The following is a 72,089-nucleotide window of genomic DNA, read 5'->3' on the forward strand; positions in this document are numbered from 1 at the left end:
AGGGGATAAAAAGGAAATAGGATGGTGCTTATTGTGGGTCGATAAACCACTCATTGAGTATTAGAAATCGCTGATAAACCACCTAGGGTGCTTGTTTTGGGTTGATAAAATATTCATTGAGTGATTGACACAACTGATAAACCACTCATTGTCCTTTCTAGGAGTTGATAAACCACTTCTAGAGTGCTTGACCCACCTGATAAACCACCCATTACTATGAGTTTTTTTGTGTTTTACTAGTTGAAAAACCACCCATTACTATGAATTTTGTTGTGTTTTACTAGCTGAAAAACCACCCATTATCATATGTATTTCCTATCCTTTGTGTATCTAAAGATGACTTCCTATTGAGGCTACGGAAATGAAAATTTCCCCTTAGATTGTGGCTCTGGGGTGACTATTGTAAGTAATTTTGGGTATAGTAGGTCTATGGTTGTGTGGAAAATTGAAGTCCCACCTTTAGCTTTCCCTATTTTTGAATTGTACATGAAATGCTCTAAGCTGGGGGTTGTGGAATTAAATAAGTTCACTGTGAATGTATGTAAATCTGAATAATGTTGCATAGTAGTCTAATGATGGTGTGTGGATGTTATTAATTGAATTATTGACTATTGTATGGTTCTGTTGATAAATTTTCTATCATGCAACTCTAACTTCAATACATGGGAATTTCTTTGTTAATGCATATGGAAAACACTTTATGTTTGTTGCATTGAGGGATGGTCTGAGTGCAGATAAGTGCCTTTAGTTGAAAGTTGTAATATTAAGGATTATGTCTTGCCAAAGTTAATATATAGCTCAGTGGATTATCACATGGTTGTCGAAATTGGTACATGAAATTAATTAGTTGAATTTTACTTGAAATGATCTAGGGATTTCATAAATCTCTGCTAGTGAGATGTAAGTTAATGCTTATGTAATTTTATTGTATTCTGCAGCCATGTAGGTTCCATCACTCATATTTGTTTCATACTCAATTTGTATGTCAAATACAATATTATTGGTCTTGTTAAATGCTAAATGTGTAGGTCATAAATATGGTTTGAGTCTTAATGGAGTTGTAGGCTTGATTCTAAGCCTATCATAGACTGTTAAATGTTTAATGTTTTAGAAAGATCATTTACCTATGTGTAAGTTTTCTTCGCGTGCCATATTTTTCTTTATTTTATCAATCAGACTAGTTAGATCAAAGCTAGACCCTGAGTTTTTACTAAAGTGCTTAATATCTGAGTAAAATTAGGGTCGAACTCGAGAAATCATGACAAAGTAGAAGAATGGTTAAAATATTAAAATTAACTAAGCATTGATAGTTAGGTCCTTTTGGGGTCAAGACCCTTCTGGGTTATGTTATGGATGGAACTTCCTAATTTGTGGGACAGGCCCGACCTTACTTAAGGATTAAGAAGGAAGAAAAACCTTATAAAATTGCTCATAGATAGATGTCTTGACTAGTGGGCTAGGCTAGACCTTATTCGAGGGTCAAGACCTCGGAAAGATTGTAGGTCGAAGGTTGGTATCAAGGCCAGGTCGAAGGTCGAGGTCTTGGAGGTGTGTAATATCGATTTCATTGCAGGTAGTTTAGCCTCGACATCCTTAATGGTGGGCCCTAGGCTCATGTGGCATGGAAAAGGCCACATGGAGGGTGACATGGACCATTAGATGAGGTGGAGTGCCATACAAGTGCTACATGGTAGTACTCCTACTAACATGGCTAGGGTTTTGTTGGGCCAAACATTAAATTGCCATAACTTGTGACCTGGGAGTCAAATTTCGATGAAATTTATATCATCGGAAAGCTCATGACGAGTTGATCGTGATCATAATTTTTTTTTTATAGCTTTTAAGAGGTTAAAATTTGAGGGATTTTATGTCCCCATTTCCATAGCTAAACATTGGGGGTTGGGTCATCATAGTAAATTCTTCTTTATACCCAAAGTGTGGTATATGTGTGGTAAGGGGGTATGTTACATGTTATATGGAAAATTCACTTCTGCAAAAAAAATGAACTCCCTAGATCTAGTGGGATGATCTAAAACAACAGAGGGAAAAAAGATCAATGTGTTCCTTAGAGAGATTAAACTATGGAAAAGAGACCTACCTGGAATTGTTAGCAAGTCCTCTTCTTCTTTTCACTTGTAAGCTCCAACCCTAGCTCCATGTGTTATAAATGGAACCTACAAAAATGACTAAAACAAGCACAATAACTACAATATCCACATAGCATAATCCAATATTTTTATTCAATGAATCAACATGGCATTGAAATATATAAGCATAAGAATAACACTAGTATAGGAAAACAAGATTCATTTTGTATTACAAAAAAAGGAGAGAGTTACAACCATATATAGAAGTTTACCTTGTAGATGTATCCCCATGTTATAGGACATTTTGTCACATCCTATCAGTGAGCCTCCTAATGGGATCAATCAACATCCTATTCCCCCTTATCATTGTCTTGCACAAAGCCCTAAGCATGTACATTTCATTTCCTAGAATTTCAGACCGAAACTACTTCATCTAAGATAGTTTGAGGACCAACGCTCCCTGTAATGCTACTGGGGTGTTTTCACCAGTAGGTTGCTCCGTTATGGTCTGCGTTGGTCACCAGTAGGTTGCTCCCCTTTGCACCTATGTTGGTTCTATAAATCTGGGAGAATGATCAGGATTCTGGAAGCTTCCCCTTCTAGGAGTTTCCAGAAGTTGTTTCAACTACTTACCTTGGATAAAACATTCAGATCTTATCCTTCCCTACTTTGGATTTTTCACCACTTATCCTTTGATCCTATCCTTCCATCAAACGTGGATATCTTACCCTAGATTGGTAATTGGATAGGAACTCCAAACTTACCCTACTTCTCTATATATTCCCAACCTTCTATGTGGTTGGGGGTTGGATTTTGGAGAGTGATTATGCCCTTGTGTTGCTGTAGTAAGTGGTCATCATCTCATGCATTTAGTGTTATTGGAGGTGCATATTGTGACAAGGAAAGGACAGATCAACAACCTGGAGGATTTCTTCTACAAGATCAACTGCTACTTATGGTTGTAATCTCCTTCCATTTATATTAGTGCAAAGAATTCATTGTTTTCCTATATGTGATGTTGTTATTTCACTTATTTCAATACCATGTTCATCTATTGAATGAAGTACTTAAATGATACTGCATAGATCTTGTAGTTTCTTGGCTTGTGTTATCTCACTTTGCAGGTTCTAATTTAGGCATTTAGAGCTGCTGTTAGGGTCCTATACTAATAGGATTCATAATTTTGAATTGGCTATGGTTAGTCTTGTAATATTGTACATGCTTTTGCTTTCTACAAAATGTTTTGCCATATTAAAAATAAAAAATGTAAATAGGGTAAGTACTAAAAGAATAATCAAAGGACTCAAGAAAGAAAAAGATCAAAAAGATATAAAACATATGAACCCCAAAAAAAAGAGATAAGAATAGATCATGAAAGCGTGCAAATTCAAATGCCACTACTTTTTACTTTACTTTGTAAAATAATATTGTGTGCAGCTTGTCAAAAATGCCACAAATCCATGATGGTCAAAGCAGTTTAAACTTGATTCATTCATGCTTTAAATTTCATGTTAATAGATAGAGAATAAATATCTAGCCAAACTATTTAATCTTGGAAGATCAGTAGTTAGGTAGAGAATAATATTGAGCTCATCAGTTTAATCTGAGCCATTGGAAGTTATAAGGTTAGAATTAGATAGTTTACTTATCAAAGAAAAATAAATAAAGGTTCAACAAGCTCAAATGCACCCAATGAATGAAGAGAAAATGCTAAGGTAAATAAAGGGTAGGTAGAAGAATTTTTTCAAGTGCACAAGGTTTATAAGTCAAAAGCACCTTCATCATGCTTAATCCTATGTTTCATGTGTAGGAGGAATTGTCAAAGAGAAAGGATATTCACTAAAGCTTATTTACTAATTTCCCCTCATTTCACTAGACCCCCACATAGTTTATTAATTTCCCCTCATTATCCCTTCATTACTTTTCATCCCATAATGTTGTCCTCTTCTTGGTTCCAAAGCACCCATTCCCTCTTCATTTCCCCTTGTAAAAACCCCTTCCCTTCATTTTGACCTTTTCTCCCTTTGTTTCACACATTTCCCTAGACATTACCCTTTAAAAATCATTCCCCCTTCCCAAAACCCCTTTCCCTAGTGTGAAACCCATTCCCATCACAAATAATACATTCCCCCCTTATTAATTTCCCTTTTTTCCCTTAAAAACCCACTAAACCCTTTATCCTAAGTTATTTCCTAAAGTCCTGCTTTATATATTTAAACCCCCACTATAATTTCCTGACCCTCACTGTTATGCTCTTGACCTGCGAGAAGATGCCAGAATAGCAAATATGTGAAGAAGTACAACCCAGAACACAGAACAGATGAGAAATAACAACATGTATTTTATTATTCAGAAAGGAAAGCAATGTTCACTTGCCTCTTCGAGGGGGTAACCTCCAATAGAGCAGGGCTTGATTAAAAAATAAGACACGATGGTCCTCAATGGGGAGTCTCGATCCTTTATATAGGATTCATACATGCAATACCATGGGTCAGTACCATGGTTCTTATTAATACCATCTATCTTATACCATGGCCCATTTGCAACTAACTGTGGTCCCTTCTTTAAATGCGGGTCAACCACTTACAATTATTAATATGGGATTTATTGAGTCTTTAACTAACTATAATTATGACTCGACCCTATTACATAAATAAGGGGGTTAGGGTTGGACCCTAACATGCCCTCCCCCATAAAAACAACCTTGTCCTCAAGGCTGAAACTGCGGAAATTTCTGAAGAATAGTGGTTGGTTCCCAGGTCGCATCTTCTGGAGAGGTGTCTTTCCTCTTGACGAGGACTTGCTTGATCGTGCGGCCGCGTAGGTGGTGTTCTCGTGTGTCAAGAACTTGTTCAGGTTGGAGCCATATTGAATCTTGTTCATCCATTTCCGGTAAACTGGTTTGAATTTTGCAATTTTTCCCAACCACTTTCTTGAGGCATGAGACATGGAAGACGGGATGGATTTTTGTAGTGGGTGGCAAGGCTAGCTTGTAGGCTACTTCTCCGATGCGCTGAAGTATTTGATACGGTCTGTAGAATTTTGGAGATGATTTCGGACAACCCTTTTCTTTGAGTGATGTTTGCTTATATGGTTGCAGCCTCAAGAATACCTGATCCCCTTCTTGAAATGTGCACTCTGAACGATGTTGGTCTGCCTGTTGCTTCATGCAATTTTGAGCTTGATGGAGATTATCTTTGAGGTGGGAAAGCATCGTTGCAAAGTTCTGTAGGAGTTGATCCACTGCTTGTACCTTAGAGCATCCCAGAATATAAGAAGCAGGTGAAGGGGGGAGTTGACCATAAACTGCTTCACATGGAGTCATCTTGGTGGTGGCATGATAGTTAGTATTATACCACCATTCGGCTAGAGGTAACCACTATACCCATAGATGTTGTTTTTCTGAAGTGAAACACCTGAGGCAGGTCTCCAGACATTTGTTGACTGCTTCAGTTTGACCATCAGTTTGGGGATGATAGGAAGTACTGAGTTGTAGTTGGGTACCTTGTAACCTGAAGAGTTCCTGCCAAAAGTTACTGGTGAAGATCGAGTCACGATCAAACACAATGGAAGTGGGCATGCCATGCAATTTGAAGATTTGGTCCATAAAAGATTGAGCCACCAAAGCGGGTGTAAAAGGGTGGGGTAGGGCACAAAAATGAGCATACTTAGAAAGTCTGTCCAAAACCACCATGATCACTCACTTGTTGCCTGACTTCGGAAGACCAATAATGAAATCCATAGAAACATCCATCCATATTGAGGTAGGGATGGGCAATGGCTGTAAAGTGCCTGGGGATTTGACTATTTCTCCTTTGTGGCACTGACACACATCACATTTAGCTACAAATGTAAGAATGTCCTTTTTCATGCCTATCCAAAAGAATGAACGTCGAGTGCGAGCATAAGTCTTCTAAAAGCTTGAATGGCCTGCAATGGGAGATGAGTGCAACTCTGCCAAAATGCGACTTTTGAGGGTAGATGTTGGTGATATCACTACTTTGTCCTTGTTGCGAAGAATCTCATCCTGCCAAGAGTAGCCCACTGTGGAATTTGGATCTGCCTACAATTTATTAATGAGTTGGGAGAGCGAAGGATGTGAAAACCATTCCTCACGAGCCTCTTTAATCCACTCTGGAATGGGAAGAGAGATTGCTAGCAGGGTGCTTTCCTCCTCAAATTGGTGTGATAAAGCATCCGCTACCACATTTTCGCGCCCTTTCTTGTAAATTATCTCATAATCATATCCCAACATTTTGGCTAGCCATTTATTTTATTGTGGCGAGGATAGGCATTGCTCCAAAAAATATTTAAGGCTTTGATGGTCTATTCGGATTTGGAAACATCGCCCCAATAAGTATGGTCACCAAGTATCCACTGCATGTAAGATGACCATCATCTCCTTCTCATAGGTATATTGTCCCAAATTTGTCCCACTTAGTTGTTGGCTAGTCAAGGCCAAGGGTTGACCTTCCTGCATTAAGACAGCCCCAATACCCGTACCTAAAGCATCACATTCAATCACAAAAGATTTGGTGAAGTCAGGTAGTACTAATACGGGAGTGGAACACATGGCATTTTTGAGAGCTATAAATTCTTGTTGCGCTTCATCATTCTAAAGGAATGATTTTTTCTTGAGAAGGTGAGTGAGGAGTCTAGCAATGCGACCATAATTGCAGAAAAATTTGCGATAGTAGCTAGTGAGACCCAAAAATCCTCTCAAACTCTTCAAGGTCTTTGGTTGGGGCCAATCCTGCATTGCCTAGATCTTTTTGGGATCCACCTTGACACCTTCATGCCCCACAATGTGGCCCAAATACTCGACTTCTTTCATGCCAAAAGAGCACTTGGACAATTTGACAAATAATTTATGCTTCCAGAGCAGTTGCAAGAGCAGGTCTACATGCTGAAGATGTTTTTCCCAGGTGAGGCTGTAGATGAGGATGTCATCAAAGAAAACAAGGACAAATTTTCTGAGATATGGTTTGAGCAGGTGATTCATGAGGCTCTGAAAAGTGGATGGGGCATTACAGAGACCAAATGGCATTACCAGGAATTCATAATGGCCTTCATGAGTTTGGAAAGCAGTCTTTGGAATGTCTACTTCTTTCATGTAAATTTGGTGATATAGCCCGAGTGAAGGTCTATCTTAGTGAAGAATTGAGCCCTGAAGTTTGGACACATACACCATTCCCCATCTTTCTTGAGCACCATGACCACAGGCAATGAATAAGGACTAATACTAGGATGAATGACACCAGCTTCCAGGAGTTCCTTGATGATATTTTCAATTTCATTATTTTGGGCGAAAGGGTATCTATATGGGCACACATTTGGTGGTTGTGCCCCTGGGACCAAAGTAATGCTATGATCATGTTCCCCTCTCGAGGGTGGAAGCTCATGAGGTTTGTCAAAGACCTGCAGATGGTTGTTTAAGACCTGTTGCATCTCAGGATGAATATGAAGAGAAGTGGGCTTGAAGGCCTGGATGGAATTAAATTGGGTGATAACTCCATGGTGGCCCTTTTTTAACAACTTTTCCATTCGATGCACACTGATGACAGAAGGATCACCTACCTGGAGTCTGTGGAGGGTATCCGTGTGGTCATTCTACTTAAAGCTCATATATAACTCCTATAAATCCATTGTGATTGGGTTGAGTGTGTGGAGCCATTCAGCCCCCAAGACAATGTCACACCCACCCATGTTGATGGCAAACATGTGGGTCTTTAGGTGGTAATCTCCCATCTAAAGTTTGACATTTTCACAGTGGCCATCACATTTCATTGTCCCCCCATCAGCAATCTAGACCTGGAAATTAGAGATTGCTCTGACAAAACAATGCACTGCTTCTGCGACTCTTTGATGGATAAAGTTATGCGTGCTACCACTATCAATCAAGACTACTACAGGGCGATGTTTAACAAAACCTCTAATTTTGAGAGTTTGGGGAGAAGAAATTCCTGCCAAAGCATGGAGCGAGATAACTGGTTCTTCTGGTGTAGCTGGGAGCTCATTGTCCTGCTGGTTGTCCTCATCTTCCTCCTTTGGTCCCTCAAAGGGTGGGGCTTCCTCAGTAGCATCAATTTGAAATAATTTGGGTTCCTTGCATTTATGCCCCGGGGAGTATTTGTCATCACAGTAGTAACACAATCCTTGCTTTCTTCTTTCCACCATTTCTGCTGGTGACACCTTTTGAACCTTAAGTGTTTGGGTAGTTCTCGATGCCTGGGTGGGGCGTCCCTTGGCCATGAAATTTGGACAAGGCAACTGGGCCACTAATGCACATTCTACTTCATAATCCGTCGTGCAAGCTGCCAGCCATGTGGCTGGGTGGTGCATCTGAACGTGGGCTTGTATGGTGTCTTTGAGACCACTGATAAAACATTCCAAGTAGAATTCATCTGCCAGACCTCCTGTGTGGAATGCTAATGCTTCAAAGGCTGTAATATAGTCTTGTACTGTGCCTATCTATCTGAGCTTAGTAAGATGACCCAAAAAATTAGATTCATGTTCAAAGTGATCAGAAAGGGCTTTTGAGAATATCTGCCAAGTAATTGGCCTTGCATAGCACTTTTGATGCCACTGCCACCATTTCCATCTTTCTTGGTCCAAATAAAGACTTCCCACACTTAGCTTAGTCTCATCATATTTGATGTGATTCAATTTGAAATATTGGTCCATTTGTGATATCCATATGGCCGGATGAGAGCCATCAAATTTGTACATGTCCAGCTTGGGTGGTCGAGGGTGGGAATGTTGGTGGTTTCCATGGAAGTGAAGAGAGTGGCTAGATTCACCCTCATTAAAAGCATATGCCTTCGATTGTAACACCGACTTGCCCTTTGTGACTATGTCATTTAAGTTCTGGATCTGCCTCGTTAACTCCTCAAACTTTTTTTCAAGATTGTCCATCTTCTCATTGGGGATAGCTTGAGCTATGGTTTCTACCATGCACAGATCCGATTCAATTGTCGGCACTGTGAAAAAATTTGGGACCACCCGAAAATTTGAAGCTGACAAGTGAATGGTACCACCTTGCTCAGCCCGTCGTCTTGATTCTTACGGGCTAAGTCTCCTATAAGCGTCCCGGAAGGGCCTCAGACTTTTTAGTTTTACTCCTCGCTTAGGAATACTACAGTAGCCAATTCTCATAAAAGTTAATCCTAACCAATGCCCTACGAGAATCACCCCAGGGTATAGGAGCCACAAGCCTCCCTGCACAATTAGTCAGATCTGTATGCGAAACCCTCAACTGCAGAGTGTGAGTAGGAATTGTTGGAAATAATACTGAGAAGGGGGGTGAATCAGTATTATCAAGTCAATTATTTTTCATTTCATAATCAGATTTGCATATGCTACTTCAGTTAGTGAAAACGGCGTATATATGCAACTACAGTTAAGGAAACTCGCTTATAACTTGTAGACTTATAATTTAATTTATCCTTCAGATGTTGATCATTAATCTGTGTGTCAGAGCCATATAACCAGTAACCAGGAACAACAAAATAGAATAGACAGTCACACACAAGAACACAAGATATAAGGTGGAAACCCAATGTGGGTGAAAACCACCTATTGCAATTCGTCTCTATCTTATTTTAATTAGAAACTTATTTTTACAATGGATCTATACTGGTGTAGTCTTATACCAGTACGTAGGCTTCTACCTGCAGAAGGATACAACCTTCTCTCGTTCTCCAGCTTCTCCTGGAAGGAAGCTACAACCCCCTTAGCTCTTGTACTAGCTGATGTACTAGTACGTAGGTGCTAACCTACAGAAGGCTACAACCTTCTCTTTCTTCCAGGGACCACGTTTCATAAATTTTCAGACTGGATCCATCAATGACAAACATCAAATACATCTGCATCAACCAATCTCCTTTGCTTCAATCAAAACTGAATCAAACAATTACTTCTCTGAATGTTGTAACCAGACTACATTGACAGTAACCAGAAACCAATCCTGAACCTAGAAAACTGCAGCAATAAACAGAAGTAGCTAAAACATATTTCATGGGACGTACACTACTTCAATATGTATAACCTATGTCCATACGCTTCTGTATTAAGACCAACCAGTGTATACGTTGCTTTGACTTACTGAACCAACGTGTATACGCTCCTTTGCTGTGCCGAACCTACGTACAGATCTATAAAACATAATTTACCTTTTTCACTTATTCAGACATGAGTTATACTCAGATTATCAGATTTATAGATCAAGTCATGTGCCAAATATAACAGATCAAAATCACACAAAGATACTACTATTCAAGCCTTAAGATCTTGACCCAATAGAACTTATCCTTCTTCTTGTGCTCAGGTTCCTCCTTGGTTCAGATGCAACTATGCACCATAACCCAATTCTAGATCTTGCTCTTCATAAGATATTCAATACTTGAGTGAATTCCTTTGCCAAATGATCTCCTTCCCTTTTTATAGTCTAGGCCTTACTCAAACCATGGTCCAAAACCATATAGAATCAATATCATGGGCCCAATACCTGGGTTCAACACATCGGATGAGATACCATGGTCCAAAACCATAGGTCCAAATACCAAGGACTAAATACCATGGACCAAAAATAAGTTTTCCCACATGTATGCGCTTTTCCTTGCATGAAAGTACATGCATACATATACGCGCCTTATGATCGTCGAACCCGCATGTATACATGACTTGGTTAAGAGGAACCTGTGTATATCTCTTTTTCCTTCATTTTGAGAGCTTGAACTGTGATCTGTCATTTGAGTGAGTTGCCATCAAGGACAACACCTGTGTCATAGTGCCAAACCTGTGTCATAATGCCAACAATATCCCCCTTTGGACTCGATGGCAACCCCAACACACTCAAAGTCATTCTCCCCCTTTGTCATCAAGGGAAAAGGGTTATGCTCCCCCTGAGTACATAAATCTCTACTCTGCTGTGCTGTCCATGCTCCCCTTGACTGTAGGCAAGGTCTGCAAGAAGATGTTCTACAAGAAGAAACATGACTTTATACATCATAAATGACCTTCCTATCACCAAAGACTCATACATACATCCATCTCCCAACCAAGTGGGGATATACCAATATTGACTCATCCACCCAACCAAGTGGGGATACACCAAAAGTTTACACATGATAAAACAAGAATATTACATCATTCATCCCAGGCATAGTGGGGAAACCAACATAGGCCATTACATGACCTTGATAATAAAAGAAATACATGACATAGAGATTAAATATTTAAGACAACACTATGATAGTCATCAGCAACTAATATCAGCAACATCTGTCAATCATCATCAAAACCAGCAACCATGATCTCCCTCTGCACCTGTTCCACCTGAAAGAAAAATGAACCAAAAATCTTCTAAGATAATGCCAACAATGCATTATTAGAAGTATATGCTCCCCCTGAACCTATGCCAGATGGTCTCTGTCAGACCCATATCAGACTCTTTTCATCTTGAGTTTGGCCCCACAGTTTGTCTTCAAACCATAATATACGCGATTGTGTCTACAGACACTAGCGTATGTATGCGTATACACTTCATGAAACTCACGTACAACCACTGTTTTCTGAAACCGATAATTTCAACAGCAAGATGATGCATCAACTACTCCCAGCTTCTGTCTGAGGTATTCAAATGTCTCCCTGGGCAGTGGTTTGGTGAATATATCAGCAACCTGTTCCTTGGAGGGAACATACTCCAATTTGACCTTTTGTTCAAGCACTTGTTCCCGGAGAAAATGATATTTGATAGGTATGTGCTTGGTCTTTGAATGCATGACTGGATTCTTTGAAATACTGATTGCACTTGTATTATCACAAAAAATGGAGATAGGTGGAGTACAAGTGATTTGAATATCTTGCAATGTTTGCATCATCCAAAGGAGTTGTGTGTAGCAAGATGCAGCAGCCACATATTCTACTTCAGCTGTAGATAATGCAATTGAGATTTGTTTCTTGCTGAACCAAGATACTAATCTGGAACCCATAAAGAATGCACCACCACTAGTGCTTTTCCTATCATCCACGCTTCCTGCCCCCTTGAAGATACTTGAAAATTCTTTTGACTGCCTGAAGATGAGTTTCCTTTGGATTTGCCTGAAATCTTCCGACTATTCCAATTGCATGCATGATGTCTGGTCAGGTACCTGTTAGATAGAGCAGACTTCCAATCATTTATCTATAGGTTGGTTGATTCACTGCTGCTGATTCATCATTTGCGTTGAGGCTACATCCTGTTACCATAGGGGTACATACTGGTTTCGAATCCTCCATCCCATATTTCTTCAAGATCTACTTGAGGTACTTGTTTTGTGATAGAAAAATACCGTCTTTGTTTTGTTGGACTTGTAAACCAAGAAAATATGTGAGCTCACCAAGTAAGGAAATTTCAAATTCTTTTTGCATCACCAAAGCGAAGTTTTGACTCATGGCTTCTTCATTGCTACCAAACATGATGTCATCAACATACACAACAAGTATTAGCAATTTATCATTATCAATTTTTATATATAGATTGCTATCTGTTGTTCCTTTTGAAAAACCTTGTTGACGGAGGTACTTATCCAAACAATAATACCACGCCCTTGGAACTTGTTTAAGGCCATAGTGTTAGAAAATTATATATTACAGAGCAATGGAACACATAAAATATTGCAGAAATATAAACACAAAAAACCGCATAAGACAAGAGAGACATAGATATACGTGGTTCACCCAGTTTGGGCTATGTCCACCCCAAACAGCCAGTCCTTCCTTTCTATTATCCAGAAAAATGAAGAGACACAACCTACAGCAGATCTGTTGTAATATCCCATGTTTTCTCTCACAGTCTCGCCTCTCTGTTTCTCGCTCAGAGAATACACATCTATTTCACAGCCTCAAATAAAATGCCCTCATACAAAGAGAGGGGGTTTCCTTCTAGGGAAAAAACCCCTAAACTAAACATAAGTTCTACGTCAGATCATCCACCTAATGAATGGCCCAGATTGACTAGAAATTACTATACTTTTACAAGGCAATTTTACATCTATTTTTGGCTTTGGGGGCGCTGCCCCCGAGCCCCCGGACCCTTGCGGGGGGGACAAGTCCCCCCCACACCACCCCGCCTGGAGGGGTGTACAAACTTCCTGGGGTATACATCCGGCTGAAACAAAGACTCTGCTCAGACTACTTAACATGCTAAGCTGGATCTGTTTCTTCAACTTGTCCTGACGATGAACCACACTAGTTGGTTCGAAACGGGTCGACAAATGTCTGTCTACATGTGATTTACGCCGAAGTTATTCTTTCAACTATTATGGATCACAGAAGCCTCAATTCAACTATTGAAACAAAGACCTATGAACAATCATGCTTCACACACAACACATAGAGAGCCTTTTTGAGTCTGCATACAAGTTTTGGGTCATTTCCAAGGATGAATCCATCTAGCTGCTCAATGTACACTTCTTCTTCTAAGTCTCCATTTAGAAAGGCAGATTTCACATCCATTTGATATACTTTGAACTCCTGAAAGCTAGAAAGAGAAAGGAACATTCTTATGGCATCAAGTCTAGCAACTGGTGCAAAAGTTTCTTCAAAGTCTATACCTTCTTGTTGAGCATACCCTTTGCAAACAAGTCTGGCCTTGTTTCTAATAACATCTCCATTCTCATTCAGCTTGTTTTTGAATATCCATTTTGTCCCTATGACATTCTTATCATTTGGTCTAGGAACTAACTCCCAAGTGTTATTCTTTTCAATCTGATCAAGTTCTTCATTCATGGCCTTGACCCAACATTCATCTTTGCATGCTTCACTTACATTTCGTGGTTCAGTGGAGGAGAGCAATGCTAGATAGCTTGAAGCTTCTGAAATAGTTCTTCTTGTTTGTACACCTGCCTCTTTCTACCCCAAAATTTGAGTTTCTGGATGATTCTTCTGGACATACCTGGATGGAGTCTTTTCTTCTACCCTTATCTATTCTTCTGGTTCCTCATAGGTGTCTTCTTCATCATTAGTCTGATTTGATGTTGAATGATAGTCCTCATCATCTTCGAAATCTTCGGATTTTACCTGCCTTGGAATGTTTCCTTCTTCATCAACCACTACATCAATACTTTCAACAATTTTTCTAAGTCTTTTATTGTAACACTTATATCCTTTGCTTTGGGGAGAGTAACCAAGGAGAATGCCTTCATCTGCTCTAGGTTCAAACTTGCCAAGGTTTTCATCAGTCCTTTTGATGTAACATTTTCTTCCAAAAATTTTGAATTATTTTACTGTAGGAGTCTTACCATACCAGAGTTCATGAGGAGTTTGAGTGCTGCTCACCCGGACGTTTGTCTTGTTGAAAATAGTTACGGCAGCAAATGCAGCTTCACCCCAGAAGGTTGCAGGTGTTCCAGACTCATCAAGCATAGCACGAGCCATTTGTTGAACCGTTCTGTTCATCCTTTCTACTACTCCATTTTGCTGAGGAGTCCTTGGAGTAGAGAATTCCCTTCTTATTCCATGTTCTTCACAAAAATCGAAAAATTCATCTGAGGTAAATTCCCCTCCTCGATTATACCTGAGGCATTTGATTTTGCGATCTGATTCGTTTTCAAACAAGGCCTTGAATTCTTTGAACTTTTCGAAAGCTTCGTCTTTATGCTCCAGAAGTCCTATCCAACACATCCTAGAAAAGTTGTCAATGAATAATATGAAGTATTCTTCTCCTCGAGGTGACCTTTTCCTGGCTGGACCACATACATCTGTATGGACAAGTTCAAGTGGCTTACTTGCTGATCCTTCCTTCTTAGGGAAATTAGTTCTGGTTCGCTTACCAAACTGACATGATTTGCATATTGTATTGTCTGGAATTCTGAAACTGCGTGATATTTGCATGCTTTCCTTATCTGAGAGAAGCTCAGATGCCCCAACCTTCTGTGCCATAGCCAGTGTTCATCATTCTTGCTTAGATAGCATTGTTGTCATCCTCCCTTGAGTATGTATAAATTATTTGGAGTTCTTATGCCTTTGATCACTGTTTCTCCTGTATCAAGCTCACGAACAATACATCCATTTGATCAGAATATTACCTCATTTCCTTGATCACACATTTGACTGACACTCAATAGATTATGTTTTAAGCCATCAACATACATAACATTTCCATCTTTGACTTTTTCTTTCAAAATAATAGAACCTTTACCTTTTACGAATGCAGGGGTGTCATTTCCAAATGAGACCTTCCTTTCCTTTTCTAAGGCACTATATGACTGAAGTTTTTCTGTATCACTTGTCATATGTTTCGAGCATCCACTGTCGATGTACCACTGATTTTCTTGTCCTTCCGCATATAAGGCTATGCCACATCTTTTTGGTTGTGGTTCTTTCTTCCTCCATGTTTTGGGACTCAATGAAGCTTGCTCCTTCTGAGTTGTTTGCTGAAACCTACTCCTACATTCAGAATCTTCATGACCGAAGTTGTTACAAATAGAACATTATATTTCATTTTCAAGAGTAGAAACATTATTGTAGGTTCTTTTCATGATTCCAGTCACACTCCTTTGATTTTGTGCTTCTCTGGTCATGATGGTCTTGTAGGCAACACATTGAGCTGCTTTGTGTCCAAAGTTATGACAAGAGAAACATTGGCCATTGAATAAATTCTTGTGATTATCAAACCTTCTGTCCAGGTGATCATAGACATTCATTCTTGAGGCAAATTGAGAATGATTTACCTGCGGTTGGTTGTAGCTTCTGTTCATCCTTGAAGTAGATTGTCCCTGATGTACTTGGTGATCTCTGTTCATCCTTGAGGTAGATTGACCCTGATTTACCTGGTGATCTGCTTTATGCCTTTGCTGTCGATTGTCAACCTGTTCACTTCTCCTTGCTGCATCAAGATAACTTTTGGAGGTGGATGGCTTCTGTGCTTGAGATGCTTCTTCAGTATATCCAAGACCTGTCTTGATTAGTGGAGAACGCTACACTTTGATAATCTTATCTAAAGTTTCATATCCTTTAGCAAATCTAAGATTAAGAGCTTTTGTTTTCTCAATATCTTTTCTAAGTCCCACAATTTCACCTTCTAACTTTTCATTGTGTTTTTCCCTTTTAGCAAGTTGGAATGTCAGAGTATCTATAATCATACTCTTTTCTTCTAAACAGATTTTAAGTTTAGAAATTTCTTCATAGAGATCTTTTTCATCTATAGTAGCCAAGAAATCATCATCTTCAAAAGCCATCAAAAGTCTATAATCATTACATTGTTCATCTTCATCACTAATTGAAAGTCCATCACTGTCTTCATGTGTATAATAGCTCTTCTTACATTATGTTTTCTGTTCCATCTAACTGGTTCCTCACCTTTATCAATCTTATCTTTATGAGGACACTTTGCTGCATAGTGACTGACTCTTCCACAAGCAAAGCATATGAAAGGTAGCTTAACTGTGAATCTTCCAGAACCTCATTGAAGGTTTTTGACAAAGTTTGATTCTTCCTCTCCTTCTAACATATGTCCTGACTCATTGTAATCTCCTTTTCCTGAAGCTTTGAATGCGGCTTCTCTCCTGTCTGATGGTCCCCCTTTTCTCATTTCGAAAGAAGTTAGGATTTCGTGTAGCTGTGACATGGTAATACTCTGTAGATCCTATTTTTCTTCTATGGCAGAGACTTTTGATTCAAACTTAGAAGACAAAGATCTTAGAACCTTTTCAACCAAAGTAACTTCTTTTATCTCTTCACCCAAGTTTTTCATACGATTAAAAATCTCATCTATACGTAAGAAATAATTAGCCACACTTTCATCATTGTACATTCTGAGATTTTCATATTGAATTCTGAGAGTTTGTATTTTTGCACGTTTTACCTGATCGTCTCCTTCATAGCTCAGAACAATCTTGTCCCATATTTCTTTTGCGGTTTTGAGCTGCATAACCTTGACAAATTCTGATTGACATATGCTCCCTAAAAGAGTATTGACAACCTTTGCATTTGTTTCATACTGCTTCTTACCAGCCGTATCTGTAGGAGTTGTTGATGGAAATGTGTATCTTGCTTCCACGATATCCTAAACTTTTGTACCAAGATATTGAAGATATGTTGTGATTCTTACCTTCCAATAGACGAAGTTGCTCCCATCAAATATTGGTGGCCTGATCGATGCCTCTTTTTCGTAGTTGCTAATGATGATAGATATTCCTTCAAGCGATCAAGCTTCTTCTAAAGGACCTGCTCTGATACCAATTTTTGGAAATAATGCTGAGAGTGGGGGTGAATCAGTATTATCAAGTCAATTATTTTTCATTTCATAATAAGATTTGCATACGCTACTTCAGTTAGTGAAAACGATGTATATACTGTTATAGACATTTTTTGGCACTACAAACCCAAGCATAAATGTCCATAAACCAAGGGCTCCTAAGTCCCTAAAATTGTTGTTCCAACCCCTAAATGAACAAGGTCAACTGATTACAACTTCTCCCAGAAGTTCTCCATGAAAAACTACTCAGAACTGGTCAAAACTGGATCATTTCACCTGCTCCATAGGCAAAGTGCGTTGCATCTCACCTAAATACACATAGTGGGTGTGTTGCATTTCAAAAATCCCTTCTATGGGGTGCGATGGGTGAGAAGGAACAAATGGCAGTGTCAATCCGCGAGGTGGAGAAGCATGGAATCTTCCAAAAACTTCTCCTGTGACACTTGCCTCTCTGAATTCGACCAGGGATGAGTAAGAGATCATCAATCTCCAAGTGGAAGCAAGAACTATTAGAGGGAAGACACGAATCAGCTCACAAGCTGACTCATCTCCCTTACAAACATCTATATATGGATCCCTCATCCCAGAGATCCAGAGGCTGGAATTTTGCATCTTGTAAGGAATTGCTGTTAGTTTCTTGAGGCAACATCATAGTGTTGGGTGATCTAAGCTTTTCATGAGGTGAAGAAGGGCTTACTTGCTGAGAGGATGATGCTGGGTCAGAACAACTGGTTGTAACTCTCTTGGCTCTTTCTTGATTATCAATAAAGCTATTCAAGTTTGCCTCCATACTCTTGTGTGATTTATGTTTTATGCATTTGTATGGTCAATTTACATCTAATCCTAGATTGTTTATGATAATAGATCTATGTTCTTGTATAGTATTATGCTGCTTTGATTCTGCAGGTACTCTGTGAAGCTGGGTATACAAGAAAGCAAGTAGCAAAGGACTATCATAAGAGAGAGGAATCGAGCAAGGAACCAAGCGCAAGACAAAGGTTGGTCTCCTTTATTCTTCTCTCATCTATCTTTCATAAAGGAAAACGAAAGTAGTTTTACTTTGTTTGTTTCTAAGGTAGCTACTAGCCTTAGTGGGATTAGCAGTTCTGCATAGACACTTTTCCCTGTAACAAAATGGCGACTCCGCTGGGGAGCGAATAGATTGATTGTTTATCTACATTTGTTTACTTTATAAACTTACAGACGGAGCCTGAAGTCAAGCGAGCTAGCCTTCGAACTGCATTTGCTATGCAAATGCAAAGTAGATCAACACTGCTTCAGTCAATCTCCAGGTTTTGTTTATGAATTAAACAACTGATTTACAAGCTTTCTAATTGCCCTTGTGGTGGCTCTAGTAACCTCCTTAGATCTACCCTTGTGATTGATTTACTGATTACCACTTGCTCGGCCAAAATCGTTGAACTGAACTGCAAACTGTGACCCGGAACCTAATCAAAGTCTCGTCCCTGGTCCAACGCACTGTCTGTTCTGTGAATCTCAAATTCAGCGCACTTCCCGAGTGTAGTAGGTGCGCTGCATTTCAAATTCACTGTGTTACAGGTGCGCTGATCAGACTAGACATTGTTCCTAAATTTTGGTTTCTGTGTTTACTCTTTTCAGATCTATTCAAGAGTTTTGCTGCCTGTAGTCAGTACACCTCTGTTTGAAACCCCTTTCCTTGTTGTTATTCCACCTCCATTGTGCAAAGAACTGTAAATGTTTTTATGTATTTGTTGAGTCATTTTCAGTTCTCCTTTACAAAGAAGTAACGTAATTGTACGGTTGTTTCTTGATTTGAAAGTGTCGCAAGTGTCGTTTTCAGTCATAGAAGAGAATCTGATTGTTCTTGATAGTCGATTATCCTATTACTATTGTATTCGATCTGAATTAGTAGTTTTTTTAGTGTCAAAAGCGAGTTTTCATTTCCAAATCGCAAAATGTTGTCATTGTCTTCATTTTGATTTTGAAAAGAAACTTGTTAGTAATTGTCGCTTTGAAAAATAATTCAGATTTGCGCATTAGCTTTCTTTTTATCATTCACATATTAAGAAGGCTGAAAGCAAATACATGCATGTGCATTTGCATTTAGACTATTTGATTGGTTTGATTTAGGACGGTGCATATAGTGTGTGCTCTTTGCTCTTTGTTGAAAGAATATTGTCTCTCTTTCCTTAGTAGCTAGGATTTTCATTGCTCAAAGAAGATAATACGACTGTTTATCATCTTAGATTGCATTTTAGGAATTGTACATCTACATCACGTGGTGAACCTGAAAGGCAAATTTCTTAAGCAAGATCAACTATAAAATAAATTTAATGAATCTAACAACGCTTTGGAACCTAACGCACAACATCTAGAAGTCTAGGCTAGAGACGTATTCCGGCGTCGTAAAGCCTGGTAACTGTTGTTCTCACTATTGGTTGGGTGATTCCTCTACTTTGAGACGATAAGTGCCAGTACGGACTTGTGCTCCCACGTACTGTCGAGTATATTTTGGGAGACCACAATAGGCTAAATCCTTTATCCATAGGAAGCCGTGTCTGCCGCCCTATCGATCGCAATGCACTGAAAACAACATTAGGGAAGATTGACTGCCGTACCGTAAAAAGTATTCTGCAGTTTTGCGATTGGTTTGGTAATCCCTCTGCGTAGATTTCCAGAGCAGTCCCTTTCGTTCCTTTTTAGACTCCTTAACGAAAAAGGTCCATCTGAGCACTTGTCACTTCAGGCTCATTAAAAATCGAAGGCGACTAGAGTCATCTTTTGTTTTTTCTCGACTCTTTAAAATTGAAAAAACAAGTTGTGTCAAAGCGTCTAAAATTTATTTTAAACGGAATAATCATCACCTTTCCTACGTTGGTCTTAGGTTGAGAAAATGGAGTCCACCAACCAAGGAGTTCCCCTTGGAGGAAATCCTAGTCCCTTCTCCTCTTGGGGAGATGTTGGTGCACCCCATATGGCCACATTGTCGCTTCCAGGATTGACAATCGGCTTGCCCATATGGCTTTTCTCAACCTCCGTCGTTCAGAACACCGTAATTCCTGAACAATCGAGTCAGCAACTAGACAATTCCAGAGTTACCCCCCAACCCTCTACTTCGTCCAATTCTTCCTCTCCTCCTTCCTCTTTGCTTGATGAGGCTGGTAAAGCCAAAAATCAAGTACCTGAGAAGAAGAAGGAAAAGAAGAAGAAAGAGAAGAAGAAGAAGGAGCCAAAGGCGAAAAGGGGCAACCAAGCGTCGTCTAGAGAAAATCCACACACTGCACCGACCAGGCCTAAATCGCCATGTGTCATTTGCAAAGGAGACCACTATCATAGAGATTGTCCCTGCATGCCTCGGATCTTAAGGGACTGGTCTCCCCGTTTGCACAACTCGGTGTCGTCAACCTCTGATGATCATGTTGAAAACACACCATCGACTAGTGAAAGTGAAGCCCCTGGACAAAAGGGAAAGTGCAAATTTCCTTGTAAACTGTGTGAAGGCGATCACACCATCCACCGTTTTCCCTTCTTAGACGAGGCTAAAAGAGTTTTGGACGATCGTCCGGTTTCACTGTTACGACTTCCTCCTGGATATAAGAAACTCTTGCCGAGTCCGTCACTAGTTGAAAATCCGGCTGACCCGCCCAGGTGGTCGGCTGAAGCATCTATCATTGAAGATAAACCATCTGAACCCATACCAGACGAAAGTCAAAAGGTCGAGGCGGCAGTTGACCCGGTCTTGCCTTCAGAGGTTCCATCTTCAAATGATATAGTCATCGAAGAGAACAAGGATGACACCGTCCAAATTCTTTTCGTAAACACAGACTCCAATGAACATGGGGGCAATTTACCCATTCCTTTACCGCAGGAAGGAAGTTCTTCAGAGTTGTACCCGGCCGTCTATTCAGTTCCACCTCCAAGCAACCTAGTTGTTTCCTTCGACTGGAATCAGCTAGGCAGACCCCGTTTACCAGCTAGTGTACCATTCCGAATCATTGCTCAAGTATATAGAATGGTTATGGCCGGTACCATCATAGATGAAGGGGCTTCTGTGAGTATCCTTTCCTCGACTGCTTGGAAAGTGCTTGGTTCACCATCGCTTCGACAAAGGAACCAATCAACCGTTAGGGATCCTTCCCAATGTGCCCATAACATTGAGAGGGAAAACCGTTCAAATGAACGTAATGGTAGTCCAAGGACCCCTGTATTATAATCTACTCCTTGGACGAGACTATATTTATTGCATGGGAGCCATTGTCTCATCACTCTTTAGAGTAATGTGTTTTCCGCACAAAGGAAGAGTGGTCAAGCTCATAGACCAACTTTCATTTCCTGGTTCACACATGGAAAATAGTCAGCCCTGAATGGTCTTTTCACATAAGGAATGTCTCATCAATCCCCAGTCCATCCACCTGATGAGCGCGAGTTATTCGGGGGACATGACTGAAACCCAAGGGGCATGCACCCTGGTCTACTTTGGCAGGAAAACTGCAGGTATAGGATAGGTTTCCGCGAGAGATATATGACTAGTCTGACACTCCCGTCCGTGATTGGAAGAGGGGGTTAGACTGGAATAAGATTCCCTTGTCAAAGTTATGTGGGTGGAGGCGTCTGTGCAACTCGCCTTTGTCTATTTCGGTAGGCATCGCCGAAGAAGTGTTTTGTTTGCGGTGCAGATAGAACAATCTTTGGTAACCTGAAAGAGGTAAGCCTTTCCCGATAAAAAAAAATGTTTTGTCGGTAGATTGAGGGGTGACCTTGAAACTCTATTTTAGATCTGGGGGCATGCAAAACTTTTGGCGTGCAAGCGAAGAGCGACCATTTATTTTTTAAATTTGTAGGCCCTCTAACCCTTTAAACTCGTAGGATTGGTCGTTTCCTAACTTGCATAAAGAAAAGATGTGGGGCAAAGCTTTGAAAATTTACCGTTTTTATATATGAGACATTCTTATTATACGACTGGATTAATCGAGCAGTTTTAACACGGACTTCATTCTCGTTAAAAAATAAACATAAGCAATGAGAAAATGTTTCCCCCAGCGTTTAAGCTCAATAAAAAATGAACCAATTTCCAGTAAATAACCATCGTGAATGTAGTACTTCAGCCTTTAAAGCCTTGGTCGTGTTCTCATCATCACCTCCACCCTGTATTGGCCGATCATTCACCTCCATTTGATTGTTTACCCCTTTTGAGGAACAGCTACGAAGAGTGATCCTGTTAGCCATCCTTGTAACACTGCCGTGATTGGAAAATTTCAAACCTTACCTGGAATCAGATGCTACCCAAATTTATCACTCGTTCCTCAAAGACGAGTCTCCTTTAAGCTCTTTTCAACTGACTCGTAAAATATGAAGAGATTGCCGAGCCATTGGCCTCTCCAGCTCGTTAAAGTGACCGGAAGTGCTATCCCTCCTTTAGATTTTAATCTTTTTGGACCTTAGGGATTATTACACAAAAAGATCGAGCGCTTGTTTTTTTCGGCTCGTTAAAAGTATCGAAAATTCATCCCTTCTGTATCGTTTTATACTTTTTCGGACTTAAGGGATTAGATGACAAAAAAGGATTTTTGGAGTTTCCTTTACGTCCCTTTTCAGACTCTCTAAAATTGAAAAGGACTGAGTTATCTTTGTCGTTAAACTCGTTAAAACCTAATAGCGACAAACTTGTCCATAGCAGACAAGAACGAGTTTCACTGTCGCTAGGCTTGTTAAAACATAGTGATGGGTTTGCCCAAAGGGAAAATTATAGAACAAGCATATGTTATCCTCCTCAAGCTTGAAAAAAATAAAGAGGTACTGGTCAGCAATGACTGGGGAAAAATTGGGAAGAAAACTTGAAAAACTTTGTTGGTAGCAAGTCGCTCTTGAACATGACACTTTCACTTCGCATCCAAGTCGGGTTGGGTTGTTTCATTCACCGGTCACATCACCATGGTCACATCACACCATCCACATTTGGGGTTAATGCTACCAATCCATCATGTCGGTGTCGCCGATATGTTCAAGAGAAGTCACTCAGAGAATCCACCTGTGTCTCACCCGCTGCAATACATTTACGCTCCATTCTTTCATGACCGCCACCCTGAACCTTATATCACCAGACCGTTTTCACCTCCATTAAAATCATTTGCTCTGTTCTGTGTCATTGATGTGGGATTCATTAAGGCCCTCCTATGACAGATCGCTTCTTGTCGACATCAGCGCATTATCCAAGAAGTCGATCTAGGAACACCCATTTCAGTACTTTGAAGCTTGCATGCCTCAATGGCAAGTTTCTCACTTCCGGCAACAGGTTTACATCAATAGCCTTCGACCGAAAGATTTTGCGTGGTGTTCGACGCCAAGTCCCTTATTCACACCACATGAATTGTACTGCAGTACCTTGAGGATCATTATCATTATCGGTGATTCCTCTCACGCCTGTTAACAACTTACATCATTGGCTGGTAATCAGACGATGTCTTTCCATGTTCGACTCCAGAACATCTCTCACATGGATCGACTTGTACTTTGAGTGAAGATTGAACAAGATTGAAGACCCCGGATCTAGTTTCATCCATCTGGGCTATGATATATATTCAGGAAATAAAGACATCAAATGTACATCATTGCTGCATAGATAATCATCCAATCTAAGGGATGATGGCTCTACCAGAATCATCAGTCTACACTCAGACGATTGTCTGTCCTATGTACATGAAAATGAATTTATAAAGCTAAGCATGGGAATGCCCGCCTCAGCTAGATCATGAAAATATTATGAAGATAATGTATTGTATTGTATCTTATTACAGGTCTCCTTCCAGCTTGAAAGAACTTCGGATCCTCATGATAAAGCATTTCACCCGACATCAAAAAGATTAACGACCTCATGCTTTAGGGGGCAACTGTTATAGACATTTTTGGGCACTACAACCCCAAGCATAAATGCCCATAAACCAAGGGCTCCTAAGTCCCTAAAAGTGTTTTTCCAACCCCTAAATGAACAAGGTCAACTGATTACAGCTTCTCCCAGAAGTTCTCCATGAAAAACTACTCAGAACTGGTCAAAACTGGATCATTTCACCTGCTCCATAGGCAAAGTGCGTTGCATCTCACCTAAATACACACAGTGGGTGCATTTCATTTCAAAAAGCCCTTCTATGGGGTGTGATGGGCGAGAAGGGACAAATGGCAGTGTCAATCCGCGAGGTGGAGAAGCATGGAATCTTCCAGAAACTTCTCCTGTGACACTTGCCTCTCTGAATTCAACCAGGGATGAGTAAGAGATCATCAATCTCCAAGTGGAAGCAAGAACTATCAGAGGGAAGACACTAATCAAATCACAAGCTGACTCATCTCCCTTACAGACATCTATATATGGATCCCTCATCCCAGAGATCCAGAGGCTGGAATTTTGCATCTTGTAAGGAATTGCTATTAGTTTCTTGAGGCAACATCATAGTGTTGGGTGATCTAAGCTTTTCATGAGGTGAAGAAGGGCTTACTTGCTGAGAGGATGATGTTGGGTCAGAACAATTGGTTGTAACTCTCTTGGCTCTTTCTTGATTATCAATAAAGCTATTCAAGTTTTCCTCCATACTCTTGTGTGATTTATGTTTTATGCATTTGTATGGTCAATTTACATCTGATCCTAGATTGTTTATGATAATAGATCTATGTTCTCGTATAGTGTTATGCTGCTTTGATTCTGCAGGTACTCTGTGAAGCTGGGTATACAAGAAAGCAAGTAGCAAAGGACTATTAGAAGAGAGAGGAATCGAGCAAGGAACCAAGCGCAAGACAGAGGTTGGTCTCCTTTATTCTTCTCTCATCTATCTTTCATAAAGGAAAACGAAAGTAGTTTTACTTTGTTTGTTTCTAAGGTAGCTACCAGCCTTAGTGGGATAGCTGTTCTGCATAGACACTTTTCCCTGTAACATATACGCAACTACAGTTAAGGAAAATCGCATATAACTTGCAGACTTATAATTTAATTTATTCTTTAGATGTTGATCATTAATCTGTGTGTTAGAACCATATAACCAGTAACTAGGAACAGTAAAACAGAACAGAAAGTCACACACAAGAACACAAGATATATGGTGGAAACCCAATGTGGGTGAAAACCACCTGTTGCAATTTGTCTCTATCTTCTTTTAATTAGAAACTTCTTTTTACAATGGATCTGTACTAGTGCAGTCTTATACCAGTACGTAGGCTTCTACCTACAGAAGGCTACAAGCTTCTCTTGTTCTCCAGCTTCTCCTGGAAGGGAGCTACAACCCCCTTAGCTCTTGTACTAACTAATGTACTAGTACGTAGGTGCTGACGTACAGAAGGCTACAACCTTCTCTTTCTTCCAGGGACCACGTTTCATAAATTTTTAGTCTGGATCCATCAATGACAAACATCAAATACATTTGCATCAACCAATCTCCTTTACTTCAATCAAAACTGAATCAAAAAATTACTTCTCTGAATGTTGTAACCAGACTACATTGATAGTAACTAGAAACCAATCCTGAATCCAGAACACTGCAACAATAAACAGAAGTAGCTAAAAAATATTTCATGGGACATACGCTTCTTCAATATGTATAACCTGCATACATACGCTTCTATATTAAGACCAACCAGCGTATGCACTGCTTTGACTTACTGAACCAGCATGTATATGCTCCTATGCTATGCTGAACCTACATACAGATCTATAAAAGATAATTTACCTTTTTCACTTATTCAGACATGAGTTATACTCAGATTATCAGATTTATAGATCAAGTCATGCACCAAATATAACAGATCAAAATCACACAAAGATACTACTATTCAAGCCTTAAGATCTGGACCCAATAGAACTTATCCTTCTTCTTGTGCTCAGGTTCCTCCTTGGTTTAGATCCAGCTATGCACCATAACCCAATTCTAGATCTTGTTCTTCATAAGATATTCAATACTTGAGTGAATGCCTTTGCCAAATGATCTCCTTCCTTTTTATAGTCTAGACCTTACTCAAACCATGGTCCAAAAACATAGAGAATCAATACCATGGACCCAATACTTGGGTTCAACACATTGGACGAGATACCATGGTCCAAAACCATAGGTCCAAATACCAAGGACTAAATACCATGGACCAAAAATAAGATTTCCCACATGTACGTGCTTTTCCTTGCATGAAAGTGCGTGAATACGTATACGCGCCTTATGATCATCGAACCCGCATGTATATGTGACTTGGTTAAGAGGAACCTGCGTATATCTCTTTTTCCTTCATTCTGAGAGCCTAAATTGTGATTTGTCATTTGAGTGAGTTGCCATCAAGGACAACACCTGTGTCATAGCGCCAAACCTGTGTCATAATGCCAACAGGAATTTGGCAGCGACCGAACCCTCACTGCTAGATCTGAATGGCGGATCTGATTATTGCAGCTGCGATAGAACTCAACCTGCTAGATCTTATCTGGAAAAGAAGATGATGGGCAATCTGTAGAGAGACAAGGGAACTATGGTCTCAAGGAGTGTTAGGTGCTACAGATCGCAATATACATAAGGGTCCAACAGTAGTACTCAGCCCAATCTTTCAGGGCACTAACTAAGGAGGATCAACTGTACCCTTAGCCGTACTACCTGACTACCCTATCATACATGCGAGTAATCTCCTCAAGTGTTGTTCTCGGTGTGCTGTAGTAGCAAGACGGCCAATAGTTTATCTACGGTGAGGTTTCAGGTGAGCCTAGGGGGCTTCCAATATACCTAGAGGGTACGTGGAAGACAGTCCATGCGCGATTCTGTCTAATGCGCTACTACTCGAAGGGGTACCCACAGGGGTTATAAGGGAGTCAAACAAGCGTGACCACCTCTTGTATTTCCTGTGTGGATGCCTCCCCAAATTCGCAGGTTTATGCACTCAACGATATATCCCGTGGTTTAAAAACACTGGAACACGTCTCTAGCTAAAAACAATTCTACTAAAAAAGGAGATCCCACTGGCCCTGGAAAGTGCTCTGATACCACTTGTTATGCTCTTGACCTGCGAGAAGATGCCAGAATAGCAAATATGTGAAGAAATACAACCCAGAACACAAAACAGATGAGAAATAACAACATGTATTTTATTATTCAGAAAGAAAAGCAATGTTCACTTGCCTCTTCGAGGGGGCAACCTCCAATAGAGCAAGGCTCGATTACAAAATAAGACATGACGCTCCTCAATGGGGAGTCTCTATCCTTTAATTAGGATTCATACATGCAATACCATGGGTCAGTACCATGGTTCTTATTAATACCATCTATCTAATACCATGACCCATTTGCAAATTACTGTGGTCCCTTGTTTAAATGCGGGTCAACCATTTACAATCATCAATATCGGCTTTATTGACTCTTTAACTAACTATTACTATGACTCAACCCTATTACATAAATAAGGGGGTTAGGGTTGGACCCTAACACTCACTAAACCTTAGAAGTATTAAACCCATCGTATTATTTAACCCTAGGCCCTGCCAACCACATCCCAACTCCATCCGTGCAACTTTGCCACGTGATAGCCCTCCGATCTCCCGCCTCTAGATCCAACGACGCATATCCATATCGCACAGTTTCATCATTTGACAGTTAACGGTCCAAAATCACACGAGATTCGCAATTTTGGCTGAGCACTATTTCACTACGTGGCAACACTGGGTTATATTGCATGCTCGCGAAAAATACCACCCTCCACCCAAAAGTGGTGCGATATGGCATAAAACCACCTCCTCGCGTAAAAGAAAACTACCTGCTGTTCATTTACCAAATCTTGCGCCAAAATGTAACTGTTGTTGGTTAAAAAGCCGAAAAATCCCCCTTTCACTCTTTTCACTCATTTTTGTTGTAAAAAACCTCTGTTAACCAATTCTAAAACCTTGAACCTCTGCGCAACCATTTTAACCACCTTTTTCAACCAGAAGACACTGCAGACACCAAATTGAAGAAGCAAATAGAGAATGGAAGCCTCAGAAACCTCTACTACTTCCATAGAACCCTATTTGCGTGCCAAATCGTCATTTTCTAGGTATTCTTGAAAGAACCAGAACGACCCTGTATATTAATCTATGCATAGTAATTATCAAAAGGTTAATTAATTAAATTAATTAAAAAAACCTTGCTAGACTAAATAAAACCTTACTATGCATCCAAAATCCCTTTTATACAGACTATAATTACCCTCCCCAGTATTCCAGAGCTTCTAACCTTACTACTAAAGCTAGAGAAAAAGTAATTTAGTTGAATAAACCAAATTATGGCTTCCCAAATCACTCTGGATGTAAGACCCCTGCAAACCCCTCACCTGGATATTGACCACCTCCCATTGGCCGACAGAGATTTTCAAATTAAAGACATTGTTTCCCCTAGCCATCTACTGAAACTCCACTGCTGGAGTAAAGATAAATTCCTGAATAGAATGATGACATTCACCTATGGGAATCAAATTTTCCCAAATACTTGTTCCCACAGGTATACCTATTCCCAGAAATCATCCACTTCTACCAAGCTTGCTATGTCCCAAGTCAAAGAGCCATAGCCTCTCCTGACCAACAAATTTTATTCACCATTACTACAGAGAATAAATCAAATGTTGCAGATCCAGCCAAACCCAAATGAGCCCGCACTTTCCATTGAAGCGTTAATTGAACTCTACACAAAGCTGAACCTTCCCAAGAGAGCTCAAATATTTCAGACTTTCACCATAGAAGAGTCTCATGCTCTTACAGATAGTCCTCTATATGCTGCCACCATTTTCTCTGAGAGAGCCAGAAAAATTATAACCATGCTCTCTTGTATTCTAGGATACACCACTGATGAGCATGTAGATGAGGCTATACTTGCTTTCCTTTCTATTTTTTGCCCAGGCAAGCCTCCAGCTATAGTTTTAACTTTGCCTAGTTCTTGGCAGAGAGAATCCATGAGAAGTTTATCGGATTGCCAAATGAAAGAGTATTCAAATACTCTTCAGTATTGTTTCACATGTTCCTATATTTTCAGTCAGACAGGTTTCCAGTCAGCATCCAAAAGTTAGACACTAAGGGCCATCCAAGATCTGTCATCTTTTGGACACCATTAATCCAAAGATATTCCATTGTTTTTAGTTATAAAGAGTTCATTGATTCCTTTGTTCATCCACTTGTAAACATGCTAACCAATAGCAATCAACCCATGATCAATGATGAGATTAAGAGAGTTTTACAATTGTCTAAAAATAGTAGAGTGGGAGACTGGTATCTATACTAGGACCACACAGAAATCAGGATATATGGATGCCAGCTCACTCCCTAAAAGCTGCCCAAATACCTCCCCATGATGATATTTACATTAGCGTATTTCAGGCAGTTCATAAACTCAGATGAAGTCAATTTTTTGTCAGCTAGGAAGAAAACACAGTTCAAAATCAAAAACCAAATGGGCCCTTTTATTCGTAATAATAGGGAAGTTGGACAAGAGCAGAGAAAATTTTACAGCAGATGAAGTTCAGTAGCAGTTTCATGTGGCAGTATGACCATAATGGAGTCATAAACAAATTAAGGCAAGTTCAAATTAAGCCCTTTTATGCATGAGTCCAGGCTAGATATTGAAAGATATGCCAACCAGTTAGAGTGGTTGGAAAATACCTTAATAGATGTGGAAAATGCGTTATTAGATGTGGAAAATCGGATAGATACTAGTTTCTTTTTGTAGGTTCCAACCCTACAGGAAAAAAATGGGTATTAGTCCCATTCTACAACCTCAACCACACAGGACAAAAATGTAAAAAGAACCAAGGAAGAGGGTTCTAGCTCTAGAATGGATACTACATATGACAGGTTTGAAATCAGTTACAGGAAGAAGCCCAAGCTTAATCATGTCACTGACCAAGAGGACACCATTGAGAAAGTTGAAATCATTGATACTGAAAAAATGGTTGAAAAGAGTAAAGGTCCAATAGTTTTAGAGGAAACTCATCAACCTTCTACCTCAAATACTCAAATTATTGAAAAACAGCTTAGTATTGAAGTCGCTTCATCCAGCAAACCATTGGATAACGAGAAAGATATAAAAGGGAAGTACAAAGAAATCAAGTTGATGAATGAGGCATCAAAGGCTGAAACATATGCTTAGTACTTCAAACAGACACATGCCAGTCATAATAGATTAATGTCAGCCTTCGACATTAAAACTGGTAAAATGCAAATGACCTTTATGTAGCCTACAGTCCAGTAGCCTAGATCGTCAGCAAACTACAAGACGACAGAGTTTGAAGTTTTGGCCAGGGATGTTCACCCTATTGATCAAATTGAATTCCATAAGTAGGCAGGTGAAATGATTTACTCTACAATGATTAACAAAGCATTGACTGTGCACAATCTTCAAAGTTCTCTAGAAAACATCACAACACAATTTAATCTAGAGAAGGCATCCTCACAGGACAAGGATAACAGAATCAAGTCATTGGAAGACTTGGTAATTGAAATTAGATATAATTCAAATGATATCAAGGCTGCAGAAAAACTAATAAAGAAGGAAAATGAGGATATTGCTCCTTTGAAGAAACAACTGAAGTTGCCTCCTTCTGAATATCTGCAGACCAACGAGGTCCTAGAGACACAAACCCAGCAGGAAGAAATGATGGATCTCATTCTTCAATTAAATACTCAATTGAAAGAAATGGAGAATGAATTGGACATTTTAATACAGCTGAAACAAGCCAACCTTGAGACAACTACTGGCACCGCTATCCCTATAGTTACTACAACAGTACCTTCAACTTTGGTAGCTTCATTGGACCTAATAACTCCACTAGCTACAACACTTCTAGCTGCAACAACAACTACATCAGCGACACGTTCAAAAACAACAACAGCTCATCCAAGTGATGAAGTAAGTAAACTAGTCAAAGCCATGGAGGACATGTCCATTTAGACCACTAAAATAAATAGACTTAAAGAACAGATAAGAAGTCTAGAGGATGAGAAGAAACTGGCTCAAATTATGCATAAAAATGAAGTACAAAAGTCAAACAGGTTGACTGAGAGGATAAAGAACTTGGAAAAAGAATTAACATTGAAGGAGCCACTTGCCCAAGCAAAAGAGCAGCTATGGGCCAATATCATTGACTCTGTCAATGATATTTGGCCATCTATACAAGTTATCTTTGAACAAAATGATTTAGTCAAAGAGGCTAGTGAAGCAATTCAAAGAGTTAAGGCCGAACTTGGAAATATGCCAGAAGAAGCCTCAAGAATAATCCAATTCCTTAACTCAAAGAATAAATATGAATTGCAGGAGCTTGACATAGTTGATAGGACTGGCACTATACTAGAGGTGAAGAAAGTAATCACCAAGAGGAACTTGATGATGTAGCTTGAGGACAAATGCCAAACCATGGAGCTAGCTATAGACAAGTTCATGGTCAAATTTGATGCTTTGAGGTAGAAAGGTCTGCCAAATCCATTGGTAATAAATGATAGGTTAATGCCACATGAATACTATAATAAGAAAATCAGAGAAGTGGCAAGGGAGCAAGCCAATAGTTCCTCTATGAAAGGGATGCCTATAGGAAAGGTTCTTTACTAGACTTTTGAGAACCTCTTTTACCTCTAGCATGAGGTAAAACATCTTTTTGTAAACAAGCCCACCTTTGCAAAATACACAAAAGCTGATGAAGTCTACAGAAGAATGGTAAATATTAAATTACCAGATATAGAGACTTGGGAAAAATTAAATGATTTATTGTGAAAATGCAAGGTAAACAGTGGATACAGAGCAGTGAAAGAAAAGCAGTAGGTCAGCTAAGTCAAAGAGTATCAGATTAAAGAGTATCAGTCAAAAGGCAAAGTAAAAGGATAGCCAGTGTAAAGTAACAGTAAAGAAGAAAACGCAGCAAAATATTTGACAGCAGAGCCAAATAAACAGGGACAACTTGCAGCAGTTACATATCTGTTTCTATCTTCTTGCATGAATATTTATCTTTTTCCTTGAATAATTCCCAAAACAGTTTGGGATATTTTGTAATAAAGTTTTGTATAAATACTTCATAATTTGAAGTATAGGGTGTGGATTTCTAAAGATTTTCTATAGTTGTATTGATCTGAAACCTAAGGGTTCATTGTATCATTTTTCAAGTCAACAGACTGGACTGAGTAATAAAGGAATTGCATTACAAGATTAATTTGTTGGGCCACTTCAGTGAAGTATTTTTGTTTGTCAAATTGTTATCTTCTTAAGTGTTTCACATACTTGCATGTTATCTAAACTGAATGAAATAACTGGAATATTATTACGGAAAGTTTTAGTACACTCTGTCTTGAACAGTTATTCAATTTCATGTTTTCTTCTAATATCCAGAGTAGGGAATCCATAATTTCTCCCTAGTTTTGATTGACTTCTATCATTTCCCTCATTATTCGGTTTGGGGAATTCTTAACTATTCATTGACCCCGATTGAAACCCACTTCACCATCCAGCCTAAAAGATCTAAATTTACTTAGCTACCTTGCCCTGTAAACACTATCTTTAGAACTTGATTCAGTCATGTTTTCTTGACACTTGACCCCATAACCCAATGGTAAAGGACATCCCTCTATCCATCTAAGTCAGTGATTCCACCACCAAATCAAAATAGAAACCCAATCAAAGCTTAAATAACAAGCCTAAAATCAATTAACTCAACAAAGTTAAATCATAAAGAGGGAGCCCTCTTTGAGCATTAGGAAGGCTAGATCCTGATCTTCAAAAGTAGGTTGTGGTTACCTCTAATATTTCTTTTGACACAGGATAAAAACTCTAGGGAAATTTTAGAGTGATAACAGCTAGAATTGGAGCTTCCAAGCTAAAGAAGGAGTGAAGTGTGCAAAAGATTCTAGGTAGGCCTCACTCCATCATCCATTTACTTTAAGGAAAATAATTGTGTTCCTTGTCTCTATGTTGTTCCAGGTTAGCCACCGACCTAGGGGAGATACTTTTGTCCACAATCATAAATCCTGTATAACAAATTGGCAACCCACTAGGTATTGGAGCATTCCCTTGGTGTTTTCATTGTCCATTTTGTTTTATTACCTCCTTGACAAACATTTCTTGTACCATCCAACCAAGAACAGACCTAGGAAGTGATTTCATTGAGCCCTTTTTACAATTTTTGTGTTGGAATCCTCTTTCCCGGGCCCAACATACCCCCTATACCTTTGACAGAGTGTTGCACCTCACCTTGGCCCACTCTACACCAGTGTTGCAACACAATAGTGCCTCTTCTGCATCAACGTTGACCCCTGTTTTTGCATGAATTTTACCTTGGTTCTTGAGCCTATACTTGGTAAACCTACTCCCAGCTGAACTTCCTTGAGTCTTCAGTGTCTTGTGGTCTCTCTAAAGCCTTTGTTTGGTTTGCATTTGTGTTGTTTTCATTTTGTAAGAATTGGTTTTTAGTTTTCTTTGGTCTTATCATTTGGTTTCTTGCAAACTGATTTTGTTTTATTGCTGGTCATTTGGATGAATTTTTGTTCTAGTCCTCATTTTGAAAAGTGTAATTGACTCAGTAGTTGAACATTTGCATCTTAGTTTTCTTCATTTAAAAAATTAAGTGTGGTGAAAATACAAATTTTGCATTGACATTTAAGGTTTTTCATGTGTATTAGCATAGGAACAGTTGCATCGAAAAGGAAATTTCATCTTGCATCTTGTTTGTTGCATATTGTGTGTTTCATCTTGATTGTTCCTTCCCTTCCTTATCTAGATTTTCATTGAAAGAGAAAGGATTTCTATTTTCTCATGCTAGATATGCATTTTAGGATATTCAGGTGACATTCGCGGTGAGCCCCAAAACTGAAACATAATCAAAGATAAATAGTAAAATTTATCGAATCAACCTAAGGAGAATTTGTAACATTAATGAAAACCATTTAAAGTTCTATGCTAGAGATGTGTTCTGGCATCATTAAATGTGGGAGCAATAAATTTTTCCCAGCGTTGCATCCCGGGGGTGAAATCCTATTCCATGTATGTGAGTGTATAGAATCGTACTCCACGTCCTTTGGGTATATTGGTGGTGCTCCATGCACGTGAAGTATATGGGAACACTCTCATCAAATGATTACACAGTAGACATCACTACTAGAGACTACACTCCCACATAGCATTGCATATATTTTTGGAGTCCCCAATAGGTTGCTATCCATCCATAGGTAACTGAGTATGCCACCTTGTATATTGTGATACATCGAACACAACATTCGGGGAGATTGGTTTTCGTACATTAAGTCCTTGGTTCGCCAAGGTGTATATTGCAGTTCACGGTTGCTTGGTAATCCTTTATGCCTAGATTACCCTCTTTTTGATTTATTTATTTTTGTGTTAATAAAATTTATTGCCCAACGTGGAAGAACAAAATCCCCCTCCCTGTCATTCACGTAGAATGAAAAATAAGCCTCCACTTCCTCCAGAGGCTACTCCTAACTGTCATCCAAGGCATAGGAAAACACAAACTACCGAATCAAGAACATTAGGAACTACTTCTGGCCCTCCACCTGATATTGATCATCTAGAATCATCTGTCCCTTTGAGTTCCAAACCCGAGATTACATTTATTCCTGTTGGTGACACTGACACAATTGAAACAAAAGTCCCTGAAACTTTTTTACCTGAGGTAATTCAATCTAACCTTCCTCATCCAGAAACTTTGTTTCCTAATGTTATCGAACCTGAGGATCCTTAGCCTTCCTCACCTGATTCTTTGGGACCTTCCTCTTCTCTTCCTTTATCTCAAGAAAATCAATATATCTTGGGCCTCATAGTGAACCTCTTCCATACAAAATTCTGAGTATTGAAGAGATACCTCAAGAAGAGTCTCGTCCTTCTACTCAAGTTCATTGGGAAATAATTTATTTTTATTAAACTAATCCTCTTTCGTCTCCTCAACCTGAGACACAATCTCCTTTACCTAATTCTTTGGGCCTACCCATGGATCTCTCATGACGATCTTCATTGGAATTATTAACCATGACTGGAACTAGTTCAAACTCCCAACTCGTGCCCACCACTATGGTTGATACATCAAGCATTGCATCCTCATATATGTTTGTAACATCACTTGAAGCTCATTTATATGGTGCCCCTTCCATCCCGCCTAGTTATGACTCATTATCTAATACCTTTTCTGGTGTGGCTTCTAGTCCTTGGACCTCTCCCATGTCATCCAATTTGGGAATAATGTTTGGTACTTCTCTTATGAATTCCACACAACCTTCTACTCTTCCTCCATCCACACCTACAATAGAGCAGTAGGTTGGCCCTTATATCAGTGGGAAAAGATACCCTCAACAACCCAACCCTTCCTATGTTGGGTACCCTCCATCTAGATCGCAGTTGCCTCCATCATCCCCTCCTCCAATGGAAAGGGGGAAACCTATTGTTGGTATACCTTAATATGGTAATCCACCTAGTTATAGTCCTCATTATTCTAGAATGGCTTCCAGTGTTTGGAAACATACTTCACTAGTTAAACCTAATTTATATTGGAATCGATTGTTGAATCCTCAAATTATACCATCTTCATCACAAATTCCTACGTATCCCTTAGTGCCTCAACATGCTCAAATACATGTGATCCAACCTTTATAGCCTATTCCAACGGTGTCTAGTTCCCCCTGGATCCCAATTAGTCAAATTGTACAAGGTCCCTCACCTTCTCAATCGCTTGCACAAGGTATGCCTCAAGTTTCAGTAAGTCAAATTATTCAAAATTTGGCACTGTTTCAGTCAAACCCATACCAGGGGGAAATGAAAACCCCTATCAGGCAATAATATGGATCACATAAAGTGCCTTTTTAAGGCCAACAAATCCAAACCCAAGTATTCCAGCAGCTTTATCGCCATCTCGGGGTTGGGAAACAAACTCACTTGTATACTAATTATCAAAACCCTCCATATTATGATAACTAGGTTCCTTATTATTAGAACCCTCCTTATCTAGGAATGAAAGTGCTTGTTTCCCAAGCTATCCCTTCTTATCTAGGTCATTCACCTCCAGACTTTAATCGGTAGTTATGTTTTGTGGCTACTCTTGGATTGTCAGATTTAACTCGACTTACTAATGACCCAATCACTCATTTTCCATGGTGGCCAATTATTCCCACTAAGTTGCCTTTTGATATCCTAAAATTCAATGGGAATCCTGGATAAGACCTGTCGAAGCATGTTATGACGTACCATCTTTGATGTTCATACAATTCACTTAATGATTATTCCATTCGACTATGTCTTTTCCAATGAACACTTACGGGTACTGCAACTAATTACCTAGAGCGTCATTTCATGACTTCAACACTTTAGCCACTACCTTCCTCGCACATTTCTAGTTGCCTGCCAGATACAAAACTTGAATGGAACTATTGACTAACTTCAAACAATCATACTCTACTAACATTTCGAATCAAAATCATGAGTGGAGGCGTCGTCGTCAGTTGGTCAAGACTTATGTTCCTGATCAGTTGTTAGTGGAATGGTTTGTCAAATCTCTGTTAGCTCCCATAACAAAATATGTGGCCAAAGGTGGAGTCGTGACCGAAGAGAAAGTTATTTCTCGTGCTCAGTATTTAGATCTAGTTTATACCCAATTAGGAACACTCTACTTTAAGATACCAAATGCTTCATGACCCTAAAATATTGTTCCTCCTCCACCTGGTAAAGAATCTCATGTTGTCGATGGAATTATAGGTTCTATCAGTTTGCATTTGGCAAGCAAAACATCTAGTATTTATCTTATCGCTTCTGCAGAAAACCCTCCGTCGCATCCTCCTGTGGCTTCTGCTTCTGAGGTAAATGTTGTCTCATTTGATAAGGCAAGTCTCAATAGAAACCTGTAAGAAAGAAGAAAGGTAAAGGTAAGAAGAAGAAAGATTCCTTACCGCGGGATAAACAAACAAATTCATCTTCTGATGAGAAATGAAAGCCTTGATACCCATGTTTGATTTGTAACAAGGATCACTTTACATGTGATTTTCTGCACCGCGCTGAAGTGAATTAGTTTCTTAAATCATAAGCTTCTCATGTTGTGATGGCCGACCTGTTTCCCAATCAGTAGAATCATATGGTTTCCCAATATCCCTCTTCCTCTAACACAATTTCGATGCTTTCCTCCTCAAAGCTGAAATCTAATGTCATGGTGCCCACTCAAAACAAGGACTATGGTAATGCGAATCCACCAAAGGTTCAGGCCACTAATCAACCTGCTAGTTACGTACCATCTTATCTCTCATCATGTTCCATCTCCAGTTCCCACGGAAGTGGCTATCAAGCCTCTGAAGGGTGTTATCCATAACTTTTCTTTCAACCCTCGTTCAAGAGCCACTCAAAATTACAATGTAGTTGAAGACTTGGCTCAGTATCCTTCGGCTATGTCGACTCTTGAGGTGTTTCAAAACTTCCCCACCCAAAAGAAGGCCTTGTTATTAGCTATTAGATGTGTGGATCTATTGAATTCCAACCTAGTGGTTTTCTCTCATGAAAACTATACCCCTCAACTTTCGACTTAGTTAGATTTTATGATTTAGGTCATTGTCCATGGTAAGAACATTCATCATTCTATTGTGGACGAGGGAGCCTCGACCTGCATCATGTCCTTGTCTTGCTGGAAGGCAATTAGTTCACCCCAACTGAGTCAATTGACCACCACATTAAAAGCCTTTGATGGAAGGACATACAAACCTTGTGGGATTTTGAATTCCCTCCAAGTGGAATTAGGGGGAAAAGCCATCTCCGTTGAAGTAGAAGTTATTGACAGACCTTTAGATTATAATATTCTACTGGGACGTACATGGGTTTATTTTATGGTTGTCATCGTTTCAAATTACTTCCGAATGATTGCCTTTCCTCATAAAGGTGGGATCGTGGCCATAGATCAACTCACCTTTTTCACCTCTGATTCCAATGTTACTGGAAGTGTCCCTCTTGTAGGGGAAGCCCTACATTCCTATTAGCATGTTGGAGTTGGATTATTTAAGGCTTCATCTCTTATGGGAACCTTTTCGCTCCCTCCCCCTCCTCTTTGGTTGTTTATATCAACATGATATCATCCTCTATGATCTTGGCCGATCCATGGATTGTACCTGATGAAACTGACATCAAAAGTTTTGATGACTGAATGTTGCTGAGCATGGTTGAGCAATATTACAAAGCCATCTACTCAGCTTGTGCGGCTCATACTTTTTATTCGATCAATTGGGTAGATCAATCACTGGATTATGGCACACCCTCTGATCCTTTCTCACGTACATTCTCTACTGACGAAAGAATCATGGAGATCATGATGTCAAACGATGCACCATGGAACGAACATCATCATCATTCCTCCTTCCCAAATACCATTGAAGATAATCTTAGTGGTGTATACCTACCTATTTTTTTCAAACCCTTTACGAATTTAGTTTTCATTCATGAGATCGACTCTGAAAAGAATCTTTCGAATAATGAAGAAACCATGCCTCTCAAAATTTAGATTAAACCAAGAATAATGAAAAATTTAAACATCAGAGCATCTTGTTCTTCATGTAAAATCGAGATTTATCAAGCCCTTTTTCATCAGTTCAGAGATGTATTTTCCTGGACATATGAAGAAATTCTACGTATTGACCCCAACATATTAGTGCACGAAATCAAGATGTATCCTGATGCCAAACTCGCCCAATAGCATCTCCATCAGGTCCATCCCAAGAAGGCTGTTGGGATAAAAGATGAAATCAAAAATCTTCTTTGGGATGGTTTCATATACCCCATTCCTTTAATTGATTGGGTATCAAACGTTGTCCCTGTCATGAAGAAACATGGCATGATCCAAGTATGTGTCGATTATTGGGATGTAAATCGATCTTGTCTAAAGGACAACTACCCAACCCTGTTTATTGACCATATTGATGACTGCGCTAGTTGTAAGATTTATCCATTTATGGATGGATTCTCGGGCTATAATCAAGTCAACATTCTCTCGTCAGACTAACCTAAAACCGCATTTATTTGTCCCTCGGATACTTTTCTTATAGAAAGCTCCCTTTCGGTTTAAAGAATGTAGGGGTCACATTTCAATGTACGATGGATTACGCTTTCCACAAAATCAAGCACATTATGCAAACCTATTTAGACAATCTCCTTGCTCACTTCAAGCTTCAAGGTGATCACCCCATGCATTTACGGGCCATTTTTCTCTGTTGTAGACATTATAACATTCTACTCAACCCGCAAAAATGTGTGTTCTGTGTTGGTTCTAGTCTACACCTTGGTTTCATCATTTCAAAACAAGGAATTCGTATTGATCATTTAAAAGTCTAGGAAATTGTTGACTTTCCTACACCTTCCTCCGTCGTTCAGTTATAAAGAATCCAAGGGAAAGCCAATTTCCTAAGGAGGTTCATCCCTAACTATGCTGAACTAATCAAAGGATTTACTTGCTTACTGATAAAAGGGATTCCCTTCCATTGGGATGGTGTTGCATAGAAAGTGTTTGATGCCTAGAAAGATGTTCTAGTTCGGGCATCTCTCTTATATTCCCCCCGACTATTAGTGAAACTATTTCCTATACCTAGCTGCTTCCATATCTACTATAGCGATGATGTTGGTCCAAGAAGACGATATGGGGACTGAACATCCCATTTACTATTTGAGTCAGAACCTCAATGATATTGAGATTGGGTCTACTCATGTGGAAAAGTTAGCTTTGGTAGTCGTTCAAGTCATCTAGAGATTTCATCATTACATCTTGCTTCGCAAACTATGTCGTTTCGGATTGCAACCCTATGACATACATATTGTCACATCAATTGCTGGGGGAAAATACTCAAAGTGGGTCATTATTCTATAAGAGTTTGACCTGGAATTCATCAAATCCAAGTTGAAGAAATCATTAGTTTTATTTAGCTGATGTGCGATCTCCCTTCCCTTGATGTTGAATCTACATTTGAAGATTCCATCCTAGACGAGTCATTGTTTTTGATCTTATCATCTGACCCATGGTATGGATATTTTTTGTTCTATCTCCAGACTCAAACTTTCTAAACTAATACCTCTCACTTAGAGCAGTGACGTATCTGGTACCAAGCCTGAAATTACGTGATTATCGGTGACACCCTTTACCGTCATGATATCAATATGATTTTATGTAGGTGCCTCACTCTCGAGGAGGCCGAGAAAATCTTGAATGAATGCCACTTGGGGGCATGAAGCGAACACTTCTTTGGTTACGTTACCGTTCAAAATATCTTACGTGTCAGTTACTTTTGGCCCACCATTTTCTACGACTGTATCCTCACAGTCCAGAAATGTCATGCATGTTAGATCTATGATAAAAAATTTCACGCTCTGCTTGCTCTGTTGCACCCCGTTGTCGTTGTTGGTCCCTTTGCGAAATGTGGTATCAACTTTATGACATGTTACCCTCATTTGGACGGAGGGCATGGATATATTATTTTCATTGTTGAATACTTTACCAATTGGGCTGAATAGATGCCTACATTCAATAACATTGGTGAAATGGCTGCTTGCTTTTTCTTCAACCACGTGATTTCTAGGTTTGGTTTTTCACAAGAAATAGTAACAAATCATGGGAAGCACTCTCAGAATCATATGATGACTGAATTAGCTGCCAAATTAGGACTTTCACATGAAAATTCCACTCCTCATTATCCTCAGGCTAAAGGACAAGTTGAGGCGATTGACAAAGTTCTTAAGACTATGCTTTAATGTATGATAGGGGTCCAAAAATTGGATTAGAACTTGCTTCTCTTTGTTTCCTTGTGGGCATACCAAACCTCAATTAGGACTACTACCAAATTCACACCCTTTAAGTTGGTGTATGGTCTGGAAGCAATCCTCCCCATTGAATGCGAAATTCCCTCCCTAAAACTAGCCATCGAACTTTTTCCTGCTACTTCTACATAGGAGGAGTGTCTTTTACATCTAACTCATTTGGATGAAACTTAGTGTGATGTCACATTAGCCAATGAAGCCCATAAAAGATGCATCAAAGCACAATATGACAAAAGTGTCAAGCCTAGAGTCTTCTCGGAAGGAGATCTGGTTCTGTTATATGACCAGAAGGCCGACAAGTTAGGTCGAGGAAAGTTACAGCCTATGTGGATGGGCCCATACATTTTTAGTGTGTCCTTGCAAAAAAGGCTTATGAGTTAGTAGACATCGATGGAGTTCCACTTACGCAGCCTAGAAATGGGTTGTACCTAAACAAATACTATGCTTTATCCCATGCATAGTACACTCTGTACATATTGTATATAGGGGTGTTGAGTGTGTTTTTCAGAGTTTCCCATGGTTTCTGTTGATTCTGTTTACTTTTGGATTGTAGATGTCAACATCTCTCCAGTTGTATATTGGGTATGCCGATGGTGCTAGCCATAGTACTCGGAACCTATCCTCCATAGCATGGGCTATCAATGCTCTGAATAGAAAGATAGTGAATATGAAAGGGATTTGCATTGGTCGCTCGACTAATAACATCATTGAGTATAGCATAGTGGTTGAGCTACTATCTTATTCTATTTCACATGGTATCTACCATATAGTCATCAGGCTTGACTCACAGCTTGTAGTACTACAACTCGCTAATATCTATTCAGTGAGAAATCCTACCATCCTTCGCATGGTTTTGAGAGTGCATCTTCTGGAAAGACATTTCGATTTCATACGATATGAACATATTTCTAGAAATATGAACACATTAGCAGATGCCCTAGCTAATTTTGTTTTAGATCGACATTTGCAACGAATGTAAATAACTTTCAATTCACATCACATCATATTGAAAGCAAAATAGGAACTAGGAAACAATGAATATATATATATATATATATATATATATATATATATATATATATATATATATATATATATATATATATATATATTGGTTTTACAAAATGTGTGCCCCAAGACACATATGGCTACATCACCCATATAAAAACTACATGCAAAACATCTAAGTAGACAAATCAGTGGTGCTCATGATAAAACGACATTACACGAGCTATCTTGTGTAGTAATCAACCAATACAACTAGGCACTCTGATTGTGTGTCACTGAAGTCGCAATGGAAGTTGATCGACCACAGTCTCATCAATCCCATGTGTTAGTCCTTCCATGTGGTGCTCCACCTTTGATAGGATCTCAGCTACCTCAGGATCCTGTAGTGCATCCCGTCCTACTGCAATAACCTGTACTGGTCTCACTACCTCCTCCTGTGGTTGTCTCTCTATGCGATGGAGATATGTAGCACCTACTGGTGAAATAGGTCCAACATCTGCATGCAAACATAAAATATTTTATTCTCAAGAACATCAATAACACAAACAAATTTGTAAAACTTTCAAACACTTAATAGTCGAAGTATCTTACCTGAAACATCCCATTTCTCTCCTGCAGGAAACTCTGGCTTGGGATCATCATGGAAATCTATCCCTACATAAGGATAATCATCAATGATGATGAAATGCCTACGTAGCCATCCAAAGAAGGCTAGTTAAAAGTTGATTGTCGTTTGCTTACCATACCATTTTCAGAGCCTCCGTTTTGGTTTTGGGTCAATGCTGCCAACTCCATTCAGTGTCGTCGATGTGTTCAAGAGAAGTCATTTAGTTGATCTCCGCTACAATACACTTAAGCCTTCATTTCATGTCTGCCTTTCCTAATCTAATTCCATATCAACATCATGTTAGTGTCAGTATTTGCATACTGCCATCAGTTATCAAAAATCCTCTTTTCATATCATATTAGCGTCCCATTCTGAAATTTTTTTCATTCCACTAGGTTGTCATGCAAAAATTTGGTCACTGAAGGTTGAATTAGGGTTTCCTTTAGTTCTTTTAGAAATTTAGCCCTTGCTGGCTCATTTCAACCTTGCTGAGTATCCATTGTCCATAAATTTGAAGACATCATGCCATCACATCAGTCATGTCATCTTGAAATTCAGTCCTTCAAGGTCTCATTAGGTCTTTCAGGGTTTTTCAAGGTTTCATTAGTTCATTAAGGTTTCCAAGGTTCCAATAAAACTCCATTCCATTGCATAAGACCAGCAAGTAAAGTGTGGTCAAATAACATCTCTTCACCATGTGAAGCTTATTTGTAAAGAGAAATGCTTATTTCATCATATAATTTTATGTTCACTATGTGTAATAAGTATTGTTCCTAAGCTGCCAACTCAATCTCTATATGCCAACTTCATTAAAGAAAAGTCAAATTCAAAGAGTTCTCAAAGACCATCAAAAGATCAATTTGTTAAAGGAAATAGTCAAGTGAAGGGGTAATGTTTCAAAAAGTTAAGTGAATTCCAAAAGGAGTTGTCTTTTCCTAAGGGCATCCAAATCATCATTTTCCACAAGCACTAAACCCTAATTTCCTCTCCCACTAAGCTAGGGTTGGCTGTGGAATTAGAGACATTTGAGCAGAGAAGGCCTAAGGGAGGTCATTTCAGAAACTATGAGGGCATTCCAACTCATAAACATCATGTCTCCATCATTTTTCAACAAGTCATTCCAAGGGACAAACCATTTGCCACACATAGGGCCAATTTTTCTTCAAAATATGTTTCCAACCAAAAAAAGATGAATTTTTCAAACGTGAGAGAGGTTTTTGTCTATCATAGGAAAATAATGAAAAATTTCCTTCAGTCTTTACACAGGTGTTATGGTTTTATAAAAATATCAAAAATACAGTTGCTACAAGAGAGTTGTTGCACTTCTGGAGTGACCTTGGGAAAATCAATTTTTCTCCTAGCTGGAGTGTCCAAATGACTTTCTTGATGCATCAAATGATAACTAGAGAGAAATATATTTCCAATAAGCTATCATGAGCTCAATTTGGAGTTGAGTAAGACCTCCAAAAGTTTCCTGCAAGAGAACACTTCATTTTTGCACCCTCATTCTGCACTTTTTGACCAGTCTTGGGAGAATCAACTTTTGGAGGGTCAAATAAAGTCCATTTTGAAAACTGAATGTAGATTTGGAAACTAGACAGGACAATATTTTGAATGAGCTATCCTTGGCTCAATTTTGACACCGGGAAGGTAGTACTGCAAGTTGGAGGATGCGTTCTGAACTTGGAGGGCGCATTTGACCAGAGTGCTGCGTGTTTCCCTGAAATTTCTGCGCATTTCGTAAGGGCATTGCGTGCCTGTAAAGAGAGGCGCATTTGACCATATTGCTACACGTTTTCCTAAAAACTTCTAGAGCTTGCCCACAAAGCACAAAATCCTCTCCAAACTTCAAAATTTTTCACCAACATGCTCCAGCACCACAAGTAGGTTGAAATCACATCACTCCTCTCCTCCACAGTTGAATTATATGGTGGTTCATTGTGTTTTGGTGTCCTAATAGATTCAAAATCATAGTAACATAATCTCATTCCTAAATTCCATTTCCTAACTTCCGACTACCATTCCTACATTTCAAAACTACCCCCTGTCACCTCCCTCATATCGCACAACCCCATTTCCATCTCCTTGATTTCCTCACACCATTCCATACTCTCTACACATACATTTCGTTTCATCATCTCCCTAGGGTTTGACTCCAATAAATCATGGCAGAAGAAGAGAACATAAGTCATAGTGAGGAAGAAAGACAGGAGAGGAGGCTATCTAAGAGAGGAGGAAGAATCATTAGACATGAACTAACCAATTCCAGAGAACTCATGGCATCTCCCATCACTGTGACATGCTTTAACCAAGGAAAAACTCAAAAGAGCTCATGTAAAGATTGAAGCCTTGACCAAGAAAGAGGAGAAAAGGAGGCTAGACATTCTTGTTGAGGCATCACTCCATGCCTCAAACACATGATTAGCTATCATCCCACCAATTTTGACAAGTTTTGAAGCAAATTTTGTAACTTGTGAATTACTGTGTTTTTTGAGGCATTTTTAGCACAGTCAAAAGGTCAAACGCACAACACCTAGGGTGTTGCGCTCTTTTTTGGGGCATCTGATGAGAAAAAGGTCAGCATATTTGGATTCAGAGTGATGAGGACATGCACCCTGTGCATTTTCTAAGCATTTGGAGACAAACAGGTCAGCCAAAAAGGTCAAAAACCACCAAAAAACCACCTTTTTGCCTCATTTTTGGCTTGGGCACTGCGCATTTACCAGTCTTGGGAGATTGAGTTTTTGATAGGGAAAATGAGCTCCAAATTGAAAACTGAAGACATATCTAGAAATTAGACTTGAAGGGATTTCCAACAAGCTATCTTGGAGCAAATTTGGACACCAGGAAGGCACCCAAAAGTAGTCCTGAAATTTGAGGGCGTGTTTGACACTGAAATGGCACATTTGACAAAGAGAGGGCGCATTTGACAGTCTTCTCCAATTTTCACTATTTCTCTCCAAATTGATTTTCACCTATGGGAAATTAATGTTTTACTGATGTAATTGATAAGGATGATGTAATTATTATGTTTTTTACTGTTACCTAGGGTAAATACATTAGGTAAATGGCCTACATGAGGTGTAATGAATCAGTTCATTTAAGATAGGAATGAGTCACTTGGACCATCCTACAAGTTAGCTATCAGTTCAGATTTTTGTGTAATATCTTCCTCACCTCATGGATTCGACCCCTGAGGATGAGGGGAAGTGGTTTTCATGTCTATTTAGTCCCTTTCTTCACCATAGACAAGGGTTGGACTCTCTTGGATGTTGTAATAGCTTTCAGACTTTGGCATGGAATATATTGGATGAAGTTGCAACTATTTTGGTGGGATTCCTGTGGCATGGTATTTTGATCTTGTTTCTTCTTCAATTTCATATGTGTGAATGTTTTGTTCCTTTCATGATCCATTTCACTCTAATTATGTTTGATTTTCAAGGTGTGATAAGCAGAATTCATCTTTGTATGCTTTGTTTTGGGAAAATCATCATAGATTGTTTCATTTCTTCAGTTTAAAAAGAATTCATGACCCTCATGCTCTTTTTAGCATCTCACTAGTCTAAACCATCTCATCACTATACTACGAAGTTTAAAGTACCTTGCCTACCTTGCCCCATCAGATGTCTGCAATTCTAATTCAATTTTCCTTGACCTAGTTCATTCTCTGACCTAATTCACTCATCCTTGTGACTACCCAACCAAAATCAAATCAAACAACCCTTTGTACTTTACATGTAGGCTAAAACCCTAATCTATCCAGCCCTCCTAGCTGTGATCCTTTTGATAGAGACCTCTCTGGCTTGGTAGGGCTAGCTACCAAGTCAAAAGATTGGTCTGTTGGTTGGATTCTTCCTCAGCCTTGGAGATCTGAAGGAGTGATAACACATCATTCTGTCTCAATCATGATACCTATTTCATCTTGTTGATGGGGGGATACATCAGGGCCCTCCTACGATGGGTGTTGGGTTGTGTTATATTCTTTCCATGACTCGCCCCCTTAGTTAAACCAGGGGGTTAGAGGGGGGCCGAGCCCTTGCTTCATTACGTTGATTGCATAGTGGGGGGGTCACAAGGGGTTTGACGGGGGCAGTTAGCCCCCCTCTATGGGGTCTGGGGTAGTGCTGCGGGGAATTTTTTTTTGGACCCTATATTAGGTGGGCGGACCTACCTATGGTTTTGTGCATGGTTTTCACACATGGTTTTAGGCGCGATGGTTTTCGGTCCATGGTATTGGATGCTTTGGCATGTATATATATGTATTGTAACATTGAAATGAACATAATGAAAAATCAAGCTAGTAGTCCCAGTTTTGGGATCCAAGGAAAAAGCTCTGTGTATATGTGTTTTATGTGTTATGCTCTCGAATTTTTTATTTTCTGTGTTTTAGAATTCGTATGCCGGTAATTTCTGTACATGGTTAAAACCTACATTTGGTATTAGAGATTTTTTTAGCTTCAAGGAGACGCCTTTGTTGCTGAAGGGTTTCGCTCGAGCATGTGGTAGACCCTGTTCAGTGGGAGATCTGCAAGATCGATTCTGGTGGTGAAAGATGATGACAAGCAGTGGAAAGATAGAGATCGATAAATTTAATGATCAGAGTTTTGAGTTGTGGAAACTCAAGATGGAGGATCTGTTGGTGGATAAAGATCAGTGGATCATGGTAGATCCGGGTACTAAACCAACGGGAGTGTCCAATGAGAATGGAAGAAGTTGGATCAGAAGGCAAAGAGCATAACACGATTGTGTGTCTCAAATTCATTATTGTTGAATGTATCAGGGGAAGCTACAGCGAAGGCTTTGTGGGACAAGTTAGGGACTTTGTACCATTCTAAGTCTCTGGTGAATAAATTGTTCCTATGGAAAAAGTTGTATAACCTGAGGATGAAAGATGGAGACTCGGTGACAGAGCATCTGAACGCATTTAACACTATTGTAAGTCAGTTATTATCTATTGATATTAAAACTTCAGATGAAGATAAGTGCATCAGTTTGTTGTGTTCTCTACCCAATTCGTGGGATAGTCTGGTTATTGCAATAGGTGGCAATGCAATTGCCTTACAGTTTGATGAAATAGTCTCATCCTTACTAACAGAGGAGATGAGACGAAAAAATATGGAGAGCCAAAATAGTGATGCCTTTTCTATATGAGGAATGTCCCAAAACATAAACAAAAATAAGTCATCGAGTGGGAGATCTAAATCTAGAGGGAGATCTAAATCTCCGGGAAAACCTGTAAAGGTGTCCTGGAAATGCGGAAAGGAAGGGCACTACAAAATGGACTGTAAATCTAAAGCTCCTGACAAAGGAAAGGGATCTAAATATGATTCTTTTGCAGAGGCAAAAACCACCTCAGATGATGGATGGGATGTGTACTTGGCTTCTTCAAGTACACATGTAGATCATGAGGCATGGTTGATTGACTCAGGTACATCCTTTCACTTCACTCCCCATAGAGAGTGGTTATGCGAGTATGAGAAATATGATGGTAGTGATGTCTTCTTGGGGGATGACAGGAAGGCTAAAATCGTTGGTTGTGGAAAAGTTAAGTTGAATTTGCAAGGTGGAAGGATTAGAACACTTCCGGGTGTTTTGCATATTCCTGCATTGCCAAAAATCTGATTTCTGTAAGCAAGTTGGATGATGCAGGTGTAAAAACAATGTTCGAGAAGGATACCTACAAGATGGTTCGGGGAGCACTGGTATTGATGTGGGGAGTTCATATTGGAACTCTGTATAAGCTACAAGGTAGCGCTATTGTTGATGGGTGCAACAGTTCTATGGTTCCTGAAAGTGGAGCAGAAAATCTAGTTGTCTCTGGAGAAAAGACCATGATATGACATCAAAGGCTTGGACATATTGGAGAGAAGGGGCTTCGAAGACTTCATGGTGAAGGTATGGTAGAAGGTATGACTAATAGCTCTCTGGATTTTGATTTCTGTGTAAAATTGTGTATATGGGAAGCAGAATCGGGTGAGTTTCCCCTCTGGTGGTAAGAGGGTGAAACATATATTAGAGTTTGTGCACAGTGATGTGTTTGGACCTATGAAGGTTCCATCACTGGGTAAGTCTATGTACTATGTATCATTTATATATGACTTCTCAAGGAATACATGGATATATTTCCTTAAGAAGAAATATGAAGTCTTTGACAGGTTTAAAGAATTTAAGACTCTGGTGGAAAACCAGACAGAGAAGAAAATAACAGTGTCGATGAAAAATAATGGTGGAGAATTTTGTAAGAAGGAATTTGAAGAATTTTGTAAGAAGTGTGGTATAGCATGACAAAATACTACTCCATACACACTTGAGAAAAATGGAGTTGCTGAAAGAATGAACAAGACGTTGATGGAAAGGGCAAGAAGCATGCTCAATGGTGCCGGGTTAGGATAGGAATTCTGGGCAGAGGCAGTGGAGACTGCATGTTACGTAGTCAACAGATCACCTTCATCAACATTGGAGGATAAGACTCCACAAGAGGTATGGACTGGTAAGAAACCCTCTCTTTCACATATGAGGGTATTTGGGTGCGATGCATATGTACATGTTCCAAAGGAGAAAAGAACAAAGTTGGATAGTAAATCTGAAAAGTGCATCTTTATTGGGTATAAGGGTGGTTTAAAGGGTTATAAACTTTGGAACCTAGTAACAAGGAAGGTTGTGTACAATTGAGATGTGGTGTTCAGAGAGGTGAAAGATGTTATTAAACATGAAGTCCAATCAAAGGAACTTGAGAAGATAGAGTTTGAGCTAAAGGAGGAAGATTCAAACTCTATAGAAGAAGAGGAATCAGAAGATGAAGAGCCACAAACTCCGGTTGTGAGAAGATCAGTTCAAGAAAGAAGGTAGCCAGAAAGGTATAATCCATATGCTTTCTGTTCAAATTTTGCTTTATCTATTACTGATGATGATCCCAAAATTGTGAAGGAAGTAGTAGATACAGAGGATGGAAAACTCTGGAAAGAGGCCATGGTTGATGAAATGGCATCTTTGCACAAAAATGAGGCTTGGGATCTGGTGGACTTGTCGGCTGGAAGGAAACCCATTGGCAGCAAATGGGTGTTCAAGAAGAAGACAAATGCAGAAGGAAAGGTGAAGAAATACAAAGCTCGGTTGGTAGCAAAAGGTTATTCGCAGGTGCCAGGAATTGATTTTGCTGATATTTTTTCTCCTGTTGCCAAGGTAGCTTCTATTAAATTACTTTTATTTGTTGCTGCAATTTTTTATTTTGAGGTAGAACAGATGGATGTGAAGACAACATTTCTTCACGGGGATCTAGAAGAGGAGATCTACATGAAGCAACCTGAAGGCTTTGTGGTAAAGGGTAAGAAATAACTGGTATGCAAGTTAAAAAAGTCTTTGTATGGGTTAAAATAATCACCAAGGATGTGGTATCATAAATTTGATACATTTATATGGGGACTTGGTTTCACCAAAAGCAAAGCAGATCACGTGTGTATTTTAAATTAATTGGTGACCGTGTTATTTATCTGGTCTTATATGTGGATGATATGTTGCTAGTTGGAAATGACAAAGAAATTATCCATGAGTTGAAGACCCAATTGTCCTCCAAATTCGACATGAAAGATCTTGGTGCTACAAACTATATTTTGGGCATGGAAATTAAAAGAGATTAGGCAAAGAGAAAGCTCTAGTTAAACTAGAGGAAGTATGTCGAGACAATACTTCAGAGGTTTAATATGCAGGATAGTAAACCAGTAAAGGTTCCTATTCCTGTAGGTGTGAAGTTATCTGTTGAACAGTGTCCCAAGACACAAGAAGAGGAAGAGGACATGTCCCGTGTTCCATATGCAAGTGCAGTCGGTAGCCTGATGTATGTGATGGTCTATACTAGACCATACATTTCACATGCAGTGGGAGTATTGAGTAGGTTTATGTCAAAATTAGGGAAGGAGCATTAGACAATAGTGAATCGAGTTTTTAGGTATTTGTGTGGCACTAGTAATTATGGTTTGTGTCACCATGGAAGACCAGGGTTGGATAGAGTGTTGGATATCCATGGCTTTGTTGATGTATACTGGGCTGGTGATCTGGATCAGAGAATATCTACAAGTGGGTATGTGTTTAACCTATTTGGAGGTGCAGTCAGTTGGATGCATAAGAAACAATCTGTAGTGGCACTATCAACTATAGAGGTAGAATACATGGTAGCCACTCATGCAAGCAAGGAAGAAGTTTGGTTGCAGATATTGTATTCAAGTATGGGGTTAGTACAGGGAGCTATAAGGATAGACTATGACAGCAAAAGTGAAATTTTCTTGGCAAAGAACCATGCTTATCATTCAAAGACAAAGCACATTGATGTTCAGTATCACTTTGTGAGGGATATGATAGAAAACAAAAAGGTGTTGCTAGTAAAGGTGGACACTTTGAAGAATACTGTAGATGCATTGACAAAATCTGTGAGGTCTAAAAAGTTCTCTAGGTGTAGAGAAACAATGGGCTCTGCAAAGCTGGATAAATGACTAAGCTCTCCTGTGGCCCCCTATGGAAAGAAAACAATAAGTGGGAGAATGTTGGGTTGTGTTATATTCTTTCCACGACTAGATCCCCTAGTTAAACTGGGGAGCTGAAGCCCCCCCTTCGTTGTGTTGATTGTGTAGCGGGTTTGGGGGCAGGGGGGGTCATAGGGGGTTTGAGGGGGGTGGTTAGCCCCCCTCCATGGGGTCCGGGGCAGCGCCCTGGGGAATTTTTTTTTGGACCCTATATTAGGTGGGCGGACCTACCTATGGTTTTGTGCATGGTTTTCGCGCATGGTTTTGGGCGCGATGGTTTTCGGTCCATGGTATTGGATATATACGTATTGTAACATTGAAAGGAACATAATTAAAAATCAAGTTGGTAGTCTCGGTTTTTGGATCTAGGGGAAAATCTATGTGTATATGTCTTTTATGTGTTATGCTCTTGCATTGTTTATTTTTTGTGTTTTAGAATTCATATGCAGGTAATTTTTGTACGGGGTTAAAACCTACAATGGGTCGCTTCCTATCAATTTCAACACATCCTCCAAGGCGTTTACTTAGAAACACCCCTTGGTACCTTGGTGCTTGCATATAGCAATGATGAGTTTCCTTAAAGAGGATCTTTATGAATGGTGATATGTGATGCGAGACTAAGCCTAAAAAGCTTAAGGACTTAGTTTATGTCGGATTTTATTATAGTTTCGAGCATAGAGTCCTTATTTAATCATTTTACTTGATTTTGGAGGGTTAGAAAGGTCTTTTGGTGGTGCTTAATCATGCTATATGTGAGAAGGTAAGTATTTAGTAGTTTTCTAAAAAAAGGGGGGTTTTGATTGTTATCTTTGCTTTATTCCAAAAATAAAAGAAATTCCTAAATGCTAAGTTTTGTTTTTTGGATATATTTTTTAAAGGGTCCCCATTTATTAACGTAATATTAACTACTATCATTAATAAATGGGGGGTTGTTGAATACCACAACAATTGGCAATTCACTTGGCAAAACCAGTTATCTCTGAGATTTTTTTGAAATTACTAAAACCTCCAAAATAAAGATAGTTTTGAAAATAAAATAAGTTACCTGGAATACAAGGTAAGTAATACTATTCTTTATTAATAAAACAACATCTACCTAACTACCATTCTTTTGATTATTCTTTTCTCATAAAAAGTCACTTTGTCTACATTAGTCTTTACTTGGTTTTTTAAAGATAAAAGCAAGAAGTCTCTCTTCATATTAGTTTTTGGTATACTCAATTGTCGTAGGTAGAGCCTCTGCTACCAGAAAGCATTCATAACCTCGACAGGGTTACCTTTTAACTAGCAATGATTCAATATCCCACTTAAATCAGAATGCAATTTTAAAGATAAGCTTGTAAGTATACTTATTGCTTTCTTTATTTTTTGAAGTAATTCATTGTTGCTTCAGCTCTTCATCTTTTATTTCTTAAAGAAAAATGTATTGGTTTGGTGACCAACATTGACAATGCCATTCACTTCATTTGTAACCTAACTAAACAAGTTGGCTCGTGATGAGACCCCTTGTCTTTTGATTAATATAATCCTAAGCCATTACCCTGTTTTGATATGCAATATTGGTAATGTTAGTTAGTTATAATCTTATGATCATGGTAAGCTGGCTCTTGATGAGACCTCTTATCCTTTAAGTTTAAGTATATTTTAGAATTACACTCTAAAAATGAAAGCTGATTAAGTGGGGAGAATCATTGGCTCCCTAAGAGTTTCTGGATGACAATTGTAGAGTTTTAAAGATGCCTTTCTGGAGAGGGACTTTGCTTTATTATTGATACTTTTATGGACTGATGTAAAGGAGAAGTTTCATTCTTAGAGTTAAATTTCATAAAAAATCAGATAATTGAGGTAGAAAACAAGCAGTTTAAGAGTAATAGAACTTAACTATATATTTCATATGTGAAGATTACTTTCATAACAATCTTTACTTACACAAGCAAAAAGTCAAAATTAAAAAGAGACTATCCTTTGTAAAACCAAAAGTAAATGCTTTTTAATTGGTATTATTCTTTCTAAAATATTTTTTTTTTAACTAAAGGCAATAATATACAGTGAAAAAAAGAGATAATCTTCTATGGTAAGTATTTATTTAGAACCTGTCCATTAAAAGGTAGAGATTCTCTCTTAGCTGATAAATCTTGTAACAGAAAAATCGCTAGGCCTATTTGTTCCACAATCTAAAATGGGCCAAGCCATATTTGTTGGAACTTGGTATGCTTACCTTTCTCTTCATGGGCTTTATCCCATTTTAATACTAGGTCTCTGAGTTGAAAAGACTTTGATGTTACAAAATTCGAATCAAAGGAGGCTTTGACTAACTGTTGATGATCTGCATGCGTGGTCTTGGCTTTTTCCCTTTCCTCTTCGAGCTTAAGAATTTGTAATTTTCTAACCTATATAGAAGAGGAAGGAGTTTCTCCAATGAACTAAACTAAGGCTAAGGAGGAAATAACTACGTTTGTTGGTAAGACTACTTCTTTCCCGTAGACCAAATTAAAAGGATAAGTTCCAATAGAGGCTTTCTGAGTTATTCAATCTGCCCATAGAGAAAACACTAAAGACTTATGCTAGTTCTTTTGGCCTTGGTCAACAGTTCGTTTAATAATCTTGATGAGATTTTTGTTTGTGGATTTGGCTAACCCATTTCCTTGCAGGTAGTAATTGGTAGAATACTTAAGCTTAAAACCTCTTTTAAGAGCAAATTCTATCATAGCATTGCCTGAAAAATAAGATGCATTATCAAACATCAAAGCAGATGGTAAGCCAAACCTAGTGATGATAAATTGATCTATAAATTCAATAATATTTTTTGAATTGGCTACCTTGAGTGGAATTGCTTCTACCCATTTGGTGAAATAATCAGTGGTTGTAAGGATATACCTATGTTGTTTAGAAGAATGAGGAATGATCTCACCTATTACGTCCAATCCCCATTGTTCAAATGGTTGGTCAATGTTGACTGGCTGTAATGGTAGCACGGGTTTTCTCTGTCTTCCAGCAGTTGTTTGACAAATCTTACATTTCCTTACATAACTGTGTGCATCTTTGAACAACGTTGGCCAGTAATAGCCAACATGCAGGATTTTATGTGTTGTAGTATCACCTCCAAAGTGACCACCAGCTGGTCCATCATGAAGTTCTTGCAACACCTTCTCTGCCTCAGATTTTTCAAGGCATCTAAGTAAAATAGAATCATAATTTATTCTAAACAACACATCCTTGACAATTTGATATTTCCTAGCTTTTAATCTCAAGGCCATTTTCTTTTTGTAATTTAATTAGGTTGGTGCGTATCCATGTTTTAAGTAAAATATGATATCAGCATACCTTGATTCTGTGTCATTAAGGCTTACCTCATAGATTTGTACATTTTCACCTGAATGCTGCAATTCTGATAGATTCGATGCTCCTGCCAACATCCTGCAAAAACCTTGACCTTTTACAATTTTTGCTAGCTTAATTTCTATGTCATATTCTTGCAGGGCTATCACCCAATTTGCTCTCTTTTCACCTACATCCCTTTGTATTAAAAGATTTCTCACTGCTGAGAATGGTACTATTACTTTAGTGTGGGTTTTGAGGAGAAAAGGTCTGAAGTGTTTTATAGACTTGAAAACAACAAAAGCTTGTTTTTCAACATCTGAGTAATTTAATTCAGCTCCTTGCAAATTGGAGCTAAAGAAAGAGATTGGGGCTTCAACTTTTTCTTGATTCACTTGTGTCAATATGGCTGCATATGATTTCTCAAAAGCGAAAGTATATAGAATGAAATGATTGGAAAAATTCGGCGTTGCTAAAGATGGGGCATTTATGATTGCTTGTTTTATCAAGCTAAAAGCTTCATGTTCCAAATGTCCCCATTTAAATAGAGAATTTTTCTTTATCATGGATTGAAGAGGTAAAACAATTCTTGAGAAGTCAAGGACAAATATTTTAACAAAATTTATTTGACCCAAGAAAGATTGCATTGATTTTTTGTTATGCGGTAAAGGTATTTCAGAAATTTCTCTAATTCTATCAGGGTCAATATGAATTCCTACTTTGGACACAATGAATCCAAGGAGCTTTCCTTCACTTAATGCGAAAAAATACTTCTTTGGGTTAAGAGAAATTCCATACCTTTGGCAACATTCAAAGATCTGTTTCAAATCTCTTAGACGATTATTGCATTTTTTGGAGTATACTATTATATCATCCAAGTAGATCACTATTGATTTGTTTACTAAACCTTTGAAGGCTATATCCATAGCTCTCTGGAAAGTGGCACCGACATTGATTAGTCCAAATGGCATCTTCTGATAAGCATAAGTGCCCCATTTTGTCTTGAATGTAGTTTTCAGTTGGTCATCTGGATGTACTAAGATTTGATTATAACCTGAGAATCCATCTAGGAAAGACATTAGCTCTGAGCCTACTACTGATTGCAAAATCTGTTCCATAGGGGGTAATGGGAAATTTTCCTTTTGGAAAGCTTTATTGAGGTTGCAAAAATCTATACATATCCGAATATTGCTGTTCTTTTTCCTGACTAGGACAAGATTGGAAACCCACTGGGAATGTCTGACAGGAAAAATAATTTTGGCTTTCAACAGTTTATTCAACTCAAATTTAATTTGACTTTCTAAATTAGGATGGATCTTCCTCAATTTTTGTTGAATAGGTCTTTCGTCAGATATCATGGGAATAATATGTTGAATAATAGAGGTGTCGTATGTCTTGAGATCTTCATAGCTCCATGCAAAGACATTCTTGTATCTTTTCAACAAACCTATAAAAGCTGCTTTTTTGTTTGTCATAATTCTGAGACCTAAATTAATATTTTGAGGCTTTAAATCAGTCCCAAGATTGATCAATTCAAACCTCAGAGTTGAACTCTAAAGTTTTGAATTGGTGGGTCATTTAAATCTGTCTTTAAGGTCATATAAATCTTCCAACTTAACTACAGATTTTGGTATAGCATTAATGATTGTTTCTTGTTTAAGTTGGTGATTGTGATGGTCTTCATCAACTATCTGGTCATCGTAAGAGCCTTCTAAGGTTAGGAAGCTCATAATATCTGGATCGTTATTAAAGACTCTCCAGTTGGTGATATTATTAGGAACAGAAGGCCTAAAAATTAATTCAATGGAAAATCGATCTGGTCTATAATCTTCTGGCGGGATAAGCTTGGAAGTGACATTGGCTAGAAGATCGGCACTATCATTCTAGAGTCTTGGAATAAGGGAAATATTAAACCCTGTAAAGTGGAGAGTCGGGTCTTGGACTAATGACTGATAATGTTTCAGATGTCCTGATAAATAGTGTATAGTATTTCTCACCTGTTTTATGACAATTTCTGAATCTCCGAATACTTGGAGGTATTTGACGTTAAGGCCAATTGCTTTATACAAACCTTGAACTAGTGCCTCATATTCAGCGGTGTTGTTTGTGCAATCAAATTCAAGTTTGCATGCTAACATAGTATTTTCCCCCTCTGGGTTCACTAAGACACAACCTGCTCCTGCTCCATCATTGGATTTAGATCCATCAAAAAATAATTTCCAAAATAAATATCTAACTACATGTTTATCTACAAAATTTACACATTTAGAAGTGTCTGTTTGAGAAAAAATTTCAACTTGAGAGACAACAGAGTTTTCTAAGAAAGGTGAAGTGTGAGCATTGAAATTCCCTAGAAATGATTCTACAGAATAATTTTCGATGATATTGTTGCTATACGCGACTGGTTCATTTTCTCCTTCTAATTCTGTCACTATGAACTTTTGATGTTTCTCACAATCAACCCTTATTTGATTTGGTTTGCCATTATAGGGAAGCCACATGTGAGACTAGTCAGTTGTGAAATAACCATGAAGTTTTTCTGACCAGTCTCTACTAAGGATTAAGCCATAGAACTCGGGAATGTCAGCTACAAGTATGTCAATGACTTGGCAAACTTTAGGGTTTGATGAAAGTCTGATGGTTACTTGGTTAAGTTCCCCAACAACTTCGACTTGAGAGCGATCTAAATGAACTATTCATACAACAGATTTTTGAGGCTAAACATTCAAATTTGCACAAACTATTCTGGGTAAGATGTTAGATGAAGCTCCAGAATCAACTAGACAGTTGTGTAAGTTTTTATTAAAGACTTCAAAAGTAAGGAGAAATGGTGGAGTGTGGGATTTTGATCTTCCCCCAATTAAAGCTATATCGGTTGGATCAATCTTGTTCAAAGAAGCACTAGGGGGTCTTCCCATTTCTTGGGTAGCTTGTGAGATCACGACAGTAGGAAGCGGCGCAGTAGGTACTGCTTTAAGTTCTTTAAGAAGTAACTTCTGCTGATGCTTCAATTTACTAAGCCCATGAAATGTTATGTTTTCCCTAGTCTTCTTCATATCATCAATAATTATTATATTCCATTTCATCAGAAATACGAAAGTTTTAGATGAAGGAAAATGATCCAATTAAGTAGGTGTAGTTTGACTATATTTTGGTATAGATTTCTTACATGTTGCTTTGTTCCTAGGGGGTGGCATTGAAGCCTTCTGTTTTGAATTTGTTTGTGACAATTCAACAAGATTTTTACTTTGGGTAGCAACAGGTAATGCTTCTTGAGTTTCTTCATTGGGAAGGATAAAATCCCACATTCCTTGTAATTCTGCTACTTCTTCATCGTTCGTTTGTTCTTCGTTTGTTGAAACTTCATCCTCCTCTCCATCTGATTCAGCATTTGATATGGCATTTGGGGGCTTAGGATCAGTAGGGGAATTCCTTTTAAATGGTCTAAAAGGTTTCTTAGAGGAAGTCTCTGCTACCTGTTTTTAATATCAACCATTTCGTTAGACATGGTCTTGAAGACTTTCTGTAACCCTTCAAGATCAAATGGATCTTTTGGTGGTTTCTTCTTAGAGTCATCTCTAAAGGTTACTTTCTTAGATTTCCATTCTTCTAATGCATTTTTCTTTTCCACAGCTAGAATGCGTTTTTCCACAGCTATTGCCTCTTTCATATTTTCTGCCAAAGTTGGTTTGATAGCTCTATCAATGAAGATAGTTGTGTTTGATGGTAGAGCAGAGATGTACCACTCATTTTGGACCTCATCACTAGGCTTAGATGCCATTGGTATCTTATTCAATAATTTATTGAAGCGAGAGTTGAAGTCCTTAATGGGTTCTTTCGGTTCAGCTTTCAAGTTGGAGAGATCATTGATTAGGGTAGTTGTAGATCTATCATCTCCAAATTTAGTTAAAAATTGCTCTTGAAAAGCATCCCAACTATTAATAGAACCTAATGGTAATGAAAAGTACCATGATCCTGCTGCTCCTTGTAAAGTATATGGGAATAATCTTACAACTGCGTCTTCCACTACTAAATTCAAGTTAATGGACAACATAAAATTATTTATATGTTCCTAAGCTAATAGGCCATTATCAGGATTGAATTTGGGCAACCATTTCTCTGGGTGTGTTGGTAATTGATGTAAAGGTCCAGCCATCCTAACAACCCCTGGGTTTGTCCATGGCCTTGGAGGATTCTGTGCCATTGCTGGTATGTGGGTAGGGGAAGGTGTAGCAGTGGTTGAAGGTGATTGGGTAGAGGAAGATGTAGCTCATGTACCTGTGTGAATCATGATCTGGAGTGGTGAGGTGGATGATTGATCTTGTGAGAGTATAGATGGAATGAATGAAGATGATGATAGAACCTCGCTGTGAGATTCGAATGGTGTTTTCTTAGCTTTCTTCTAGCTTGGCGGAGGAAATTCGAACAAAGGAATTCTGAACTTTTCACTCTGTACTCTAGTTAACCATTGAGATGGAGTGAACTGAGAGGTAACACTATCTTTGGATAACTCAGATTCTTCTTGAGATAACAAAATCCCCTGTAATTTATGAATCAAAGATTTAAATTTAGGGGCTTCAGTAAAAGAAGAATGATTTGGCTAGTTTGGGATTTCAACAACGGGTTGTATAATTTTTTGTGCAACTTCTCACTTAGGATTAGGGGATTTGGAAGACTTTCGAGAAGTTGGAGGTAATGGTGAGGGAGTTTTACTCTTAGAATGGTTTGTTAATTTAGATTTACTTGCCATTCACAGTCAGGCCCTCCTTCTAGTGCCAAAATGTTGAAGCCTTGAAAATTGTTGCTTCAACATGGGGGAAAACCACCCGGTTCAGACCTTGGTTGGCAGCTCATTTTCCATTTGGAGTAGTGGCTCCTATTGGGGATAATGGGACCAGTTTCCCAATATATTTAATGATTGTTCTAATGGGGTGATATATGATGTTTTAAAGTAATGTCTGAGATAAAAGTAATCTAATATAAACTAACAAACACATGCATTTTATCCTAATTTAAACACTATCTAATTATAAATATACCCGGGATTAAATTGATGTATGCTATCTACAATAATATCTAAAAGCAATTGATAATAAAGATAATTCAATTGCGATGAGAAGTGAATCCGTTTTAACAACAATCGTTTCGTATAAAATGTTAGCCGAAATGATTGTGAAAGATATATCGCATAAGGAATTATTCATATATTCAACATAAAATATAGATTGTCATCATACAGAAGTGCAATAATGAAAATCAAGATTCAGACTTTCATACATAAACAATTTGAAAAGAAATCATTGCTTAATACATAAGTAAAAATGATTACTAGATAAAACTACCATTTATAATACGTCCTACTCATGTGTTTCAACAATATTGATCTATCTTCAGTCCATTCAACACCATCTAAGAGTACAAAAGTGCAATTTCAGTAGAAGATGTTAAATTAGATAAAAATAAATCATGTTCCATTAATTTCACCAGAACTTCCTCAAAGGGACAGAAGTGCATGTTTTGAAGATTGTTTCTGATAAAATTTCTGGACCCCTCTCTAAATGCATGAGAGGGGTTTAAATACTTAAACTATAAAACTAAAAATAGATTATTACAAAAATAGTTGAGGAGGTTTAAACGACCTGCCTCAAATTGTGCAAAAATAAAATCAAAATGGAAATAAACATGGTGACTAACTATCTTGCATTTGATCCTTCAGATCGCAAATATCCATCATGGGCTTGAGCTGTGTTGGTTGGCCGACTTCAGCTTTCAACTATCCAGCGAATACGACATCGGTCAGTGTTGGCGCCATTTTCTCCGTAGAAGTGGTTAGGCATCATAGGGTCATCCATTGGCTATGAGGTTTTACCAAATGTTGCCAATATGCTTCCCAATTTAACCTGGTCATTTGCCTTATCACTTCTGCTTTTTCTTCCATTGCCTGTTTCCATTGTAGTTCAAGCTGTTTTGCATTAGGAAGGAAACCTGGAATGGACTCTGCCACAAGGTTGGCACTATGTAAATTTTCATTGATATTTTCTATGACATTGTTTACTGCTGTCGCCACGTCTGTTGTTGCCTTTTCTGCTTCTTTAAGCTGAGAATCCCAGCTCACAAATAGGATTTCTTTATGCGATTCTTCTAGCTTAGGCAAGTTGGATTTTCTCCCATCTTCTGTATTCTGCCAGGTGATGAAATCGGAGACCTTTTTAAAGATCTCATCATATTCAAGTCTCATTTCCATGACTTGACTTGTCAATTTATTGCTTGTTTCGCAATAATATTTCCATTGTGAAATCTTCTGGCACAATAATTCTTTCTGGTGCATCAGCTAGGAGTTAAGACCGAGTGCTTTGGTAACAAATTGATCAATTTTTGGATCGTCTTTGTGTAGATTAGTTATTGCCTATATCTATGCTTCCTTCTCGGCTAAGCTAGTTCGATGTTCTATTTGCATCTGTTCGAATTCCCGTTGTAGCTTAGCTAACTGTATCTCTACCTGCTGGTCAGATTTTACTTGTTATAATTGTTGCTTAAGCGACGTTATTTTATATTCCTTTTCTCTAAGCAAAATTTGTACTTTTGTTTCTTTGTCAATGGTCACTGTAGCATAAGCACTTGCAAACTGTGAGAGTCTAGTAAGGTTGGCAGATGGATCAATGGGTGAGTCTTTCCAAAGAACATCCATTGGTTCATTTTCAGGGGTAGTAGCAGCTATAGAGTCCAATTTCCTTTTCTTTCTTTGTCTTTTCACCACGGCCTTATGTTGTGGGCTATAAAACACATCTAGAGGGGGAATTTCTTCAATTCTCAAAACTATTTCGGAAGTGGGGGTAACAGGGATGTGTTCTACCTCTTGTGTATTTGCAGTCTTTTCCACTGTAATTTCCTGAGTTGTTTTCTGTTGTGGAGTTTGCAACTCTGGCGCTTGTTCCTCTGTGTTGAGACTTTTATTAAAATTGTCCCACTCTTCCTCTAAATCAATTACCAGGGGTTTTATTGGTTGTGCGGAGGTGGCAGGGATTTCAGCTTGCTTGCTGACTGAAGTTTCTTCAACTATCTTCTGTGTAGATTGGGTTGTATCCTTCACTGACTCCATGCTTCTACTTTTACCATTTTGTGATGACTGTTGTGATTCCCTGGTAGATTTCTCTTGGGATTCTGCTCTAGAATCGGTCTTAGAATTTTCTTTGGAGTCACCTTCTATAGTCACACTAGGAGTAGGCTCCCTTATTGGTTCAATCAATAATTGGTCCAATGGGACCTTTGCTAACCTCCTTTCTCTATAACTATAAAAATTTTCCAAATCTTCACGGTCAAAAAGTAATTGTGCCATATGCTTCACCTCTGTGAAGGTGTTTTTTCTACAAAAAGATGTCATGAATGGCATCTTCCTCATTACTGAATACTTTTATTTTCACCAGAGTGGTGAAATTTTCGACAGTGTCAAACAGGTCATATTACCTTCCAAGGAATTTAGGTAATCGCAGAGATAGCATGTTCTTTGCTTCTCTGAATGCATGCCCTAGGTTGTGTAATGCAAATTCTCCACACTGTACAGGGAATGTAGGCCATATGGCCTTTTTTTATTCCTTAATATCTTTCTCATCCCTCCCTCACTAGCTGTTTGATAGGATATCTCTCTATTCATTAATTTGTCTGGAACATAGTATGGGAGGACATGAGGGGAAGTGATGCTGCCAAAAACCCTGATATATGTAATTTTTCCTCCCCAAACCATCTAGCCACTGGGAGGATGTCTACTTCATCTTCTTGGGAAAATCTGGGGGCATCTCAATTATAAAGTTGCTTGTGAATAGGGAGCATAACTCCATGACAAATATTGAAAAAAAGTGGTTGAAAGTTGGATTCCCACATGTCTTTGTGGTATATGTGAATGGGAAGTGGATTTCAAATAGTCCATTTCCATCCCATGATAGGGAATTTTGAACTAAAACAAATTGCATCCATTACATAGGCGCTCATAAAAAATGGAGGGTAAACCCTCGAAGCAACAATTACTTTCCTTCTATACTCGATAATTGTTTTTGGTAAATTGTCAGACCAAATTTGTTCCCAATTCATTATAGTTGAGTTAACAACTGCATCTATTAACGATAACCACTCTGGGGAGAACTTAGTACTATCGTGTATACCAAATAGTCTACATAACATGGCCATTGCAAAACTATGAGGAGGAAAAATAGATGAAGTAGTGTGCATACCATTTTTGTCTTTCTTGATTTTTTCCTCATTATTTGACCAGGTCTGGGTGCAGTTTGCTGGGTCGTCATTCTCTTTGGAAAACTTCTCCATGAACTGCATGTTGTAGATGACTTGTGGCTCTGGTAGGTGGTACATAAGCCATAGGTTGTCTGGGGTAAAAGATCCCATAACCTCTTGGATTCTTGTCTTGAATTCTCTGTCTGATATGTCGGCTTCATCAATAACCCATTTAACCATGTCGGTATAAGGGATTATCTTCGAGCACACGGCTATGCAGTGCAAAATTGAGCATGCCGTCTCTAACATGGAAGTGACTAAGGAATCACGTTTGTCAACTGTAATATTTGTTTCCAGAATCCTTTGTTGTTCTTCCTCCATTATATTATACATGGCCTCCCATGTAGAGGTTCCTCCTTCCTTGTTGCATGTAGTATCTGTAAGCAGAGGAGTCATTTCTAACTTCTCAGAGATGACTGCCTTGCCTTTCTTCACCATTGTCCTCAACGGCTTGCTTTGTGGATTTTTCCTGAAAGTGAAGAACAACAACTATCGGATACATAAAGATGAACGTAAAATGAAATAATATAGATAGCTTATAAAGGTGATAAAATGAGTTTTATTTGAATGCATGTAAGAAGATATCATATCACACTAAAGGGATTTTCACACATAAATGCAGTTATCTCTTACTAAATGCCGACTAATGTTTTGTTATCCCTAAGTTAGCTTTAATGCTCATAAATGTCTGCAACGTAAAACAGGAAGAAAGATTCTAGGGTGGCAAGCCTTTGAACTATGATGATAGTGATTGTGCGATTTGTGAAGCAATATCGCAGATCGCAATATCGCATTATGCCTTTTCTCTTTTCTTATATCCCACTGTGTTTCTGTGAGATGTGAGATGCAAGCCGCTTGTTAGTCATTTCAAAACGTAGCTACTTGCCAAGTTTATCTTATGTAAAAAACCCTTTTCACTGAGTGGCGGACCTAAAACATTTGCTTATGATATTTAAGGAGTGGGTCCAGGTCTTAATTGCATTTCACAATATCAGTTGGTGGTAATATACGGTGTTCGTTTATATGTCCAAAATGTGATGCGATAAAGGTTACAACGCCATCACAATTTCGCATCTCGCATTTTTTGCATTAACCTTTTTTAAAGAGGATCCTTTATGAATGGTGATATGTGATGCGAGACTAAGCCTAAAAGGCTTAAGGACTTAGTTTATGTCAGATTTTATGATAGTTTCGACCATATAGTCCTTATTTAATCATTTTACTTGATTTTGGAGGGTTAGAAAGGTCTTTTGGTGGTGCTTAATCATGCTATATGTGAGAAGGTAAGTATTTAGTAGTTTTCTTAAAAGGGGAGGTTTTGATTGTTATCTTTGCTTTATTCCAAAAATAAAAGAAATGCCTAAATGCTAAGTTTTGTTTTTTTGGATAGATTTTTTAAAGGGTCCCCATTTATTAATGTAATATTTACTACTACCCTTAATAAATGGGGGGTTGTTGAACACCACAACACTAATCTATCTTCTCAATCTTTTATGTTGTTGCTAACCACTTTAGTCAAAATTCCCTCCATCTCTCTCGTGGTCACCTCCACTTGCCCATTATCTTGTGGGTGATAAGGAGTGGATGTTCTATGCTTGACCTTATGTTGGATTAACAAGTCTTCAATCATGTTTGAAGTAAACTGGCTGCCTTGATCAATGACCAGTCCTCTAGGGTACCCAAACTTGTAAAATACATTTTCCCTTAAGAACTCAGCCACCTTCTCCTCTGTTGTTGCTTTGGTTGCCTTGGTTTCAACCCACTTGGTCAAATAGTCAGTGCACATAATGATGTATTGCTTTTGCTTGGATGGAGGGTTAATTAGTCCAATGAAATCCATGCCCCACTTGTCAAACGACTCGAAAGTCACTTGAGGTTATAGAGGCATTTCATCCCTTGGAGTAGGCTTTCCCATCTTTTGGCACTGATCACACTGACTAGTATACCTTCTCACATCCTGGTGAAGAGTGGGCCACTAATAACCAGCTTGTAACACCTTGAATGATGTCCTCTTGGCTGCAAAATGACCTCCACAAGGCCCATCATGACAGGTCAAAAGGATGTCAAAGACTTCCTCCTCCCTAACACATCTTCTCAGAATTTGATCCAGGCCTAGTTTGAAGAGGTTGCCCCCAATCCAAGTGAATGAGGCACTCTTCCTCACACTCTTGCTTTTCTCTTTAGAGGACAAATTCGATGGGAATTTTGTAGACACCAAGTAATTTGCTATGTTAGCAAACCATGGAGAGAGAACTGAAATGGTGAATAAGTGTTCATCCGGTAATTTATCATCAACCATTCCTTCCTCCCCTACAGGCAAAGTTAATCTGGACAAAAAATCTGCAACAACATTTTCCTTGCCAGGCTTATCAACAATAGTTAGATCAAACTGTTGTAATAAAAGTAACCATCTAATAATCTGGGCATTCACATCAGGTTTATTCATTAAATATTTAATTATAGCATGGTCAGTATGTACAAATGTTTGATAACCTGTAATGTAATGCCCAAATTTGTTCAATGAATGCACAACAGCTAGGAGCTCCTTTTCGGTCACTATGTAGTTCAGTTCGGCCTTTGAAAGATTCTTACTAATAAAGTTAATGGCATAAGTTAATTTGTCATCTATTTGGCCTAGAGCTTCTCCTATGGCTTTGTGTGAGGTATCAGCATGTATATGAAAAGGAAGGGCCCAATTTGGGCCTTGGAGAATAGGTGTAGTGGTCAACTTGTCCTTCAAGGTGTCCAAGGCCTCTTGACAGCTTTTTGACCATACAAATTTAGAGTCTTTGGCCAACAACCCAAATAAAAGAGAAGTTAACTTGCTGAAGTCTTTTATAAACCTCCGATAGTATCCAGCTACACCCAGAAAACTTCTGACATCTCTTTGTTTTTGTGGAGGTGGGACCCTTTGGATGATGGCTATTTTGTTTGGGTCCACTTGTAGTCCTTGCTAGGATATTGAATGACCTAGAACAGTCCCTGCAGTCATAAAGAACTCACGTTTTTCGAGACTAAGGGATAGGTTCATTTCAATGCATTTATTCAGTACCTTACCTAAGTTGGACAAAGCCATCATCCATATAAATCTCTACTGCATCATGGACTAGCTCAACAAAGATACTCAGGACTGCTCTCTAGAAAGTGGCAGGGGCATTACATAGGCCAAAGGGAAGGACTATATAGGCAAAAATACCCCAAGGATAAGTGAAGGTGGTTTTATCCTGGTCTTCCCGGATGATATGGATTTGATTGTACCCGTTGAACCCATCTAGGAAAGAGAAACTTTTTCCTTGCCAGGCCATCTAGCACTTGGTCAATGAAAGGTAGAAGGAAATGGTCCTTCTTTGTTGCTTTGTTTAACTCTTTGTAATCGACACAAATCCTCCACTTCCCATTTTTCTTTGGAACCAACACCAAAGGAGAGACCCACTCACTATCTACGATAGGGTAAATGAATCCTGCATCTAGTAGCTTTTTCGGTTCTTCTTTGACTATATCCTTGAGAGCTAGATTCATTCTCCTTTGGGGTTTTCAGACTCGTTTGCAACATTATTTGATATAAATGTGGTGAGTACACACCGAGGGGTGCACTCCCTTCATTTCCTTGTAAATCCAAGAAAATGCATCTAGATGTTCCTTTAGCATGTTGCACATCTTTTCTTCTTGGTGTACAAAAGGAGATGGGTTGATTTTCAAGGTTCTCTCATGGCCGAATTCTATGGTTTTGACACGGGTAGGGTTTGAATCAACTAATTATAGATCAATCTGATGGTTGTTCTGGGTTTCCTTTACTACTTCCTCTAAAGACAATGTGCTGGGAGTTGGACTTTGGAGTATGTGTTCAATCAAATCATCTTCATCCGGTTTTCCTCCTCCCATGGTTGTTTCTAAGGTATAGAGTTGGGTTAAATAAACTTCATCTTCTTCCTCCTCTTCCAGCCATAAAGGTAAGTCATGTTCTAGAGATGGCTGAGCAGGAGGGTACAAGACTAACTGCTTGGACATATGCCCATTTTTAATAGTCATATTTCCAGCCCTACAACTAATGTAGGCATCGACAGTGGCTAACTAGGGCCTCCCAAGGATGAGAGGGTAACCGGTAAGCTTGGCCTTAGGCTGGAGAACTAGGAAATCTGTAGGGTAATCCCAAGTTTCAATGGAGACCATCACATCCTCCACAATCCCTTCAAGGGTCACTGTGGAGCGTTTGGAAGTTGCAGGACTGTGGTGGTCTTTCTCAATGAACCATGGAGGTTGAGCTTGAGCAAGGTGTCCTTGGTCATCACATTAATTGTAGCCCCAAGATCAATCAAAGTGTGTGGGACAATGGTGCCATTGATGTGCACATCTATAACAGGCCTTCCAGGGTCCAAATACTTTGGGCAAATTACCTACCCAACATTAAGTCGGATAGTTGTCCAATGACATTAATGGTAGGGGTGTCTCTTTTTCGCCTCCCTGGATGTTTAAATCACTTCTCCTTAATCAACTTGTTGTAAATAGGTACACATTTTATGGCTTGGAGAAGTGGAATTTTGACACATAGATTTTTCAATTCTCCCAGAAGTTTAGTCTCTTCTGGGGAAGGTTGGACTGTATGAGTTAATCTCTCAAGAAAGGGTGGTGGATTTACTTTAGGCATGCTTTCCTCTCTTTATTCCTCACTCTCCCTAGGTGGAGGTTGTTATGAAACCAGCTCACAAAAAGATAGAAAAGATACATCAACGCCTTAGAGTTCAGCCTCTTTGAGGGGGCAACCTCCTTTACATTACATAACAATTCTTGGATAATTAAAATGACAAAACCTCCTTTCTATATATAGGAGTCTAAGGAGTACAATATAACCCAACCGACCTAACAATAATAATATAAAGCCACAAAAATAACAATAGAGGGATTCTATGGGGCATAGTAATAACAATATGGGGACAATAGGGGCACAACAATATTAATAAGGGATACAACTACAATAGTAATGGGGTAATCACTAGTATTATAGGGACCCAACATGCCCCTCTCCTTCAAAAAAGTGTTGTCCTCAACGCTTGAGTAGTTATGGATGCTTCTGTATAAAATTCTCATCCTCCCATGTAGAATCTTCAGCGGATAAGTTCTTCCACTTGATAAGATACTCCGAAATTGATCAATTTCGTAGCTGTCGAATTCTTGTTTCTGTTACTGCTTCCGGTTCCAATATAATTTTTCCTTCCTCGTCAAGTTCTGGCAATATTGTTTGAAATGGGAGTTTGTCGCCTATAACCTTCTTTAAACATGAAACATGGAAAACTGGGTACAATCGAGAAGCTACAGGAAGCTCCAATTTGTATGCCATAGTACCAATCTTTTGCAACACCTTGTACGGACCATAATAATTTGGTGATAATTTATTATCCTTCTTAGCTTGCTTGAGGTACATTTTCTTATATGGTTGTAGCCGTAGGAATACCCAATCACCTACATCAAAACTTCTTTCGCTACGATGTTGATTTGCCTGTTGTTTCATTCTATTATGTGCCAAAACGAGGTTATCCTTTAAGAGTTGGAGGACTTGTTGTTGATGTTCGATGTGATGTTCCACTGCTTGAACCTTAGAATTTTCTCTTAAATATGATGTGATGGATGTTGGCTGATATCCATAAAGTGCCATAAATGGGGTCATTTTTGTTGCTGTATGGAAGGAAGTGTTATACCACCATTTAGCCAGAGGCGACCATTTGACCCATTGTGTCTGTTTATCAGATACAAAGCAACAAAGATATCCTTCCAAACATTTGTTTACTATCTCAGTTTTCCCATCAGATTTAGGATGATAAGATGAGATATGAGCTAACTGAGTACCAAGGCAAGAAAATAATTCCATCCAAAAATTTCCAGTGAAAATGGGATCTCTGTCACTTACAATAATCTTCGGGGTTCCATGTAGCTTTTGAATTGTTTCCATAAATGCAGTAGAAACTGTACTGGCTTTAAATGGATGTGATAATGCACAAAAGTGTGCATACTTGGTAAGTCTATCAACTACCACCATGATGACACTCTTTCCCTCAGACTTGTGTAAACCTGTGATAAAATCCATTGAAACCTCCTCTCAACGTTGGCTTGGAATGGATAAAGGTTGTAATAAACCTGGTGTCTTAATTGTTTCAACTTTATTTTGTTGGCAAACCAAAGATTCCGCCACAAACTTTTGAATATCTGATTTAAGGCCATCCCAAAAAAATTCCTTCTTAACCCTGTGGTAAGTTTTTAAAAATCCTGAGCGCCCTCCTAAGGGAGAAGTGTGCAATTCCATAAGAATCTTTTGTTTTAGTTTGGAATTCTTACAGAGGTATAAGCGATCTTTGTACCATAACGAATCATTTTTCCAGCTAAATGTATCAGACGTACTGGAATCTTGTTGTAACTTTTGAATAAGTGCCCACACTTCTTCATCATTCTTCCATTCCTCCCTTGCTTCGTTTATCCAATCTGGTTGGATAATAGAAATGGCGCACAACAATGCTTCCACATCCTCATCCTTTCTTGAGAGTGCATCTGCCACCACATTTTGCTTCCCTTTTTTGTAGATGATTTCAAAGTCATAACCCAACACCTTTGTGACCCACTTTTGTTGCTCTTCAGAGGATAATCTTTGTTCTAAAAAGTATTTAAGGCTGTCATGATCTGTTTTTACCTTGAAGTGTCTTCCCATTAGGTAGGGTCACCATTTCTTAAGTGCATGGAGTATTGCCAACATTTCCTTCTCATAAATAGCTTTGTGTAAAAACTTTCCCTTGATTGGACGACTTTCAAAAGCAATGGGTCTTTCATCTTGCATTAAAACAACACCCATTCCATTTCTTGAAGCATCACATTCCACAATAAAGGTTTTTGTGAAGTCCGGTGTAGCTAAGACCGATGCTTGGCACATTGCCTCTTTAAGATGTTCGAAGGCCTTTGTTGCTTCTGGAGTCCATGAAAATGCATCTTTCTTCAATAATGTTGTTAGAGGTGCTGCTATTCTCCCATAATTCTTAACAAACTTGAGATAATACCCTGTCAACCCGAGAAATCCTCGCAAATGCTTTATGGATGTGGGGTTTTTCCATTCCTTAATGGCTTTAATTTTTCTAGGGTCTACCTTAACTCCTTCATGAGATACAATATGACCCAGATATTCCACCTCTTGTACTCCAAAGAAACATTTGGATCTTTTGGCATATAATTGTTTCTCCTCCAATAGTTGTAGCACTCTGTCAACATGTTCAACATGATCCTTCCAAGACTTGCTGTAGATTAGTATATCATCAAAAAATACTAACAAAATTTTTCTAAGGAATGGTTTGAAAATGGAATTCATCAAACCTTGAAATGTTGAAGGTGCATTGGTAAGGCCAAAAGGCATGTCCAAAATTTCATAATGACCCTCATGAGTTCTAAATGTTGTTTTCGGAATGTCTTCAGTCTTCATTCTGATTTGATGATATCTTGAACAAAGATCCAACTTGGTGAATTAAATTGATCCATGCAATTCATCTAGTAACTCATCAATGACAGGAATGGGAAACTTATCTTTAATAGTGAGCTTGTTGAGCTCCCTATAATCCGGACACATGCGCCATGATCCATCCTTCTTGTGCACCAATACTACTGGAGCAGAGAAAGAACTTTGACTCGGTTGAATTATACCATCCTCTAGCATTTTTGCAACCATACGTTCAATTTCACTCTTTTGGGCATAGGGATATCTGTACGGCCTGATGTTTGGAGGAACACTTCCTGGAATCAAATGAATAGCATGATCATGATCAGAAATAGGTGGGAGACCTTTGGGAGTCTCAAATACCTTGGAATGATTGTTCAAGAATTTTTGGAGATCTGGAGAAATAGATGGTTCCAATCTGGAAACATCTAGCGAACATAATTGTGCAATTACACCTCTTTGTTCCTTTTTTAGAAGCTTTTTCATACCGTTAGAGCTGATTATATTTCCTGGTTTCCCTGTAATACCCTTTAATTCCACTTCCTTTCCTTCCACAAAAAAATTCATGAAAAGTTCTTGAAAATTAAAAGCTATTGTACCCAAGGATTGTAGCCATTGGACTCCTAGTACAACATCAGCACCTCCCATTGGAATGGAAAGCATTGGGCTAGTCAATACATATTCTCCCATGGATAGCTTGATATTATGGTACTTTCCAGAGTAATTTATTGTTCCTCCATTTGCAACCATCACTTGACACTCTGGTGCTGGATATAAGAAGTAATTAAATTCTTTTGCTACCTTACAATGAATAAAATTGTGGGTACTTCCTAAATCAATCAACACTATTACATTTTTCTTCTTGATTTGTCCTTCTATCTTGATGGTTTGAGGAGTGGTAATTCCTGGAGTATATCCTCTTATTTTGACCTTTCTTGCTCCTTTTCTTCTTCCTCTTCACAATCTATGTAGAATAATTTCTTCTCAGCACACTTATGACCTTTAGTGTATTTGCTATCACAACTGTAACAAAGCCCTTTTGCTCTTTTTTCTTCCAATTGTTGTGGTGTCAACCTTATAGGTTGTGGAAGACTAGGGGAAATAACACTTCCATCTTTATAGTTGTGAGTGGTATGCTTCCTGGTTGCCATAATTTTTCTTTCCATTTTTCTTGCTAACCTGAATGCCTTCTCTAATGAATCAGGTTCCCAAAGGCGAACATCATGTTGGATATTATCCTTTAAAGTCCCTATGAACACATCAATCCCATGCTCCTCTGGAATATTTTCTACCCTATGTTCAATTTTTGGAACTCCTCAATGTGCTCCATTATTGAACCCTTTTGTTTGAGACTTATCAATTGGCTAAAAAAATTGTTGCTTTTTGTATCCTCATAATGTGCTGTCAATTCTTCCGTAAAAATTGCCCAAGTGATAATTTGTTTACGAGAGCAAAGCCATTGATACCATATAAACTGATTTGGTTCCAAATATAAAGTTGCAATACATACATTTTGTGTGTTTTGCACATTATTGAGATCAAAAAATTGCTCCATCTGTAATATCCATGTTGTGGGATCCTTGCCAGCAAACTTCCTCATATCAATTTTTGGAATATGGTGGGTCTTCGATCCCACATTAGAGTCTATGAAATCATGATTAACATTTCTTTTGTTCGCATCATGAGTTTCCTTTACTACCTTTTCACCGTTAGTAAGTATTTCTTGTAGAAAATTTGTCAAATCTGTCTTCAAATCTGCCATGTCTGTCTTCAAATCTGTCATGTCTGTCTTCAAATAT

The sequence above is a fragment of the Pinus tabuliformis genome, chromosome 9 (assembly GCF_031772625.1).
Source record: "Pinus tabuliformis cultivar Carrire ecotype Pingquan chromosome 9, CPIR1, whole genome shotgun sequence".
Classification (NCBI taxonomy): domain Eukaryota; kingdom Viridiplantae; phylum Streptophyta; class Pinopsida; order Pinales; family Pinaceae; genus Pinus; species Pinus tabuliformis.